The following is a 72,089-nucleotide window of genomic DNA, read 5'->3' as shown; positions in this document are numbered from 1 at the left end:
TTGCTAGCATGGGAGGGGTTGTAAAGGCATAATGGAGTGGCAAATACGGAGGAGAGATGACTACTTTGATCTGTACCTTGTTTATGGTAATTGAAATTCTTGTTTACTAATCCATTTGGGTTTAAGATTTGTTTATACACATGTGTAATGGAACTTATTTGTTTATATGTTTGGGTAATGGTGATGTCGGGAGGCTAAGTGGTCCAATTTGTGGTCCTACTTTGTTTGTTGTAAATTGACAATGTCGGACAAAGGGGGTTGTTTTGAAAGTGATGTATTTTAATGGCCGAAAAGGGACACTTTATTTCTTTAGGATCTTTTTTTTTTTGCTGAATTTAACCAATTCAGTATTTCATCTGTCAGCCTTTATGTGTTTTTTCGTTATGTTGTTGACTGTTTTATCCCAATTGCCACTGTAGAGACTGATTCTGAACGGTTTACTATTCGGATGCATCATGGGGTAAGAATTATATGGGAACAGTATGTATGGTTTGCTAATGGAGAGGTGGACTATGTAGATGTTTGTGATGCCGAAAGAATGTCAACCATTGAACTAAATAAAATGGTGGAGAAAATGGGATATCATAAAGCTGTCATAATGTACTATTACCTTGAACCAAATAAGCATATATCTAACATATGGTTTAAGAGAATTGTGCACCGATGATGACGTTAACAAATTTTGTGCTTGGACTTATAAGTACAAGGTAATAGAAGTCTATTATAACCATTTAATAGCTGAAGAAATTAACAGTTGCAAGTCTCCCATAGTGATTCAACCAGCACAGTAGAAGAAGAATGGTATTTTGATAACAAAGTTGGATGAGGAAGGTAGTATAGTAGAGGAATCTTTTTCTCTTGTAGTTCCTAAGAGGAGACTGTTCATTAGAGATTCAACTGGAGGACAAAGTGTTGGTAGAAGAACAGCCAAGAACCAGTAGCATGATGTAGATTGTAGTGACGCACGGGCTTTTAAAGACCAGAATTTTGATGTAGTTCATTTAAGTGGAGAACAAACTGGGGCTAATTCCTTAGATTATATGTATTTAAAAAAACAACCGCCAAATGCGCCTCTGACAGGTGGTGTTTCCGATTCTATAGCTGCCGTGCTGACTCAGCACGACTGCAGACGTCTGCAAAAAATTCAATGGTGCAGCAGGTATCAGACGCGACGTGCTGACTGGGCACGTCTGCAGCCGACACAAATCAGTGGCAGTCTGTTGTGTCAGCCGCAAACGTGCCCAGTCAGCACATCCACGTCTGACACTTAGAAAAAAAAATAGTTTTTTACGGAGATTGGTTTTTAGAGTTAGGGTTTAGGATTTTTGGATTAGGGGTTCTGCGTTAATGTTTTAGAGTTAGGTTTTTAGAATTAGGGTTTTTGCTTTAAGGTTTTAGAGTTAGGGTTTTAGGATTTTTGCTATGCAATATAATTGGATATAAGTTATGAATTATGTGATTTTGTGTGTTTCTTTCAAGGCATACGAAGTTCGTTTTGCAAGTTTATAATAAAAATTGACTAATTTTAGTATTTCAAATTAAGAACACGAGCCAACACTAATTTTAGATTTTAAATTTAATTACTTTAGTTTTGAGTTGGACTAACTCGTATATTTCATTTGGGCTTACATTCATTGTATTAGAGTCAGGTAGGTAATTTCTGACTTTTGTGTATTTTTGTGAATTAATTCTGACTTTTCAGGTATAATTAGGGGTTTTAGTAAATTTATTAAGCTTAGGATTTTAATTTAACAACTTTAGAAACTAGATTGAATAATCTTTTGTTTGTAGATTTGTTAATCACTTTGGTAGTCTAATTAGCCTAAATTTGAGTAGATTATTAATAAAAGGTTAGTAAAAAAATGATTTTTTAAGAATTTGCATTTGGCCCCTTAGAATTTTAAATTTATATTTTTACCCATAATTTTTTATTTTTTATTTTAGCCCCCATGGATCTTTGTTGCCCTTATCAATAACATTGTCCTAAACTCTTTAATCCGTCGTTCATGTTTGTAACTCTAGTTTATTATTTGTTTTACAATGCTAGTGGGTTTCTTTTTAATCACATCTGATCAAGTATTTAGGGTTACACTTTTGTATTTAGGGTTTAAGGTTTAAGTAATTAGGATTTAGGAAAAAATAAAATTAAACGTAGATGAAATTTAAAGTTAAGGAAAGTAACATTCATTAGATAACTACCTAACACAGTCATTATTTACACGTGATCAATGCTTAGGACGCATGTTGCCTTTGCTCTTCCCCTTACCCTTACCAACATTTTGCGGCGTTGTGGAAGGGCAGCAAAATCTCTTCGGTCGTCGTCTTTGACGCTCGCCAAGAACGACACCAGGATGATTGGGCTCGTCATGAGATGACGAATCATCCTTGGAACCACTATCAGGGTCAACGTCATCCGTCTCTAATGCATCGGAAGTATCGCTACTCTCAGAATTGTTCGTGGAAGGATAGTTGACAAAATCTCCTGTCGATACATGACCGGATGCATAACTCGGCTGGTCGGTAGACGGGAAGACCGATGGCTGTCCGAGACTGTAATAATACGAAAGCTCCAATGATGAAGAAGTGCCTCCCGTTCCACTAAGAAAGTGAATATAGGATGTAATGCTGTAGGGGAAGAAAAGTTTCCTGTCATGGGGACATGCTCATATGGAGGTAATTGTGATGAAGAAGGAAATCGTGGATCAAATCCATACATGTCTGCAACTGGCGTCGGTGGTGTAGCAAATGGAGAAAATTGTTGCGACGGTGTTGCTTGTGCACCAATGGTCATCGACGCTGGCTGTGGAATAAACATGTCCTTAGATACATGACGCCTTGCAGCCATCCCCCGATCTACTCCCGGCACTGGTGAAGATTCGAATGGGGTAAATTGCTGAACCGGAGGCATGTGCGGATGACCAGTATCTATTCTGGTGACTTGAACAGCAGGTTCAACAACGGTCGATCCATCGTACTGATCATGTCTCCTCTGTCTACCGCGACTAGACGAAGGTCCTGTATGAGATGGAACTCGTCAGCCAGGTGTCTGGAATGGGACATTTGATGTCGAAAGATGCCCAAAATTGAATGGATCGGACTGTCCTACAACCATACGATCAAAACGTCTGACCTACTGCATCGAACCATATGCACCATCCATGATGGTCCAGAGACGTGGATGTGCTCTTTCTCCGATATCATCAACATTAATAACATCCTGTGTCTGCTGACCAATACGCTTCATAGCACCCATCTGTAACAAAAAAATGATCGCGCAGTTGTTAGGAATAATTATATAACGCACCTATGCTAAAAAAATGGTTCCCAATGACAGAAGTCTCAAGTAAATGCATACCAAATATTCAAATTGCCCCAGAGACTCCCTGAAGTATTTGGCCCATCTGCGGATTCTGGTCACTAAGGTTCGAAATATATAGAACAGTGTGCTTGTGATACCATTTGAGATAATTATTTGATGGGTTGAATGTATTAGCAAGCTGATCTGTGACCTCCGCGTTTACGCGAGCATTCCAATATTGTATCCACGCCCTAAGAAATTGGGCCCAATTCCTTCCAGGATAGCCCGACAAATCGAGCTGATGAAGCCCCTTCGGATTTGTGTTAATAGGTTCGGGAACTTTTTGAACTAGTTCAAACTGACGCATTACCCGATCTGGACAGTGAAACCCAATAATGTGCCAAAATACGAGGGGAACTCTGGCCCGCCAAATGTGCTTGCCGTGTCTGCAATATCGTGGTAATGCGGCCAATCTTTCCTCACTATACGGCATCCATATGAACTGTCATAACGAAAAATTAATTATTTATTTTCACAAAGAATAGGGTATATTAGTATATAGTAACTGAAGCTTTAACATGTAAAATATCTCATCCATGCGTAGCAATGCAATATGCTCACGATAGTAGCTGCTGCGCCTACCCGGCGGATCAACCCCTGTACGTTCAGCTGCCCATCTACCAGCTACCGGAAATTCACCGGTCTCAAGCACTGGATACATCTTCAGTCGAATGTTGGGAATCCATTACCATGCCCATATTTGGAGTAATAGATAAGGGCCGCCTGTGGTAGTGGTAGAAGCACGCGAAGCGTGACACAAACGTGAGTATAAACAAGCTAGAGTCGCTGACCCCCAACTGTACTCCCCCATCGCTTCCAAATCTCGAACATAGTCTAACCAGTTCAGACTAACAACATTCCAGCAGGAATCCGTGAATAGTAGACCACCCAATAAAATCAATATATACATGCGAGTCTACTGTCGTACCAGTTCATCAGGAGCATCCGGAGGTACTGGCGTAGTCAACTGTCTGTACATAGAAGACATCTTCAGGCAGCCACCTTTTAGCATCACATCTTCCGGCCAAAATCCTAAAACCTCACTCACCAACTGTTTGCGCTCTTATACAGTTCGCCTAACGTGATGCAGTGTAACGGGACGCCCGTCCACGCGTAGACCCCATAGCACCTCTACATCTTGCAAAGTTATCGTCGACTCGCTCATAACTGGAAGATGGAAGGTATGCATCTCCTATTTCCAGCGCTCAACGAGAGCTGTGATGAGTCCATAGTCTACAGTAAGATATCCAACCACTCGATCACCACGAAATCCTACTTGATCTATATGGTGCGCCACTCGTGGATCCAAATTGCGTAGGGGTTGAAAGAATCTTTTGTCACATCTTCCTAACATCAAAGTCTGCACCTACGCCATTGAAAACTGCGGCGGACCTATGCTCGAACTGTAGATACAGAACACTATCGCCAATCGGTCCCTGATGGGCGGCTGCCGAGGATCCGATATGCCAACTCTCCATTAACCTACACGGACAAATTTCAATAAAATATTATTCATATATTTTGGATTCAGATTTATATGCTATGGCATAGTAAGAGAGTTTGGTAACGTCAGGTTATAAGGCTAATTTCTCAAAATATACGTTAAAAAAAATCTCCTTGCTGATATATATATTTATAAATATATTTGGAAATATATTTATTTCAAAAAAATTAATAAAATATCTTTATTAATAAAAGAAGCCAGGTTATAAACATGCAAATTTAGCATTATATAGTTAACAAAGCATAGGCACATGTACACATTTTTTCAAAATCCAAACAAGAATACGAATTAAAATTAATATATAATTTGTACATTTTATATAATAAAAATTACAAATCAACGGGGACGGACAACAACATTTGATACATGGACAATTAGGAGCAGTGTGCCCGGGTTGCAAGCAATTACTACAACGACGCGATGCATCAATACATCTTCAGTCTATCTCATTCCTGATTCTACTGGTCTTCAATGGTCTAGGTGCTTTCTGCTTCAGATGATTAGTTAGGAGGCTTAGTCTCAACTCTGCTACGGGCCAATATTTCGGATCTCTTTACGAGTTGAAAGGACTCTCATATGTGGCTTGATAAGCTTCAAATGTGTACTCCGGCCCGACAAGTGACATCAGATTAAGGCCAGACCTAAAACATGCTGCAATCGCATGCGAACATGGAAATTTGAGTTCTCTCCATTTTTCACATGTACACGTACGGTTTTCAATGTCAACGGTTTGAGCATGACCACCTACATGAGTTTGGCGATATGCAGTGGTTATGCAATAATTTCCCCGCCTATGATCGAACACCTGCACCGAGTGCGCCCTGCCCTTTTGCTCATTTGCAACATATTTCTTCCATCCATACAGTGGCAAGTGATACATCTGATCCCAGGTCATCTTGTGATTTTTCACAAACAAATCCACTCTTTGGTTGAAGGTGTATCGAATCAAGGCAGTGATTGGGAGGAAGCGACTTTCTTGCAGCAAGTTATTGAAGCACTTGACCATGTTTGTTATTGCATGACCCCAACGATACCCTCCATCCTTACATAAGGCCCACTGCTCCGACCTAACGGATCCACCAGTTAGCCAGGCATATGCCTCGGGTGAAAGACTAAAGATGACACTCATATATTCCTCATACTTGCGAGTCTGATTTGCCTTTCCGGCACCCCATATGAGACTCTTTAACCTACAAATACAATTCCCGCATTACTTAAAAATCAGACCAAACTAGCCATATGTAGGAAAGTAAAAAATAATTCTTAGGGGTAACTATATTTGACTCGTAAAAAAATTACCTTTCATTCCTAAATTTCTGAGTGAAATTACTGCGAATGTGAACCAAGCAGAATCGATGGACCCCTAACGGCTCTTTCCACTCCTCTAGCCACCGCATGGTGTGGATGATCCCGTGGTGTCGGTCTGAAATTACGCATACGTTTTGTACATCTCGACATACGTGAATGCGCAATAATCTCATGAACCAACTCCAATTTCGATTATTCTCCTCATCAACGAGTGCAAATGCTAAAGGGAAGATATGGTTTCAGGCATCAAACCCAACCGCTACTAGCAATTTTTCCTGATATGGTCCCTTTAAGAATGTTTCGTCCATACAAATGACTGGTTTCAGGTGATGGAATGCTTGGATAGCAGGAGCAAATGTCTAAAATACATAGTCAAAAATCGTCTACGATGATGTACTCAATGGATGATAGTCCCAAACTACAACCGTCCCAGGGTTGGACAATTGGAGTTCTTGTACGTATGTTGGGAGTTGTGAAATAGATGTCGGCCAATCACCATAAACAATGTCAATTGCCCGACGTCTGGCGTACTAAGCCTTTTTGTACGTCACATCGACGTGAAACTCCTTTTTCACAGAAGTCTGAATTTCCTTCACTTTGTACAGCGGACCATTGATAATGTAGGGAATAATATGTTGGGCAATTAGATCGGCACTCAACCCCCGATAGTCATTGGTATTGCACACACGGACACATGTATGCCCAGGTACAAGTGACACGATCATCCACATTTTGTGAGAGGCACGGAGAGTTGCACGAATTTGCCAATTGCACGGAGGTGTGGAGTTTCGGGCTCTACAGCGCACAAACCAAGTTGTAGGTGTGCTAGCCCGAACTTTGAACTCTCTGTTCTCTTTTATAGACCACAATTTAACTGCTCGCTTTACATGCCCTTTCGTCTCGAACAGTTGGCCCAACTCCAATTCTTTCATGCGCTCACTCCAGAACTTTAGCTTTTCGGCCTCTCGAGTATCAAGCGGGTCAAATTGCAGTATAGCATCAACTTCTGCTTCATATCGCAAATTGGGACCTTCACTTTCGACAAAAGATTTGGCAAATGTCGTCTGATCCCGTGCTTGGATAGAATGAACCGGATAGACATCATCTTGGTCGTCGTCACTACCAGAATCGTCATCATCTGGCTCTGGTTCGGAACCAATTTCGACATCAACTAAATCAATGTCGGTATGCGAAAGAGGATCTAACATTGAGGAAGTTGGGATATCCGCAGCATGAGCCATAATTGTTGACTTATGCATACTTGGCCGACTACTGGTGGTTGGACGGTCAATTTCTCTGCAACGCATATTGCCTTTTTGTCGTCCTGTTCGGGACGGGAGATCATCGGCCATCTCTACTTCAGTAAGCTGACTATGGTGGAGATTCGTAGTGTCAAATAAATGGCAAGGTGGTTCGGCCTGAATCCCACTTCCAATTTCAAAAGTTTGACTATCATTACCACAATAATTCGATATCTCCTCAACTTCAATATAAATTTCAGTGGATTGTCGACTACCAGATTTTAGGTAGTACATACCAGCCACTCCATTATCACAAGCATGTAATAACCAGTAGCATGTTGGAGAAATCGATACACAATAAGAAGGAAAGAGCTGTCAACAGCCTATTGAAGAAGAAGGACATGGAAGAGATGATGAATATTCTGGATCAAAAAATGACAGTGACAGATTCAGTGGTGATATAGAATATTATAGAGATGAGCCTCTTCTTGATGATTTGACATTGGAGCCAACTCAGTGTCGAAGCACATTAGAAAATGTCCAAACTGAAGGACCTTCACAGCAGGGAGGAGTTTCAACATAGCAGCCTACTACTAAACAGGCTGAAATACAAGAGTCCCCACAACAACAGCAAGCACAGCAGAAAAAAAACAAGTAAGGCGACGAAGAAAAACACAACAGTAGCAGCAAATCCAAGATTCTACACCTGACGTAGATGCGTTGGCAGAAAATACAATCCCAGATCATTTAAGTAATGATGCTGATTCATCAGAGAAAGATCAAGAAGCTGAGTAGTATGCTAGTAGGTATAAAGATTTTTCTTGGAAAAAATTTAGAATTGATACAAGGTTCGAGTTGGGTTTGAAATTTGAGTCAAGAGTCCAATTCAAAGTTGCTATCCAAGAATATTGAATTAAGATGGGAAAGCTAGAGTACACAAAGAAAAATGAACCAAAGATGGTGAGAACCAGGTGTAAAGATCCATGTCCATGGTTTGTGTTTGCCTCAGTTGAAAAGGCACTTGGCACAGTAAATTTGGTGGTGAAGACAATGTATGAAAAGCATGAAAACTGCAATCATGCTTGGAAAAATAAAACTTTGAAGGCCAATTGGTTGTCAAATAGATATATGGAGAGAATTAGATCAAACACTCACATGCCAACTCAGGAAATTAGGCAAACAGTGCATGAGTACCAAATTCAAATTTCTAAATGGGTGGCTTCTAATGCGAGGAAAATGGCTCTCAAAATGATACAGGAGTCTGCTAAAGCATAGTACAAGAAAATTTGGGAATATTGTGCTGAAATAAAAAAGAAACATGAAGGGAGTACAATACAGGTAATGTTTACTCCATTTAGAGGACCAAGGGGTAATCCTAAATTCATGAGGTTATACTGCTGTTTAGGACAACTGAAGAAGGGATTCAAGAATGGCTGTAGGCCAATAATAGGCCTGGATGGTTGCCATCTAAAGGGGATTTATAGAGGACAGTTACTAACTGCCATTGCTGCAGACCCGAATAATGGATGGTGGCCCATTACTTGGGCAGTTGTGGAGAGAGAAGCAACTGAGTAATGGGCTTGGTTTCTCAAATATCTAAATGAGGACTTGGAAATCAAAAATCGGTGCCACTATACCTTTATATCAGATTAGCAAAAGATATGATATTAACAATATATGAAACTTTCAAAGTCAAAATTCCTTTCAAATATGGTAGAAGCTAATAGCCTGTCATGATTCTATTATAGGAGTTAGACAGGGCACTTACTGAAGTTTTGCCTAGATGTGAGCACAAGTATTTTTGCTGTCCTTTCAAACATATATATTTTTATCAAGTTTTCTTTTGCATTATAACTTTTCAACTATTTAATAACAACTAAAATGAGTTTGTGAGGACAGGTACTGCGTCCAACATATGTGCCGCAATTTCAAAAAAAAACATCCTGGTTTGGCTCTTAAAGACAGGTTATGGAATATAGCATGTTACAGAACAGTGGAAATGTACAACAGAGCTATGGATGAACTTCAAACTTTTGATAAGGAAGCATATGAATGGGTCAAGAAAGCGCCTCATCCTCGGCATTGGTGCAAGGCATACTTTCCAACTCACGTCAAGAGTGATATGATAGTGAACAACTTATTCGAGTCCTTCAATGCTCATATTAAAGATGCAAGGGACCAACCTATCATCAAAATTTTGGAACTGATAAGGGAATATCTTATGGACAGGATCCAAAGAAGACGAGCTGCAATGGAGAAATACAAGGGCTCCACTGGACCTTTAATTAATGAAATTGTTGAGACTAAGGTCAAGCATTCAAGTCAGTGGATGCCCATTTGGAATGCACTGCATGGCTATCAAGGCAAGGGTACAAGAGGGGCCCAATTTGTAGTAGATATGAAAAAAAATTATTGCACTTGCAGATGATGGGAGGTTAGTAGAATTCCTTGCTGTCATGCAATTGCTACTATCTTGATGCGAGAAGAGGATCCTTACAATTATCTGGATCGTTGTTATAGCAGAGGCCTCTTCTTCAAGATTTATGAGAATATTTTGCAGCCAATTAGTGGCGAGGATCATTGGCCCTCATCCACCATGCCTGTGTTGAATCCACCAATATCAGTTACTCAACCTGGTAGGCCTAAAAAGGCCAGGAGAAGGGATGTGACTGAGGGGAGAGATCATGGTAGAAGGTTGAGAAGGAGGATTGTCATTCATTGTAGAAAATGTGATGGGGTAGGCCATAACGCAACTACATGCAAGAAGCCTCCCAATGAAGAAAATCAACAAGGTTCTAACAGGTCATCCGAGACTCAACCTAGTAATCAGCAAAGGCAGCAACCAGCAGAAAAAAGGAGGATAGTAAGTGCATTAAATCTGTTAATTTTTCACTATTCTCCATCTGTCATGTACTTACACATATCTGTTGAAAGTCTCATACGAATCATGAACCAAGCCAGTTTTCTTAAAATTTGCAACAACAAACTCAACAAGCTAACGATGAAACTGGGCAGCAACATCCACAATAGGCCCAACAACATCATCATTCACAGCAAAGAAAAAACTCGGCTGCAAAGCCGCTTACTGATGCAGAAAAAGGAGCCATCAATGCTAACTATGCTTATTTGGGTAAAGAACCCCTATTCACAGTTGGGAACTGGAAGGGAAATGGAGTAGAAGAGGCAAGGGCAGAGGAAGACAAGTTGAAAGAGAAATGGGAAAAGGAACAGCCACTAGAAGAGGAATTCAGCCATGATAGACTAAACTTTTGTCAAAACTCTTATTGTCTTATGCTGTGTAAACTAATGGTGACAATTCATTACCATATCAGAACATATTTTTGTGTCTAGTAGTTCTTCTTTATTATTATTTTTTTTGTCTAGTAGTTCCTTGTTGGTAAAATGCTGATTCTGCTTTGTATTATAGCCAACTTTTGATGCTCATAAATGTAGAGAAATTCCTAATTTTATGATGAAATTTAAAATTTTTATAACTTGGTTTTGAATCCATGGTAAGATTTCATAGCTTGTGTCTAGTTACTTCATAAATGTACTACGCAAGTGATTAATATATTTGATACAACATGGCTTTATCTGCTCCTTATTGCACCATTATTATGACTTTTTTCAAAGCACAATACAAAACAATTCATTGAGTCGAATAAATAAACTACAACATTTTCATTTAATAAAAAGAGACAACCAGATATTTCATTGGGACAAACACAAACACAGATTTGATTACAAGCTTTGCGGATACATCATACAACTATAAATAAAAAATTTACATTAAAAGGAACAATTTAGATCATCTTCTTCCCCTGCAAACTTCAACTTGGTAAGGGCCAGGTGTTTGCAAGCGCCTTCTATTTGCCAAAAACTGACAAGGTTTCCATTTTTTTGGCCCCAACTCATCAAAATTAAAAAAATCAATATCCATGTTAAAAAAAGCAATTTCACCAGCAACTTATTAACCCATTTCTTGCAGCGAATTTCTTTCTCCAGTTCTTTAACTTTTTCCTTCAATTTTGTTACCTTTCTTTCATTTTTTCCTGCTATTTCTTCATATTCATCTCTATCCTTTTCAATTGCATTAATATTTCGAAGAAGGCCAGGTATAATTTCTGTAGACCGTCAGCACATCTCCTCATCGATCCATGCCCAATATCCATAGCAACTTTCTGCACACACAGCAAACCTTCGTCCAGGATTTTTTGCAGTCAATGAAGTAATCACCCTAGTCTCTTTCTCACATATGCACACCAGTAGAGGGGAACTGTTCATTCTTCGTATTTTCAGCTCCAACTTTGACTGGATGGAGATTTTTCTTGCTCTAACATAAGCTAAGGGAAGAAGCTACCTTTTTACTCTCTCATTACTTGGTAAACCATCCTTTAGAGACTATAATACTCTTGATATTTGGTCGCGCATCTCACGAGATAATGCTCCCGTCAATTTTAACTGCTGGGTTTGACAGAAGGGCCACGAATATGCTATTTTTTTAGATCAAGGGCCAAAACTTTATCGTTAATTGTTCTCAAGCAATTCACACATAATCAATTATAATGATTCTAGAGGTGAAATAATATATGCATTTTTTTTGTCAAATTTAATTCCTCATGACTTGGAAAACAATCATTATGCAATTGTTCAAATTACACTAAATACTCAAAATATCAAGTAAAGGAAAGATAATTATACCCTAATTTTAACAAGTTAAACTTAATCTCTCACCCTAACATAATTTCACAAATAAACAAATCACATAGTCAATTTATAGCCTTCCTCCTCCTATAATCATCTTTTTCTCAAAATTTTGCAACTAAGAGAGATTTATTTACACTAATTTTACTTAAATAGTAAGAATGTCTTTTTATACGAAAATCGACACTTTTAGGTGAAGATTTCCGGTTACTCAACATTTTGTTTATTTAAATTGCTATGCATACTCGTAATTTAAGTAATTTTTTACGCGAAAGTCGGCATTTGTAGATGCCAACACCCAGTTATTCGATACAAGAATCATTGGAGTAGAAGAAAAACTCTTATTATCTTTTTTTTTCTTTTCTCATTTTTTTTTCTTTTTTGTAAGACAATAAATAAATTTTCCCTCATAGAAAATATATAAGAATAATCAAAGGAGGAGTATAACCTTTATCGACTATATCAATCACTTACTTGAAAAATTAAGTAAAGAGAAGAAATCTCATTAAACATGTAAAATTATAGGCATAATTTTCCTCACTTTATCGGATATACTTTCTAAAATGCAAAAATGCTAATTGCTTACTAATCATTTCCAAGTTAAATGAGGATTAAATCTTCTAAAATATATATAAAGTTTTCAAAAGTGAAAGAATTAGACACTTAAAGTTGGAACAATTTAGGCCTTTTGAATAAAAATGCAAAAATTTGAAGAACTTTTGGGCCATAATGAAATATTGAAAAAGATTTTAGAAAAAATTTGACAAAATTTTTTCTTATAAATGGACAAAATTTCTTGCCAACATACCCAATTTCAAGCAAATTATCCATATGGCAAGATTTCTATGCACAATTCTAACATTTCTAATCATTTAAAGTCACAAAATATCATCACATAGCATTAAAGTGCAAGTTCAAATATCCCCCACACTTAAACTTCACATTGTCCTCAATGTGAGAAAGGAGAAATAACAAAAGTAAGAGAAAGTAATACTTCTCTAATGAACTTGCGCGATCTGAATCCATGGCAATGTGATGAATTTCCAACTTTACTTGAGAAAGAATGGAGAGTTCAATTAATGCATGGAGAGTTCAATTAATGCACCTTGAAAAAGACAAAAATAAAACTTCTTAAGAATAAAAGCTTGCAACCAACAAGAAGAAAAGTGGAGTTGAAGGAGGAAAAAGAGGGAAGAATGAGGAAAAGTGGTCTGAGGCTTCGTTTTGGAAAGGATCCGAGGTCGGATCATGATAAGTGAGTTCGGATCAAAAGGCTCGAATTTTTTTTTATTGCAGAAATTTCTGCAATTTTCAATTTGACCCCAATTTGAAACACACTCTTCAATTCGTGCTCTACAATGAAATTTTTAGCAATTCAACACTTCACACACATGGAAAATGACTTAAACATGAATCTTAACATCTCAAAACAAATCAAAAACATGTAAAATGCAAATTGAGGGTTGAGATTCTTGGATCAAATAGTCCCCTTGACACTTCCAATGCACATGGTGGTGCTCAAACGGTATAAAGAGTGCAAATAGGTCATGAACACATTTAAACACTTGAATCCACTTTAACTTCATGCAAATGACTAACTTAATCTCATAACATGAAATTAAGCATTGTAAACTCAAAAGTAAAGGTTAAACTTCCCTTTTTCACATCGGTCTCCACTCCTTATAAACTCCTTTGCACTTGAAATACTTCACGTGACTTCTTGTCCTTGCTACCAAAGGAGACGCAATGAGGATATCTTGGGCATTAATACCTTTAGAACCTATACTTTCAATACACTCCTCAAGAGGGGTGAAAAATGAGTCATTAAAACTCATCTTTTGAGGTTCAAGATTAGTTCCAAAGATATTATCATATGAAATGGATATTTGCTCATTGAAACGTAATTGAGATTCATCATTTTCATCAAAATGCAATCCATTTTCAAATAAACACATTCCCACCATTCATGTTAGGATCATTTTGTAAATTATTAGAAGAAATAACTTCGCACAATGCATTCAATTGCTCATGTATTCTACCAAAGTGAGAAGCCAATTCATCTATTCTTTTCTCAATCCTATCAAAACGGTCGGAAGTTACATTAGCTAACTTTTCTATGGCTAAATCAAAGTGATTAGAAGAATTTTCTATAGCTAGCTCCCAAGAGGTATTAGAATAATTAGCTAATGGTTCACTTTCTAATTCCCAATGTAGAGGTGCATTAACTAACTTCTCTATTGCCAACTTCCAAGATGGTTTTGATTCATATTGGACACTTTTAGGTTGGTAATCATAAAAATTTGGAGAATCACTATATGCACATTGATTATCCTAACCATACACATGAGAATTGCTCCAATTAGCACTGTATTGATTAAAATAAGGATTGTAATACTCTAATTCATCATAATAATCAACATTTTGTGCTTGCATGCATGTACTAGTAGCATGATAACCTCCACACAAGTCACAAATCACATGATAATAATTAAAAGTATTAACATTCCTCTTTTGCTCAATTTCATGCATGATTGTATCCATTTGAACTTGTAGCATCATAACATCAAATTTAGCCTTTAAGCACTTTAAACCATATTCAAAAGGCATACATTCAGTGAATTCTTGGTTACCTCTGTTGAAGGAGTTTTGTACTTGGTAACCATCCATTGCCAATCTTCCACTTCTCAAGTATTGTCCTCCAAATTGATCTATCCTCCTCATCACCTAAAATTGTTTTTAAACAACTTAAAAGTAAGATTAGTAAGAAGAATAGGTGATAAAACACATACACATATAAAACACTAAAATTATAGAAAATAACATTCACACTATAACTAATAAAATGTCTAAACTAATAAAGCTGCTCTTCACACCGATATTGCCAAATCTTCCCCGGTAGCGGTGCCAAAAACTTGACGTGCGTGGGTATATATACACAATTAGCTCATTCATAATCAAGTTTTACATTTATAAACTCCTAAACACCACACACGTGATTTATCGCAAGTATACGAATCGTGAGCGAGTATAGGGTATTAAGAGTCGATCCCACAAGGAAAATTGCAATTACCGACACTACTAAAGCTTCTCTATTATTTAGACTATCAATGAATTATAATAAATAAAACCTATAGAACTTATACAAGAAAATAACAAATGGAAGCTCCTTGGGTTGTGGTATCCCTAACTACTCATGCAAGTGTGACTTTTGGATCATTGAGTACTACTATCTAGGGTAGTTATGGTGTAATTTTCTTATGTATTTGAATCATACTTTCGTAATGAATCAATTATACTCATAACTAATCCATACCTATTCTCATAGTTATGAAATTAGCTACAAGTTCATTGCTTCAATAAAATTAAATAAAATTAATCACCAAAACCACATAGGTGCACCTCTACTCTCGTGAGTGTACTACCTGTGTTTAGCACCTCTTGAACCAGTGTTGAATCTCAATTTTTATTGCAGAAACAATACCTTAGATAATCAAGATTAATGGTACCAGATTAATCATGATTTAAAGAGCTAAAGTGCTAAATAACTTCAAATACTAGCAATCAAATAGCCAAATAATAAATACTAACAATCATAGAAAGTTCAACCAAACCCAAGGTATAAACTTTAAAGATGCATCATAAACACAAAATCCAGAACTTGTATATTAACTAAACTTAGAATCAAGTACAAAAGATAAAGAGTTGGAAAGAAAAGTAACCCTTGTCACATGAGCTCTTTCATTGCCTTCTTCATCTCCATCTTCATCTTTGCCTAGCTAATAAACAAGTAGGATGAACTATACTACTCTATACCCAACTACTAAACTAATTGAATTAAGAAAAAAACTAGTGAGAACTATATTTTTGTGGAGTTTCTCTAGCCTCCCAAAGTTATGAAAATGTTCTTCAAGACTTACATTTATAGAGGAATTTCTTGTAATGGACAAGTGTTTAATAATGTATTGAGCCCATAACCAAGCTAAAATGGAGTTGTAAAGCTTCTTTTGCAGCTGTCTTGGGCTGTTTCCACCGATAATCTTGCATGAAAGGTTGGTCAAAAAGCTTGTGTGAACAGAACACAAGTTGGTAAGCCGAAAGTAGTGATCCGAGGGCTAGATCCGAGCTCTGATCGCTCAAATTACCCCTCAGATTGCATTTTTCTTCATTTTTTACCTTCACTGTTCATTGGGATCTGAGGCCTGCTACAGTGGATCTGAGCTCGGTCTCGGATCCACTTGTCCAGAAGATCAGACGAGGGCTCGGATCATATTGGATCCGGGTACGGATCGCTTGCTCTGTTTTTTATCCACTTCAACTGATATTTTTTCGATGTTAGAGGCTGAACTAGCTCTTATGTAAAACATGAAAGTTGTAGCTCTTTGAGTTAGTTTTCCAATGCATCAAGAATCACCTAATTTTGAGCTCCGCGGACTGATAAATGACCAAATTACCCTTGACTGGTCAGAAATTTGTTTCAGCTTCAACCATAGAAAATGTACTTCAGTATTTCGACCTTTTGACTATGAAAACCACCGAAATGGACTTCAATATTTTCATACCAAATGTAGATCTATCTCTTGGCTTCAAAATGGTATAAAAATCATCTCAATCTGATCATTTTCACTCAAGATATTGCCAAAATACCACAAGGTGTCAAAGCTGTGAAACTCCATTTCTTTAGAACTTGATTGCATTTCATCTCTTGCACTTTATATTCTTTTTTTATCACTTAAAACATCATCAATCATCCAATTCTCTTCTCAATTTATGTCATTTGATGATTGAATCATTAAACCTACAAAAACATGAAGTTTTCACCATAAAAATCCATAAAAATGTAATTTTTAACACTTAAACCCCTAAATGCATATTTTCACTAGAATCTTAGTTAATTAACTATAAAACTAATTAAAACACACCAAAACTAACTAATAAAACACACTAAAAACATGTAAATTATGCACTTATCACTTATCTTTGTATTAATTCATTGAATTTGTGGTTTTAAATTTTCCATCATGTTGAGCTAAATTTACGTCTAGGGTTAAGGTATTTATAAAGGGATTTGACTAATTTTTCAAGGCTAATTTCTTGACTTTTACTATGATTTGTCTATCTCAATTTTTATTACATATTTATACCTGATTAACATGAATATGATCTTTGAGTTGTATTAAGTTGAGAAGTGACATATAGCTATGCACTAGATAGATGAACATGCTTGCAAGAGTAGGTTAGGGTTCGTGTGACTCCATTAAATCACCTATGTTCTTAAAGGATTTAATTAAATTCTTATCATCTCGAGAAAGACATGAGATTTATTAGACACACTTTAGATATATCAATAAACAATCTAAAATACCTTAGCATGAGGTGTTCATAGCCAATCAAGAAAATAACTAGTTAAATTAACTTAAATTTTGGATTAAAACTTAAAACCCTAGGTTCTCAACTGTTGTTTTCTCAACCACTATTTTATTTGATTTATTTCCTTTTCTTGCCACTTACTGAAAAGTTTAATCACTTAAATTTAAATCTTGTTATTTGCTAAGATTTGTTAAATAACTGAAGTAGAGAATTAACTCATTTCTATGGGTTTGACCCCTGAATTACTCTAGGTGATTTTTATTACTATGATGAACCCTATACACTTGTAGGAAATTTTCGATCAAAAATGTCATTTTCAAAGCAATTTTTACTTATCCTCACTATAGTTCCTCCTATTTCAAAAAAAAGTACTAATAAATAACTAATGACTATATAAAATTATCATCAAAACAAGAGCTGATCAATAATTAAATATATGTGATTCGATTTTTTTCATTTATTGTGAAGTTAAGAACATTCTTATGTACCCCAGCTATTTAAACAAGATATGAAGATCACTAGATGGATACCTAATTCATTTTCTTATGTGATGTTAACATGTATCGATATAGTATTTAAGTATAAAATTGGCAAATAACATCACAATCTTTCTACTAGCACAAAATAATATGTTAAATTTAACTAAATCAGGGTACAATGATCTAACACTTAAAACAAGAAGATACATTATACCTAGTGGATAAACTATATCAAATTTAGATAGTTTAGCATAATCTACATAAAAAAACTCATAACAAGTTAATCATAAAGGATATTGAACCATATAAATACTTTTGAAGAATAAGACCTCCCCATTTCTTTTTCAAGTCATGAACTCATTTAAAAAATAATGGGAGTTATCACAATCAGGCACTCATATGTCCAATCAACTCAAATCATATTTTTATAGGAAAAAAGTCCCAATGGTCCTTTAACTCTTTCCCAAGTAAAGTTTTAACCCTCCAACAATTAATAGTGAAGGTTTGGCCCTCGATCTAATAAAATAACATATTTGTGGCCCTTCTGTCAAACCCAACAGTTAAATGTGACGGGAAGCATCATCTCGTGAGACGCGTGATCAAATATCAAGGGCATTATAGTCTCTAAATAAAGACAGAGTAAAAAAAACTTTCACCACTCATTTTCCCTCCAACAATTTCCTCCCCTTTTGCTCCGAAACCCTAGTGTGAAAAAATCAAACTACTCAATCTAGATGCTGCACCGAAAGTGCTAATTGCCGTCATGGGAGGGGTTGTAAAGGCATAATGGAGTGGCAAATACGGAGGAGAGATGACTACCTTGATCCGTACCTTGTTTATGGTAATTGAAATTCTTGTTTACTAATCCATTTGGGTTTAAGATTGTTTATATGCATGTGTAATGGAACTTATTTGTTTATATGTTTGGGTAATGGTGATGTCGGGAGGCTAAGTGGTCCAATTTGTGGTCCTACTTTGTTTGTTGTAAATTGACAATGTCGGACAAAGGGGGTTGTTTTGAAAGTGATGTATTTTAATGGCCAAAAAGGGACACTTTATTTCTTTAGGATCTTTTTTTTTTTTGCTGAATTTAACCAATTCAGTATTTCATCTGTCAGGCTCTATGTGTTTTTTTGTTATGTTGTTGACTGTTTTATCCCAATTGCCATTGTAGAGACTGATTCTGAATGGTTTACTATTCGGATGCATCATAGAGTAAGAATTATATGGGAACAGTATGTATGGTATGCTAATGAAGAGGTGGACTATGTAGATGTTTGTGATGCCGAAAGAATGTCAACCATTGAACTAAATAAAATGGTGGAGAAAATGGGACATCATAAAGTTGCCATAATGTACTACTACCTTGAACCAAATAAGCATCTAACAAATGGTTTAAGAGAGTTGTGCACCGATGATGACGTTAACAAATTTTGTGCTTGGACTTATAAGTACAAGGTAATGGAAGTCCATTGTAACCATCTAATAGCTGAAGAAATTAACAGTTGCAAGTCTCCCATAGTGATTGAACCAGCACAGCAGAAGAAGAGTGGTGTTTTGATAACAGAGTTGGATGAGGAGGGTAGTATAGTAGAGGAATCTTTTTCTCTTGTAGTTCCTAAGAGGAGGTTGTTCATTAGAGATTCAACTGGAGGACAAAGTGGTGGTAGAAGAACAGCCAAGAACCAGCAGTACGATGTAGATTGTAGTGACGCACGGGCTTTTAAAAATCAGAATTTTGATGTAGTTGGTTTAAGTGGAGAACAAACTGATGATGCACAAGCATCTAATCATGAGCAGCAACATGTAGGTTCCTTAAGTGAAGGACAAAGTGGTGATGCACAAGCATCTAATAATAAGCAACAGCATGTAGGTTCTTCAATTGGAGAACAAAGTGGTGATGCACAAGCATGTAATAACCAGTAGCATGTTGGAGAAACTGATACACAACAAGAGGGAAGGAGCTGTCAACAGCCTATTGAAGAAGAAGGACATGGAAGAGATGATGAATATTCTGGATCAAAAAATGACTGTGATAGATTCAGTGGTGATGTAGAATATTATAGAGATAAGCCTCTCTTGATGATTTGACATTGGAGCCAACTCAGTGTCGAAACACATTAGAAGAGGTGCAAACTGAAGGACCTTCACAGCAGGGAGGAGTTTCAACTCAGTAGCCTACTACTAAATAGGCTGAAATACAAGAGTCCCCACAACAACAGCAAGCACAACAGAAAAAAAAAAAATAAGGCGAAGAAGAAAAACACAACAGTAGCAGCAAACCCAAGATTCTACACCTGAAGTAGATGCGTTGGCAGAAAATACAATCCCAGATCATCTAAGTAGTGATGCTGATTCATCATAGGAAGATCCAGAGAGTAGTATGCTGGTAAGTATAAAGGATTTTCCTGGAAAAAATTTAGAATTGATACAAGGTTCGAGTTGGGTTTGAAATTTGAGTCAAGAGTCCAATTCAAAGTTGCTATCCAAGAATATGGAATTAAGATGGGAAAGCTAGTGTACACAAAGAAGAATGAACCAAAGATGGTAAGAGCCAGGTGTAAAGATCCATGTCCATGGTTTGTGTTTGCCTCAGTTGAAAAGGCACTTGGCACAGCAGATTTGGTGGTGAAGACAATGCATGAAAAGCATGAAAACTGCAATCATGCTTGGAAAAATAAAACTTTGAAGGCCAATTGGTTGTCAAATAGATATATGGAGAGAATTAGATCAAACACTCACATGCCAACTCGGGAGATTAGGCAAACAGTGCATGAGTACCAAACTCAAATTTCTAAATGGGTGGTTTCTAATGCGAGGAAAATGGCTCTCAAAATGATACAGGGGTCTATTGAAGCATAGTACAAGAAAATTTGGGAGTATTGTGCTGAGATAAAGAAGACACATGAACGGAGTAGGTAATGTTTACTCCATTTAGAGGACCAGGGGGTAATCCTAAATTCATGAGGTTATACTGCTGTTTAGGACCACTGAAGAAGGGATTCAAGGATGGCTATAGACCAATAATAGGCCTGGATGGTTGCCATCTAAAGGGGATTTATAGAGGACAGTTACTAACTGCCATTGCTGCAGACCCGAATAATGGATGGTGGCCCATTGCTTGGGCAATTGTGGAGAGAGAAGCAACTGAACAGTCGGCTTGGTTTCTCAAATATCTAAGTGAGGACTTGGAAATAAAAAATTAGTGCCACTATACCTTTATATCATATTAGCAAAAGGTATGATATTAACAACATATGAAACTTTCAAAGTCAAAATTCCTTTCAAATATGGTAGAAGCTAACAGCCTATCATGATTCTATTATAGGAGCTAGACAGGGCACTTACTGAAGTTTTGCCTGGATGTGAGCACAAGTATTTTTGTTATCCTTTCAATCATATACATTTTTATCAAGTTTTGTTTTGCATTATAACTTTTCAACTATTTAATAACAACTAAAATGACTTTGTGAGGACAGGTACTGTGTCCAACATATGTACCGCAATTTCAAGAAAAAGCATCCTGGTTTGGCTCTTAAAGACAAGTTGTGGAATATAGCATGTTGCGCAATAGTGGAAATGTACAACAAAGCTATGGATGAACTTCAAACTTTTGATAAGGAAGCATATGAATGGGTCAAGAAAGCTCCTCATCCTCGGCATTGGTGTAAGGCATACTTTCCAACTCATGTCAAGAGTGATATGATAGTGAACAACTTATGCGAGTCCTTCAATGCTCTTATTAAAGATACAAGGGACCAACCTATCATCACAATGTTGGAACTCATAAGGGAATATCTTATGGACAGGATCCAAAGAAGACGAGCTGCAATGGAGAAATACAAGGGCTCCACTGGACCTTTAATTAATGAAATTGTTGAGACTAGGGTCAAGCATTCAAGTCAGTGGATGCCCATGTGGAATGCACTGCATGGCTATCAAGTCAAGGGTCCAAGAGGGGCCCAATTTGTAGTAGATATGAAAAAAAATTATTGTACTTGCAGATTATGGGAGGTTAGTAGAATTTCATGTTGTCATGCAATTGCTACTATCTTGATGCGAGAAGAGGATCCTTACAATTATCTGGATCGTTGTTATAGCAGAGGCCTCTTCTTCAAGATTTATGAGAATATTTTGCAGCCAATTAGTGGCGAGGATCATTGGCCCTCATCCACCATGCCTGTGTTGGATCCACCAATATCAGTTACTCAACCTGGTAGGCCTAAAAAGGCCAGGAGAAGTGATGTGATTGAGGGGAGAGATCATGGTAGAAGGTTGAGAAGGAGGATTGTCATTCATTGTACAAAATGTGATGAGGTTGGCCATAACGCAGCTACATGCAAGAAGCCTCCCAATGAAGAAAATCAACAAGGTTCTAACAGGTCATCCGAGGCTCAACCTAATAATCACCAAAGGCAGCAACCAGCAGAAAAAGGGAGGATAGTAAGTGCATTAAATTTGTTAATTTTTCACTATTCTCCATCTGGCTTGTACTTACACATATCTGTTGAAAGTCTCATACGAATCATGAACCAAGCCAGTTTTCTTAAAATATGCAACAACAAACTCAACAAGCTAACGATGAAACTGGGCAGCAACATCCACAACAGGCCCAACAACATCATCATTCACAGCGAAGAAAAAACTCAGCTGCAAAGCCGCTTACTGATGCAGAAAAAGGAGCCATCAATGCTAACTATGCTTATTTGGGTAAAGAACCCCCATTCACAGTTAGGAACTGGAGGGGAAATGGAGTAGAAGAGGCAGGGGCAGAGGAAGACAAGTTGAAAGAGGAATGGGAAAAGGAACAGCCACTAGAAGAGGAATTCAGCCATGATAGACCAAACTTTTGTCAAATCTCTTATTGTTTTATGTTGTGTAAACTGATGGTGACAATTCATTACCATATCAGAACATGTTTTTGTGTCTAGTAGTTCTTTTTTATTATTTTTTTTTTTTTGTCTAGTAGTTCCTTGTTGGTAAAATGCTGATTCTGCTTTGTATTATAGCCAACTTTTGATGCTCATAAATGTAGAGAAATTCCTAATTTTATGATGAAATTTAAAATTTTTATAACTTGGTTTTGAATCCATGGGAAGATTTCATAACTTGTGTCTAGTTACTTCATAAATGTACTACGCAAGTGATTAATATATTTGATACAACATGGCTTTATCTGCTCCTTCTTATTGCACCATTATTATAACTTTTTTCAAAGCACAATACAAAACAATTCATTGAGTCGAATAAATAAACTACAGCACTTTCATTTAATAAAAAGAGACAACCGGATATTTCATTGGGACAAACACAAACATAGATTTGATTACAAACTTTGCAGATACATCATACAACTATAAATAAAAAATTTACATTAAAAGGAACAATTTGGATCATCTTTTTTCCCTGCAAACTTCAACTTGGTAAGGGCCAAGTGTTTGCAAGCGCCTTCTATTTGCCAAAAACTACCAAGGTTTCCATTTTTTTGGCCCCAACTCATCAAAATTAAAAAAAATCAATATCCATGTTAAAAAAAAGCAATTTCACCAGCAACTTATTAACCTATTTCTTGCTGCGAATTTCTTTCTCCAGTTCTTTAACTTTTTCTTTCAATTTTGTTACCTTTCTTTCATTTCTTCCTGCTATTTCTTCATATTCATCTCTGTCTTTTTCAGTTGCATTAATCTTTCGAAGAAGGCCAGGTATAATTTCTATAGACCGTCGGCACATCTCCTCATCGATCCATGCCCAATATCCATAACAACCTTCTACGCACACAGCAAACCTTCATCCAGGATTTTTTGAAGTCAATGAAGTAATCACCCTAGTCTCTTTCTCACATATGCACACCGGTAGAGAGGAACTGTTCATTCTTCTCATTTTCAGCTCCAACTTTGACTGGATGGAGATTTTGCTTGCTCTAACATAAACTAAGGGAAGAAGCTACCTTTTTACTCTCTCTTTGCTTGGTAAACCATCCTTTAGAGACTATAATACCCTTGATATTTGGTCGCGCGTCTCACGAGATGATGCTCCCGTCAATTTTAACTGTTGGGTTCGACAGAAGGGCCACGAATATGCTATTTTGTTAGATCGAGGGTCAAAACTTTATCGTTAATTGTTGGAGGGCTAAACTTTACCTGCAAAAGGGTTGGAGGACCATAGGGACTTTTTTCCCATTTTTATACATAGAAAATTGTATACATAGAACATCAAAATAATTAATCATTCTAAAATCATGTGTACTATTCTCAAAGAAAATGTAAATTAGAATGTATAGTACAACTAAGCATGTAATCAATTCAACTTGTAGCATCAAGATGTGAAGAAAATAATATAGTTTGAGTTTTTGAGATCATACGCCATTGTTGACACATTTTCTTTTAGCTTAAGAGACTTATCGCCTTTTGTAACCCAAAATGAATCCTATCATTACTTTAGCTTCTTGCTTATTTCATTCTTTTCTATCCTTTCATACTTTTGGTTTCAAGTAGCATATTATGACATCCATTAAGTTTTATTTGGGTCAAATTCCCATAGTATACTTAAACAAGAGAAATTATTTTGGTATTCATTTCTTTTTGAGTCTGAGAGGAATAAGTGGTATCTCTCAATATCCAATTGACATTCATTAGCATTTCTTTTCACATAACAATCATCTTTCATATGGCCATATTGACAACAATAATTATACACAACATCATCATTTTTAACATGAGAAGTTTTCATAAAGAAAATACCATCCTCTCTAAAAAAATAGCAAAATTTTTGTTAACAATTGTGTTCCCAATATTTTTCTTATCTAAAATATCTTATTTCTCCTTTTGAAGAAATTCACTAAGATCATCCACTCTTTTGCTCAACAAGATTTGTTCTTCCTCGTCATTGCATAAACTTTTATCTAATCATCCAACTTTTCTTTTCGAATCTTCATCTTTATATGAAAACCCAAATTCATTTTGCTTTAAATCATCATTTTCTTTTCTCAACCTTTGGTTTTCTTGAAAAAGTTTGGAAATTTCATTCAACAAAGTATTTATTTTAATTTTCAATTCCTTCTTCTTAGCATAAAATTCTTTCAAACTATCATCCAATTTAATTATAAATGTCTCATCATCATCATTTTCATCATGAGAGGAGTTATTAGAAAATACCTTTTTATCTCCAATGGCAATGAATATTATGTGAACAATTTCACCTTTTTCTTCAACTTCATCATCCTAGTTGCAATCAATCCAAGTAATTCAAAAGTTGAAGTTTTGCCCTTTATCTCCTCTTGTTTCTTTCTTTAGTGCTTCATTTGATCACATTCATAGCATTTATCTCCTTACCTCTTGTTGTTACTTGATCCTCTTCTTCTAAATCTTCTCTTATTGTTGTAGATCTTCTTGATGGTTTTGGTCATAAAAGTTATATAATTTTTATCAAACTCCAGATCATCACTATCAAAATGAGAGTAAATCATTTTTTTGCTTGAAAGGTTTTAAGTACAATGCTCCTCATAAGTCTAGTTTCCTCTTAATCTTGCATTTTTTATTTTAGTTTCAACTAATAAGAGATTAGTAAATTGACAAGAAATTCAATTGGCATGGAATTCAAAATTTTTGCCTCTTCAATAACCGTGGCCTTAGTTTCCCAATCTTTAGGCAAAGTATTCAGAATTTTTCTATTTCTTTCATTCAAAGAATATTCTTTACCAAACACTTCATTATTAAAATATTTTTAATAATGTCATTGAATCTATAATACATCTTATCAATATTTTCATGAAATTCCATTTTGAAATTTTCATATTTAACAACTTGTGAAGATTTCTTTTGTTCTCTAATAGTATCACTACCCTCATGAATTTCTCTTAATTTATCCCAAATCTCTTTAGCCAATTCTATGTATCGATTACACGTGGCACTGCTACATTAAATCCATACATACATCCGATCTGCCAACATTGTTACATGTTTCGATGAAGTGGGCTATGTGTTGCTTTAGGTTCCCTTTTCCATTGAACTGTTGGATCTTAGTGATAGCCAACAGAAGATTGTCAATCTTGGTGGTATAAGGTTTGGAATAAGTGAAACTTGACTTCGAGCCACTTTCTTTCTTGGCTTTGATCCTGTCTTCAACCAAGTCTTTTAATTGTTCTATAGAAATTGCTTCTTTGGTGGTCACGTGCACTTTTTTCACTTTGTTTTTTCCTTTGGATGATGAAGTCTCAAATTCTTGTTGTTCCTTAAAGTTCATGCAACTTCTTTCAGGGATGTTGTCTTTCTTGTTGAGGAGCTAAGTGATGAAAACATCTTGGTCCTTGATATGTTTCATCATTGTTTCCATCATCTTGTATATGTTTGTCACTTGCTCTTCCAAATTTGAAGTGTTTGTCATCATGAGAGGCATCATAGAAGAAATAGCAGAGGTAGTAGAACATTCAACAGAAAGCTTCAATTGTGGAGTTCCATGGGAGGATATCGATGCAATACTTGACAGGTCATCATCATTACTTCAAAGATTTAGATCCAGAGCCAATCTCAAGCATTGCAAGAGTCTTCTCTATTGAAACCAAAAAATCCTTGAGACCCAATGTGGGTGAAAGATTTTTGGTGATATTGAACCGAAGATATGAGTTGATGGAGAGGGAGTCTCCAGGCTACTTTGAGGGAGAGCTCTTGTCATATTCCTTGTTATTGGTTCAACAATACAAGGATTTGTAGTAACATATACAAGCTCATTAGCAAATTTGGCATCAAAAGCCTTGGAGCGAGTAGCCATGGATTTTTCATTCTTTGGGGCTATTGATTGATATATGCAATCAAATATATGAAGAGAAGAGATGGAAGGTAGAAATGGTCCACCGGTTATGCCAAAAATTTGTACGCGATAAAATTTTAAATCCACAAGAAAATTACAAAAAAAAAATATGCAACAAATATAAGTTATATGAATTTAGAAAAGATATGAGTCACAATTTTTCAGGATTTTCTCAATATTGTAGAGAGTTTCATTCAATTCTTTTCTTGAAACATTAATCCAAGGGCTTTGCAACTTGCTCTTGGATCAACGGTTGACTTCTTTAAATCTTGATATGGAAGACTTCAAGAACTTGATGAACACGATGAAGACTTCAAACCTTGATATGATGAAAATATGAAGATTCAAGTCTCGATATGAAGAGGACTTGAAGAACTTGAAGATGCAAAGCTTTCACAGCCTTGGATCTTCAAGAAGATAAGAGACATGTGTCTTGTGTCTTTGGTGCAGAGACCCCTATTTATAGCTATAGGATGGCGTAGAACCCGAAAACATATACACCACCTTACTAGTCTTCCAAGACATACGGTCATATAAAAACTACACCACCTTGAATATTATCCCTTTATTTTGTATTTATTAATAAAGAAATAATGATGATAAGTATTTTCTTAATTTGCCAAGATTGTAGAGACATACAACGTGGCACAATTAAACTAGACGAACCATTGTAGTAAATAGGACATATATAAGGATTAAATAACTCTAATATTATCTCTTAAACAAAGAAATATATATTTTAGATATTTATCCATAATTTGCTAAATTATAGGGATCTATGACATAACACAATTTTGTTGGTGAAGACATCTTAGTATTTTTAATTGGTCGGGACATCTCAACTTGGCATGTGGAGGGATATAATTGTCCAAATTTTCAAGTGTGTATGACATGTGGTAATATTCAATTGAATAAAAATAAGTCATGAAAAATAATTTATAGACTAATTAAATATTAAAGTAATTAAAATTTCGTTATCTACAATATCTTCTATGGAAGTAAATCTAAATAAAAGAAGTTACCTTCCCTTAAAAGAACCCGAATTTGTGGGTGTTAATGTAACTGAACATAATCTCGTAAAATATCAATACTAAGATGATGATAATTAGCTAGATAACTCAATAGGTAAAGCCAAACCTTGTTATGTGTTGTTGGATGTTAGAAAATTGATGGGCCGCAACAAGGCCCTGCTACGCAACCCGAAGTTGGTTGGATATAAAGGAAACACTTAAAGGTACTTCCCTGCAAACAATTAAAGGTATTTCTCTGCATTCATTCGAATTATCGCTACCATATTCTGTTCACTATTTTTAGACCATCCTAAATGACAAAATCTACCGGCGTGTGCAATTAAAAAATGAAGGGACCACCATGAAGTAACAGTTATTCAATATCTAAACTACTTAAAGCCGCGAAGCCTGATGAACAGTTGATTGTGCCGGTTTCGCTGTGGTTTTGCAGCTCATTTTGTCCTTTTTAGTCTTTTCGCGGGCTTCATGTAGCGCCCTTGCTTCTTTTTCCAACATTTTCATGTAGCGCCCTTGCTTCTGCTTCCGCTTGTCCTCGTTGTTTTTTTTGTTGCTTTGTTCCCATTCTGCCCTTTCCCCTGGTTCGTCTGTAATTTTGTCCCCAATTTTGTCCTTTTGTTTCTCCTGGATTTTCTGCTGTTGCCTGACTTTACTCACAAATGTTAGCTTTTCTCCCCAATTTCATCCTTTTCTTTCTCCTCCATTTTCTTTCTTCAAACTATAATTCTCTCTTCTCTTTTATATTTATTATGATATTCATTAATCAATAAATTAATTACTCAAAATATATATATTAACAAACATATTGATTTTGTAAAATAATATGCCTCGAGTCACCTTATTGTAATTTAAATTTCTGTAACACATAAGCTCATGTACTATTCGTTGACTTTGAATAAGATATTCATTAATTAATAAATAAACTACTTCATGATTAGATAAATATAATGAGCTAGCAAGCATTAATAATTTTTCACATCAATGATCTAATAGACTCTTTAAAATTGTGTTTTTTCTCCATAACACAGAAGCTCATGTACTATTCATTGATTTTGAGTAACATATTCATTAATCAATAAATAAATGACTTCATGATTACATAGATATTAATGAGCTAACAACCATGATTAATTTTTCATATCAATGAGCTAATAGACTCTTTAAAATTGTGTTCGCTACAAGGAATGCAGATAACAGAAGGTTGGCCGACATTTGCACATAAATATTTCTTGCATGAAGGAAGTGTCGTGTTGTTTACCCTGCTCAACAAAAACAATTATTCTATCAACCTCTTTGACAGAGATTTCATCCAGCAATCCTGATCAACAAATGTTCATTACAGCTTATTGGACATAACAGTTATATTCCCCTAAATTATCCAGCATTTATGTAATGAAATAAAAAATTTACCACCAAATATGAAATTCCTCTCATTACACAACTTCACAAAATTTTACCATTACCGCCCACTCTAAATATTTGCAATAATAACCACACATATATAAACAAAAAAACAGATAATATAAACAGCATCAAACAATCATAACATACATTTTCTCGCCCAAAATATATATATATATAAAAAATTCATTTTCTCAAAAATATATATATCAACAAAAACTTCACACACATCCAATAAATATAAATCAACTATACCAATCTATCTTTAACTTCCATTCATTTCACCAACCATTTTCTAAAAATATCCAATAATTTCTTTCTATTCAAAAAAAAGTTATAATTAATTCTATACCCTTTATATATAATTTATCTTCCACAATATATCTATTAACAAAATATTTATTCTCTAAAAACACAACTTTAATTCTATAATACAAACACAGACTTATTTTCGCTACAAAAACATATAAATATATTTTTATATCCTTTTTATTACCCATTTTATATATCTCCACTTTTTCCAAAATATATTTTACTCCAACCAATTATTTTTCACAATATAACATAATTTCTCTCTATTTCAAAAATACTCCTTAAATAATATTAGTTAATAACTGAATTATTAACTTAAAGTTCTTCCATTTTTAAATTAAATAACATAACACAAATGCAACTACCATAAAACACTTATCAACAAAAAATCCATAGCTATTTAATAAATACAAATTAATTATACCACTTTCCATTACCTTCCATTAACTATATTCCAAAAATATTACTTCAATAATATTTCAAAAACTAAAAAATTCAAAAATATACAACCAAAAACCAAAATTTAAAAAAAAATTTCTCTAAAATCATAACCTACATTATCATTAAACAATCAACAATGGACACCCCGCGAAACTCACGGGGCACCAGGCCTAGTATTATGATAACATGAATAAGTAGTAATAAGATAGTAGATTCTGAAGAGTGAATTGCGTGAAAAGAAAAGTTTCAAAGGTACCACTATGATGTAGCAGTAATTGAAGAAGTTAGAAAAGTGGAAAAATGAGAATTATTGATGGAGAATGAAAAAGACACTGGGAATTAGAAAATAGGTTGAAAGTAAAAGGAGCTCCTAAGGAGATATGCTCTCACAATGGGAGAAAAAGCCGGTCATTTACGAATCACCTCAATATTTCCATATCTAATTTGTGTGAAATATAGTAACATGTTAATCAATAATTAAAAATCCAATAGTGACATCCACCAAATCTTTATTTTTTTCAGGGCAATCGAATATTTATTTCATGTAAAAATTAGGCTGTGCGAGTCCTTATCAGCAGAAATAGAGCTGTAGGCACATCAAAGTAGAGCTGGACAACAGAAGACTGGTGAAAACCATAATGGATTCAAGACATAACAATTGGCGGGTTGCTACTCTTATAGAAGACATTCAGTCCATTTGTAATTTGTTTCATCAGTGCTCTTTCTCTTTTGCTAATTCTGGGAAAGTAGATAATATTAAACTGAGCATGCATGCTCTTAACATTTGGTTAGATAAAGAATGGGTTAATCTCACTCTTAAATAATAATGCATCATTGACATATGTAGGACTACTGTCCTTTTGATTGAACCTTTATCCATTTACTGTAAAAAATTGAATATGAAATATAAAGCTATCGTTTCGACCAAAAAAAAAAAAGAGTTCTCATGAGCAAGGTATACTAGTCCAACTTGTTAAACCCCCAACTACCAGCCCAAAACTCATTCGTCCAAATTTTTAAGAATACTTGTACATAAGCCATTCATTACCTACTACTTCCAAGGGCGAAGCCGGAGGACATTCAATAAGCTATCGCACATAAGACCACAAGAAGTCGATGGGTTTGAGACAATTTCGGCATTACACTCGATAACAAGTTCACCAACATTGCTCAAGTAGTAGATTTCACTGTTAAAGCGGTACATTTTATTGATATACAAGCGGGAGAACATGGAGACAACTTTTACCGTATCCCTAATAAAAAAATATAAGACCGCTGGAGAGGCGGCTAACATTTACTCTGATGTTAGAATACAAAAAATTGAAGATGTACTTGAGATCAATATTGAGTGAAAAGGAATCGCAAAACCTAGCTATTGAGTACAACAATGCTTGAGAAAAATCTGAAGCTTTCAGAATACTGAATGTCACAAAACCTGGTTAACGTTCTCACCGATTCTGCAAAAGAAATGCTGTCAACATCTCTCCAAAACACAAAATCAATAAGCATCTAGACATTGTAAGCTATTAGTTGCATAAATCAGCAGTCTTAAAAGAATGCACTAATAAATGCAGCATGTACTGACTCAGAATCGTAGTTTCAGCAAGGTCTCATTACAATAGCTACGAAGCAAACTCTAGAATTAGCTCGGCAACTGTATACTATGAGCTCAAGTAACTTCAAACCTATTGCTGCAAGACTACCTGGATAAAAGCATAACGGCAATGAATACCACAAAGTTATCTCATTGGTGATGTACAGTTTAGTTCATTCTTTAGGAGTCAAAATTGCAATAAACAGCTATTCATCTTCTGGATTTTATGTCCTAATTTTGTTCTTTAACATGCATTAAGTAACTAGGCTTTGGTGTCACTTTCCCACATGACCTGAGTCCATGACAACTCTTGCCTATTAATGACATTCCCCACTGGTTCTTTTATTCATTAAGTATCTTTGTTCCTGACTTCTTATCGCCTGCTACCAAGTTTAAGTTATAACATATCATTCAGATTCTGTTCTAATCCTTCGATATCCAGATTAAAACAGAGAATGCACAAAGGAATGGTCAGATAAATGCATCAAACATTCTAGAGTTTCTTCATTTACGACTATTTGTTTCCTTCCATGCACGAGAGCATTCATGCATTATGAGACCCAGATAATTGCTACAAAAGAAATTTTTTTTTTTTTTAAGTTTCGTGGTGCGGAAAAAAGAAATTGATCACAACAGTTTTAAGTAGGATTCTTGAGGGTTCAATTCACCTTCAGGTACGAACCCACAAAGGTTCCAGAGAAAATGGCTTCTCACTTCGGATTTGAGTTGCAGCAGCCCCAAGGGGAGGTGCATGGACAGTTATTGGAAGAAGCCACTCACATTTGTCTCTTCCCTCTATCAGAAGTGGATGCTCATATCTGACACGAAGCAGTAGTTTCAACACAGCAAGTTCAAACCAATCAAAGGAAATACTAAGAATGATTTAGACACACAAGGAAATATAACTGCATAAGCACTCAATAAAATGTGAAGGCAAGAATAGCACTCATTTGCTTACAATCAGTTGATAGCACCTCCTAGGCGGCAAGCTGCTTACAGGTGGTCTTATTATTATTTTTTTTTTCTTTTTTTTTTGGTGCTTGTGTGTCTGTGTGTGGCACATTTAGGTGCTGTTATATAATTCTGTTTGACTTATGTAAAATGTTGAAAATCATGATTGTCAGATGTAGCCCCTGAAATGCTTCTAGAAACAGATTTTGGCTTTTCAAACCTGAGAAAGGAAAACATTGAAGTTTTCGAGCGGTCATTTCAATATCCAATTACCCATAATTAATTTTAAGACTAACAGAAACAAAGGCTCTGAAACAACCATAAATCTCTACCACCAGAAGAAAAGGAAAAATGCCAAAATACACTTTAAAACATATTAACAAATGTACCTGTTCAAAACCAGACCAAGAACTGGCAAACAAAACTTATCTCGAGGAAACTCGGTTAACTAATACTATGGAGTTTCAAACATGTGTGTTCTTTCACATTGCTCACATTTAATGTTTTGCATCTGTCTGTTACTTCCAATTGGGCATATGGAGTTTCATAGGTAAACAGAACTTGGTTTTATTTTTAATTTTCTACTTCTCTACATAAACTAAATATGTACCACTAAAAATTATCCCCATAAGACGTGAGTTTAACAACATTATCAACTGGACTTGATACTTCAAAACCCATTACAGTTTCCCTCAATCTAAGGCATGTACCATCTGTTTTAGACAACACTGCTTAAAAAATGCAGTGCATTAACTCTATTATCTTTAATGGCTTTATGGTGCAACCTTTTCTCTACTTTCCATATCCAAAAGAACAAATGCGCAAAAAAGCTATCAATTCTACGGCAAAGTTGGAAAACAATTCGAGATTCATAAGCTCTTTAAAATAATGCAAACATACACAACTGCAAGAGAAAACACTAAAATATCCAAGAGACACCCCTAGAAGAGAATGCCAAAGCTTCCAATTTCGTCAGAAACTTTATTTTCTTGATGTCTAAAGAATTAAAAATAAGACAAACACTTAAAATGACCACCAAGGAGCCAACAAAAATCCCATGTCCATCACAATTAGCAAATATTATAAAGCCAACATCACAGTTCACTATCCTCTTTGTTTTATTTGCACAACAGTATACATTCTAAACAACTGCACTTAAAAGCCAAGAGGCAGTCAACCACATAAAGCTTGAGGATTTTAATTCTCCCAGGAGACAAAGAAGTAAGAACATTACTCGTAAGAGAAAATACCCACAGCATTAAATTATGCATGAAAGCTACATTGTTCATCTTCAGAAGTGCAGTTCATCTCAGTCATTTTTTTCACTGCCTATTTTACAGTTGGCAAATAAACTTTCTGCAGCTTGATAAGACCTAGAAGTCAAATCAACAACTCACTTTCCCCTGACTTCAACCTCAAAAGAAGTTGAGGAAATAGCTTATCCAAGTTTTTTTGAAGAAACTACAGTTCAAGAAGTGAGAATGGAATATACGGCACAAGCACCACCTATGTTAAGATGTTATAATCTGAGGTTAAGGCCCAGATTCCTTATTTTAGAGGAAACTCTTTTCAGCAATAGTTTTCTTGAAGTAGTATAGCCTTTTGCATGGCACTATGTCTTCTACATAAAAAGCCAAATAAGTCCATAAAGTTATCATCAACCAAAAGTTTTCCATTGTTTCTTTATTTCTCATGTTGATGTACCTGTGTGTGTGTGTTTTTTCTTGTCAAGACAAATATCACACATTAAAGAGTATTTGTCAGGTAAACATATCATTCCATTCCAAAAATTCCATTTTCAAAACCAGGTAAACATATCATTGTACCATCATTCCACTACAAATCTTCTAGCGTTGTTAGCATTCTAAATTAATTTATGTCCAAATCAAGATAAATATCAAATTGTGGTACGTGGAATTTGTGCTGCACATAGGCAATTATACCTGGTCCAGTCGACATTCTTAGGTGTGGTAAGGAATTCGAACCGCAAAGCCCATTGTATAGACACATAACGAGTGGAAAAAGACATAGGCCCATCCATGGGAATGGAAAATAAAAAGCTTGTCTGCACTAGATCTGCAACAACCTCATGGTGATCACTGTGGACCTGCACAATAGGCAAAAAAAAATTGTAAGAATATTTAGGACAGCATATAACATTGGATTCCATTTTTGTGGTACCCAAAAAAAAAAAAAACAAATTGCATCCAAGTATTAAAAGATGCACCTGTCCTCAACATCTTCATTGCTATTTCTCTATTCCTTTGATAATTTTATTTATAACAACCAAGCCAAAGGCATTCAAAGTATCAGAGGCACACCAGATTAGCCCTTAACAAAAGGAACGACAACTAAAACACAAACAGAAACTGAAAGGAAAAGGTGGAACATTATGCCTTATTCCAAAATATAAAGTGAACCATATGTCATTTTCCTAAGAACTTTCAGAATAAGGCATTAAATTCACTATGTTCTCAACTTCCAACACCATTTCTAAAAACCTAAATAACAGTTGCTGTGATATCATAATTCACATAAACTTTATTCTTCTTTCCCTTAACTAAATAAAGTAAGTTAAGATCTCCAAAACCAGAATGAGTATCAGTGACCTTCTAACTACAGAATCTGAGGGTTTAACCAACCTCAAATCAACTAAAAATTAGTACACAACATGCAGCAGCTATGGCAGCCTGTAACAGTTATGATAGTGTCAATTACTTAAGAATCAGTTAATGTAACCTTGGTAATAGTTGGAGAATGTTTCCTAGATGGATGGACAAAGCGCCTACTTATAGTCTCTGTCATCTCCAGAGTAACAGAAAGCTGAAAAGCACCAGTGAGGCTGGTCAGTTCCATACCATACGGGTTAAAGAAGAATAAATCAACATAATATGACTATTCACTAATAATTAGTCTGACATGGGCACAAACCTCAAGGCATCTTCTAGCTCCTCCTTCATGAAAAAAAGTTAGAGTTCCACCTATCTGATGACAAAAAGGAGGTAAAGGAAATCAAAATTAAAAACATTAATGTGCACAAGCATCTAGATATAGCTTTATACCATATCACTGAAGTAATAAGTAGAGTCAGAGTTCTTTGGAGAAAATCTTAGTAGAACTTGGTCATCCAATCTGATATTATAAGATCTTCCTCGAACAAACCCTTCTGCTGCGGAAAAGTTTAGCAGCTAATTAGATTTGAGATTAATGTATTAAATGAGTCAAAACAAGCAGAAAAAAAAATCACTGCTAAAAGATGTATACAAGATTACAAAGCATGTGGATTTACATGCTCCAGATTCAACAGTTCCAGGGGCAGATGGTACTCTTGTTTCATCATCTAAGGAAAGGGATCTTGTGTGTATCCGCAGTCGACTTTGGAAGGTAGTATCATCGGACTTGCTGGGGGACAAGACTCCTGCTCACATAAATAAAGACATGGCAAATAAAGCAACTCAGTCAACTCAAGAGTTAAAATACACATAGGCCAAGAGAGTATACTTAGATGATATTCTAAACTTTATCCTGATAGTATGCAAAATTTTCAAAACATCAGGTGCAGAATTTTAAACAACTTGTAGACCTAGACAAACATTTTACCATCACTATTATCGTGCAAGACTTCAGCCACTGCTACTCGAGGTAATGCAAGATTCGAAGATATGCTTGCATGTCCTTCTAGATTTGATAAGTCTTTACTGGAAGACCTTGCAAGAGTTGACTGCAGTGACAAGGAACTCCCAAAAGCTCGGTGAATGTCTTCTTTAATGGGGTTGTAGGAAGAAAGTGATAAAACTTCATCCCTCGAACTTTCATATCCTTCCTCCACTCCATCAAAACTTTCATTTGCCCTAGTCTATACGAAAGAAAAGCTATAGCTCTCAAAAGGAGGACAAACAAACATTTCTTTAAAGAACGGAAAGTAGCATTTTTATGTTACTTTACCCATTCAGCATCTCCATCCACCTCTTTCCAATACACATCCAAGAGAACAGAAGTTGCAGGAACAATACCTGCAAAAAAAAGGAAAAACAAAAAGAAAAGAAAAACACAATTATCTTACTTCTTAACTTTCTCACAGCACACAAAAATAAAATAAAAGAAACAAGCTCTGCAGAACAATAAAGGTACCCCATACCCACATGACTAGTAACCAAGCCTGGAGCAGATGCAATAAAACAGTATAAATTATTCAGCATAAAATTGCGTAAAAAAGAAGTATCTTTCTCCATCAAACTGAGACAGAGATAACTCTATAAACACAAGAACTCCCATATCTTTTGTAATCAAAATATTTGGCAACACCTTTTGCCTCACCCTCTTCTTCCCCTACCAGTAATACATATCATACCACTTACTGAGCAATATAGAATCTTCCAACCAGAAATAGAACACAGTTGTACATACATTCATTGGAATTCATCTACATCTAGGCATCACAATGGAAACAACCCATAAGATGGTCATTCATCAATTGCTATTAAATTCTTCTTGACCCATAAGTTTTCTGCCCAAAGAAACACTGGATATTTAGATATATCTAAATGCATCTACATCAATACACCACAAACCAAAAACTCCTTGACATGACAAAGCAACACTACATAGGAGGTGAAACAACTGACATTCAAACAATTCAAGAAAATGGAGTTTTAAATCGTCTAGCCAAGAGGCCACTGGACAATATACTTAAGATCAAAAGGTCTCCATCTTTGCTGCAGAAAAGCATACAGCCAAATTCAATATATTAATCTACACCTCAAAAATTACCTACAGACAAAATGGCAACAGTCGAAAATCCCCATTCTTACATTTTAATTACCAAAGGAAACAGGCTGCCCAGTTTATGGAATATGTTTTGGACAGATGACTGACACTTGAGTATGATCTTTCATCATTGGAAATTTCACATGGCTAGTCCTAAATTCTAATATTCATAATCCAGCGCACTCGGCAACTGATGTTGCATAAGTTCTTTTGAGCATAAATGAAATAACTATGAGGTACTTACAATTAATTTCTCTCACAAACCCTACATATTACAGGTAGCAGATAATGTAACAAAAGGTCGAGTTAAAATAAAGCCATGACCAACCATCCAAAATCTTTCCATTTTCTTTGCACATCCCCCATCTGTTATTCTCCCTGTTTAATTTTACTTTTAAACATTCATCAAAATCAGGTATCATTCCTTAGTCAGGGAAGATCTTCCTTGTTCATAATACATTGATTGAAATGGCTCTGATTTATTGACCTAATATCATATAAAAACTAAGAAACCTCACCAATACCCACTTTACCATGAAAATCTTTAAAGAACCCATAAATAATCAGTTATCCTATCTAGTCAAGTCGAACATACTACAGATTTTTTAGTTAGACTAAGCAGACAACCACATAGTGCAACAGTTTCAATAAAACCTAGCTCAACAATTAATTGCATTAGTTCCTGCTTCATTCAGACTTGAACGACAAGACAATACATCAATATACTTCAAGAGTTTACACATAGTGCATCAATCAAACGACAAATTTCTGATACACCATGATGCAGTTTTCTTGAACTAAGAAAGTAGTTATCCATCAATGGAGACTAAATGAAGCATCAAAATGCTTAGCACTATTAACTGTCATTCCTTCTTGTGTCTGTTTTCCATCCATAACATCAAACCTACAACAGAATGCATCAGCGGACATTCTTAGAATGATGCCAGAGACTATTATGTAAATAAACAATGCTGCAACATGTGGTACTCATTTCATGAACTATTGAGAATTCCTAGGTAGAGAATCATTCTCATAATAAGAAATGTTTAAGAACAAAAGGGTGGGTGAACATCTCGAACATCAGTTGACCAATGATATGTCAAATAGGCAGAAAAATATCTAAGATCTGACAGGGAACCTTAGAATTGTCTAGTTGAATAAAGGAAAGTGTGGCAAATGATAGAAATTCGTATTCTGAAACTTTCTCAGCATCAGATGATTTATATCCACAAATGTTATGAAATAGCCTTTAGATGCTAAGCATAGATTCATAGATTTTATAACCAAAAAACAAAAAGATATAAAAACCAAGAAGAAAAACCAGTAAAAGCAACAAGATTAGATGACAGAGTAGCCAGAAAACAAATGGGACATATAAAAAGGCTTACCATCATTATAACCCCCTTCACTCAGTAAACCATTGGTTTTCTGAGTAACCCATATCTGCAACGGTATCCGGGCTTCCTGCAGACATTAAGTTTCTCAGAAAATAGTCTAAAGAAAAACGCCAGAATTGATGGAAAATTCACACATCGACTATTACAATATGATATTTATTTTTAAGGTAATAATCAGAACATGCATTAAAATAATTTTAGCCCGAACCAATCTCGTAATACATATGCAAAACCATATGCAAGTTACAACTACCAAACCATTTAGGATATGCAGAAAGCATTCTGCAAAGCATGATGCAAGATGGCTATCTCACAGGCAGCCAAGGTTCATTAACTGATTTTCCATAGTATTTGGGATATTGACTAAAATGCTTATAGAGGCAAATGTTTTTCTTTAAGGCCTTTGACTTGTCTATAGTTCTGTACAATTTACCTTGATTACGAAATTAGATTCTCAAATTTAGCAACGTATATGAAAAGAAGACCTGTTGTAGCACTAATACTACCAGTGTATTTAAATGCACATCTTAAATTGAAAAAAAGGTAGTATCTGTAGTTTTCAACATATAAGCACTAATACTACCAGTGTGAGGCATTCTACTTAGACTCACCAATTGCCATTGCGCACAAAGGCATCTAAGATAAGAGAGGTTTGGACATCAAAGCTTTCAGCAGCACTTTCGTTTTGCTTGACTTGATTTGGGTGCTTCTTACATTTAAAAGTATATTTAATTCCCCACAATTTCATACTCATACATGAGGAAGCAAACCTTATCTAATACTAGTATTTCAAATAAATTGACCATGATTGTTACATGCATATGCTAGCCCAAATATCATAAGGCAGTTCAATATTGGGGAAAGAATGTCCTTTTAGAATTAAAACAAAAAAATCACAATTTAAATCTATTGAACTTCTATAATCCTGGAAAAGCACAAGATACCATTTATTTCATGCTTTATTGAATAGAAAAGGATTACCAGTGTATAGGGTAGATACAGATCAAATGACGTGCAAAAGGCCTCAGATATGCTCTAAGAAAATTTGAAAAGCCTTCAGTTGAACCTAGGACTATTATTTGAAATTTTGGCTGAGGGCATGTAGGCATATCACTCATCCTCTGAATAAACAATAATTTCATTTCTACCAGATTTTGAACAAAATAAACTTATTAACCCTTAAGTGATGCAACCATCAATCAGAAGATATAGGTGTTTTCTCAATTCATATTATTTATTCATATTTTACCCCTAGGTACTCAAAATGAATGAGAATCAATTACTGCATACTAGTGCTTGTCTCATGCCTAATTCTCAAGGAGAACTGTAAAAGTTAAATCTCAAGCAAGGGGAAATGAAGGCACTCGGACAATCTAAATACATATCAACAAATATTGGAATATAGATATCCATTGAGCAAGGTAAGAACCAGAAAGATGCAATTATACGTGCCTTAGCAAATTTCCAGTTCATTATAAATTAAAAGCCACCGATAATCCAAGGGGTAAGAAAAACAAACCATCTCAGGAAGGTCTTGTATTGACTCTGTAGCAGAGGGACCATTCTCCAATATCAAGTACTTCCCAAATAACGTGCTTCTTGCATAGTATAAGTAACGAATTGTTGCACCTCTATATGAGGGTGGAATAATGTTAGGTAGAATCGTTCGCACAACATCTGTAAACGAAAGCAGCATTCAAAAGTTAAACTATGCTTAAAAGGGATTAATAGCCAAAAAACACCAACTGCATATCAATCATGGTAAGAAACTGAAAGTTCTGTTCTAAGAACTCCTAATTCACTGACAACATTTTGCAAAAGGATTAGAAAACCACTGTACAATTTCTTCGTCAAAATTCCAAATAAGGCACCAAATACCTTAGCTCCTTGATCATTATATTAAGAACTATTAATCATTTCTCCTTAGTCATGATTTGAGAACACCAAAACCCACTTTAAGAATCCAAAAGACTTCATACAATAAAAGTACCTTTCCATGAAGCAGAAGTTTTCTAATCCTAGGTTTCAGATGCTCTAGATGGACCTTGTTTGACATCTTCGAGGTGGCAGATCTGTTTTGGGGAGGAAATTTGTAAAATACTTTTGATCAAAACTAGCTAGATTAAACATGACAATCGGAAGTATTTTGTGTTTATGAACATAGGTGATGTGGAATCCCTTAGACACTATTTACCTACACATGAATTGAATATACAACTTCAAAGACACCAACCAATATACAAGTAATACCAATTTCTTCCACCTCAGGACATAACTACCTTGACTTGTACTGACCTAAAAATCATTTCTTTATAAGAAAGAATAGCAGAATCAGAAAAATCACCAAGTGACAAATGGCAAATGGTTATACGGTGTCATTTAAAAAATGAGATAGTGCATAGACGATAAGGAAAGGAATGTCACACAAACATATAATAGTGCTTCAGGGAAAGTTTTACCCCTTATAGAAGAAGGCCAATACCAATTAGCAGTTAAAAGTGTCAGACTTTAAGAAAGATTATCAGAAAAAGCAGATGAACGATAGAAATTTTGTGACATTTAGACTGTCACTGGTCCTTTCATGGCTGAACATGCAAGATGCCCCCAGAGTAATTTTGGCCAGTAAATGAATCAGTATCACCAAGAGAACCATGCGATAAGTAACATAGCCTTACATCTCTTGGTTGCCCCAGCTGCAATGATTTGATTTGAAACTATAGTAGGTGTGAACCAGTCCATGAAAGTATATTCTCCTGGCAAGCAAGGGATCAGGATATTCAAATTATTTCAGGAAATGAAATTAAACGACATGATTAGCTTCATCTTTTGCAGTAATTCTGCAGTCACAAACTTAAGTGCTAAAACACCTAAGTCCGTCAGATCAAGGGCCAACTTAAAAGTATTAGAATATGTAATAAATAAGTAAAGAGATGATGCCAATAGCGATGAGTCCATGCAATATGTGAAAGCACTTTGTCTAGTGATGGCTTTGCTTATATTGAGCCTAAACAAGGTGTCAAATAAAATTCCATAACACACTAACTCGCAATTACAGAATCAAAACTGAGCTGATATAAAAGGACCAATTACATCTCTTGTCAACTTATTATACATCATTACCACCTGTAAGAAATGCAAGACCAATGTCCTCAAAGTCCAAAAGAGTAGTTTAAAAAGAATCAATGAACGAAACAACGAAAGAATAAACAGTAGTTAAAAGAAAAATATTTCCAAAAGCTACATGGTTACATTGTGTTCTATTTTCCAAATTCTTAAAAAGCTCAAAGCTGTCCTCAAATGCACTTCAAGTGCTGTTTCTCAACAAATGAAAACAAGAAAACCTCAACCACAGGTCTGAGCTTGAAAATGCCATAAACAGCTGATTTTAATCAAAAGAGAACGCGCATTAATTCAAAATGGTCATTAGTCTTCCCGCCAGTTTTTTCGGTTCCTTCAAAATTTGTAACTTTTGTAAAACGAGGGAAAAAGGAAACATAAACTTGATAAATTGTCCTATAATTCCTCTATATTTCTCCATTTTGTATTTTACAAGTTCAACAAAATGCAAGACCATTTCCAAGATCAACAACGTTTTCCCCATCTCCAAACCTAAAATCCGAATGAAATTCATAACTTTAATGCACATTGCTTAAATTTATTATTAAAGCAATATCACCATGAGCCCCAGCACATTATCAGTTCAGTACATTAAGTAATGCTCAAAAAAGTAAAGCAAAAAATACACCATAATTCCACAATAAACTACAAATATTAAGAAGTAACAGGGAAATAACAAATTATACCTCGACGCTGCTTAGAATCAGGGGAAGGCTTAGGAGTACTGAACCAATTAGTATCCAATTTCTCGACCCCTTTGATTTCGAAGCTAAGTTTTTCGATCAGAAGCGAAAACAACGCCTTTGGGTTCTTGATTTCAACTGTAATGTTGACTAGATCACCAGGTCGGTACACTTCCCTATCGGCCTCCAAGTTCAGCTTCGGTGGATCGTCGGTTTTACCATTGTCTCCGGCTCCGCCACCTCCGCCGCCAGCTGCGATGCCGAAGAATGAGAAGCCGCGAGAGGGTTTTTTCGGTGGTGGCATTTTGAATTTTAATTATTATCGTTTTGAGGATTAATTTTAAAAAAAATAATAATGGTTTTTGTAGAGTTTGAGAGAGACAGAGGATAGATCGTCAGTAGGAGTGGCAGAGTTACACAAGGGATATATAAATAAATCTGGTTGCAGATGAAATGATCAAAAAATAAAATACGAAAAAGACCCCTATGGTTTAACTTTATCCTATTTAATTCCCGGTATTCTTGAAACCGACATTTTAACGCCTCATAGTTTAAACCACTTTGCAAAATTGATATAAATTGTCAAAAGTAAAGAGATTTGTATCATACGCACTGAGACTAGGCTCTGTTTGGTAAATGAATTTTTTAGTTGTTCGTCTAAAACTTATCCCGTTTGGCAAGTGAATTTTATTGGTATTTGTCTAAAATTTTACTGTACCTTACTATAAAAGTTTTTAAAAAATTTTTTGAAGTGTGTTTTTTTAATATTTTGAAGTGCAAAGTTTAAAAATTTTGAAAAGTTTTTTGAGGTTACTGTAACTAAAAGTTTTTAAAAAACTTGTAGCAGACAAACTTGGTAAAAACTTGACTTCCAAACAAGGCTAACTTAATGTAAAATTTGTATAAAAAATGTTTAAGAAGAAAAATTTTTGTTCTTTACTTTTTTTTTCTTTTCTTTCCTCGCTTGTTCTTCTCCTTTCCCCCTCCCCCCACGGAAAGTTCCAGCAACAGAAACAAATCTTTTTTTCTCTTTCTCTCCCCCCTTCTCCCTCTCCCTCTCCCTCTCCCTCTCCTCTCCTCCTCTAACCCCTCCCCCTTTCCCTCCCCCATCAGAAGTTTCATCAACAAAAACAAAAAAAAAAATTTATTTTGCTTTTTCTTTCCCCCTCTCCCCCTTCCCCTCCCTCACCCACCAAAAGTTACAACAACATAAACAAACTTTTTTTTTTTGCTTTGTCTCTCCCCCTCGTCTCCCTCTCCCCCTCTCCTCTCCTTTCCCCTCCCCTACCACCTCTTCCTACCCCTCCCCCTCTCCCTCCTCCGCCACCATCACTCTCCCCCTGACCAGATCACAGCTACAATTTGGTCGCGAGCCACAATCTGATCGCATGCGATCTGGTCCCGTGACTAGATCGGACAGAGGGCGAGAGGGAGGGTGGCAGGGTAGGGAGAGGGGGAGGAGGAGGAGAGGGAGAGGAAGAAGAGAAAGAGAGAAAAAAAAAAAAAAAAGGTTGTCGCCAGTGCCAGAAAAGGTTGCCAGCATTGGAACCGGCGGCGGCGGAGGTGGTGGTGGCTTGAGGTGGAAGAAAAAAGGAGGAAAGGAAAATTTTTTGTGTGTTTTGGGTATTTTAAAGTTGGTAGTTTAAAATTTTGAGAAATTTTTTACGGTTACTATAACTAAAATTATTAAAAAATGGTAGGAGACAAATTTGACCAAAACTCATCTACCAAACAAGCCCTAAGGTTGTTAAAAAAATAGATTTTTAATATACAAATAATATACCCTTGCGTTTGAGTTAAAAGCACCTGAATGAAAACTTTTGCTCCAAAGTCGCTATACTCTTGCTGAAAAATAAAAAAGAGACCAGAAGAAAAACATTTTGGATTGAACTCGAATTTGTGGTTTACGTTGTGTGCACTTGAAGTTAAATGTAAGAACTTTCCTTCTCTTATGTTGAATTAATTGCTGCTATTGGTTATTGGGATTTAATTGCCACCATATCATGTTGCATTACTAAAGTAAAGTAGATAGAAATTTAAAATGTCTTCTTCGAGCTCTTGTGGTGGTGGCGGTAGAATTAGGGGATCTGAGGTACCAGTACAAGCTTTTATGATTGTCAGTGGAAGATTATAGTGAAAAGTGTTGATCCAGAAAAGCCATCAAGAGACATGTTACACTTTGTCTGTGAACTGGATGAATGCAGCGTTTAATTTTGATGTAATTCGATGAGCCAAGAAGAGCCAAACAGCTAGGTTAGTTTTTGAGGCTCTAGGTGGTTCAGGCCGTTCGAACTTCGATGGAGGTCTATTTGTTGGAATTTGAAAATTGAAAAATGAAGTGAAAAACATGAAGATTTAGTTGTTTGTAGTCTTATGGTGTTTGTAATTTCAATTGTGTTGTTGATGATGTCTATGAAATGAACTGAGAAGGTTCCAATGTGTTTGGATTGTAAGTTATTTGAAATATTTTTACTGTAGCACTTTTTGTGATGTGATGTATGTGAGATAAAAAGGTAATTGGGAAAATAAAAAGGTGTATTGGAAATTGTAATGGTGATGTCAGCAAATATATTTGGCCAAATAATTGGCTGTCCAAACACACACGGGCCCCATGTATTTCTTGTTCTCAAGTATTTACAATGAAATAGTTTTAGATATTGGCAGAAAATGCTAACAGTTTTTTGCGATGGCTACAAATAATTCTTTAGCTGAAAATTGGAGATAGAGCAGAATGGAATCTTGAAGAGCTATGATTGTGGAAAATTTTGTAAAAGAAAGATAGTTGTATAACACAACATAAAACTATATATTGAAAGTAAGTTATACATATTCATTCAACAATATTCATTGCCACAAAGGAGCATAAAATACTTCAAATCTGCAAGTAACTATGCGTGAACATCACCTTTTAACCAATTCTTGTCCCATAATATTCTAGAGCATATTATGACCCTCCTACCTACATATTCTATCTACATATGTACTGAATGACATTAAAATACAAAAGATATTTCTAGACAAAAAGAAGCCATATGCTCCATGTTAACTAAGACTATGCACTTTTGAATTTCTAGATCCTATGTTTCTATAGCATATATGAAATAATAAGGCCTCCTCCCTTTCTTTATAGGTTCATTTGTATCACCAAATACAGCATTTGCACCTCTAGCACTCAAAATTTCAGTAGGCTGCACTAGCAAAACTAGTAGAAAAGTAAAATTGAAAGTACAAAAAACCCACACTATATATATATATATATATATATATATATATATATACCTTTTTGTACAAAAAAGCATATATATATATATATACACTTTTTTATATACTGAAATGAAAAATATAGCCAAGCTTTGAGTCAAAAAATGATACTCATTAACAAACTTTGCTCTTACTGGAAATTGTTAGTGGTGTGTAAGCCTTCTTAAGGTGTATTTGATAAAACTGAAGTTTGAAAATTGAAAATTGAAATCTAAAGTCTAAAGTTTGAATCCATTAAGTTAATAAATTGTTAAGTACTAAATTTGATACATTTGAGTGCATATCACATGATGATTTATATTCCTAATTATATACAAAATATCATATATATATATATATATATATAGTTTTGCAGATTTATACATATAAGATTGCTAACACAATAAAAATTTTAAGAAATTTAATATCTCAAACACAAGTATATATAAGAGTTCAAATTGGTATAAATGTAGCATAATCTTGAAAAAAATATGGTAATTTTAATCATATTTTTAGTTCCATATCTTTCAAATATATGTGTATTATTCACTACAAATTTATATGTGTAATTTTACCGCATGTGTATTTTTTGCGCCAAACTTTTAATTGTATTTTTGCAAAAAATTCATATAATATGTGTACGTATAATATCCACTATTATGCATGTCTTGTTTTTTGCTAACTATTGCATTAACAATCATTATCCTAAAATTCATTGATATGTGATGTTAATCATTTTTCTTATATATACACACATATTAGATATACCCAACTTTTGAGCCCTCGATTGCTTTATTTTTCTTGCTGCTTTTGCTTGTGTTAGTTATTTCTTTATTAATTTTTGTTAATTTGAAGCTAATGAACTTATCATGTATGCTTTGTCTTGATTTTTTTTCTCTTGCATGGTTAAGAAATCAAATTTTTTAAGCGAAACTTTTTTCAATGGTTTTTCATTTTTTCCTGATCTTTATGTGAATATTTACTTAACATTGTATTCTTTTCTTCTTTGGTTGTGTTAGATTTGCTTTCTCAATTAGATATTTTTGGAGAATAATATGAAATTTGCTTTTACTTTGGTGTTGCTAATTTTAGTTTCAACCCTTTGATTGATTAAACCTCTGGTTAGCGACAATACTTGAGTGTTTGCTTCAATTGTTTTTGGTGTTTTAGCATATTTGCGTAGTTAGAATTGCACTTCTTAGTTTTAAATTTTTTTTCATTGTTTATGTTTTTTAATTGGACGTGCATAGTTAAATTTGGTTAGCATGAACACCGATATTGTGAGTTTGGTAGGATTCTAAATTAATCAATTATCTAACTTTTGTTCAAATCTTTTAACAAGTGATGCAATCAATAGACTTTTTATTTGAGTCAACATGAGCACTATCGATTTCATGCTGAAGTATCTTACTCTCAGTTTTCATATCAAACTAAAAACCATGATCATTTGCCCTACATGTCACTATAAATAATATTATGCTATTGTTTTTAATTGTGGTTAGTTTGATATCATTAGATAGCTTATGCTATTTTCAGTATCAAATATTATAATTTTTTTTTGTTCAAGGAGAGACTCCAAACCCTTACAAGAGGGAAGGAGAAAGGGAAGGGATTAGAGCAAAATTATAACTATATCAATTAGACTAGCATTTAGTAAAAAATGCTTAACTTTCCTTCAGCAATAATTTGTTGGTTCTTATGTCTATTTTTTTTATTAATTAAAAGAGGTACAACATTTGAAATCATGTTATTTGATTAATCATTAGCCAAAATTTCTAGGATGGCAAAGTCGTTGCTCAAATTCATTACTAAGGTCCCTAATTTTCACAAGGCTTCGTGACTATCTCGACTTTCCTTTTTCTTACCTCATTTGTAAATTTTTGTTGCAAATACACTAACATGTATTTTGTTGCTAAATTACAGGTCTTTTATGTTATAATTTTAAAGGGTTGTAGAAGGAGCAAGATGATTATAAACTTTCATAAGTTGAATGTTCCACTTTGGTATCATTTGACCTATTGGTTAAACAAAAGAGAAGGTCCTTTAATATTTTTTTTTTCAGATATGGTCTACAACTTGTGAAAATTTTACTTTTTGCAATTAAAGAAATAGAACATGATAATTTGAACTAAAGAAAGAACTCAATCTATGCATCCATTTTTTTCTCTTTCTTTTAATTTGCATGCACTTTCTTCACTTTCTTTCATGGGATATATTAAGAAGAAATCCTTTCTCTTATTTCTATGTTTTTGATGAAGATAACTTTAGGTTATTTTTGTTTTTTCTTGAAGATATCACTAATGGTACCTCTAAAAGATGCAAAAATGTCCATTGAAATATTGACTTCAACTTCCAATGATAGATTCGGCTGAGCTATGGGTTTCTTAATTCATTTGGAAGCGCTGGTATTCCCAATTAGATTAAAATGAATTATGAGTTGTGTTTAAATCTTGATAAAAAGCAAAATACATAAAATCTCTGTTGTGTGTAAAACTTTAATTAATTAATGTAGTTTAACTACGTCCTTGGTTTCTTTATCAGCATATGTTAAAAATGCTTGTTATTGTGTTTTTCTTAATGCTTGTTGTTGCTTATTCTTCATCTACAGTATTAGGGCTATTATGTGCACATGCAATTTATTGTTCATTGATCTTGTCTGCTTGGTTTCTTTATTGGGCCATTTGGTGATGTTTATGCCTCATTTTTTTTTCTTGGGAGAATTGGACAAACAAAAACAATAAAACATTATCTAGTTCCTTAAAACACCAAAAATAAGTGTTTGTACCTGTTTAAAGAACACATTAAATCAAAAGACGTGGATGAACAGTGAACTTAAATAAGGTGTAGCCATCGACCCTAGAGGACTTCATTTTTTTCCTTCTATCCCTGTCCTAAAGTTGATGCAATCTCTAACTCCCACTGCAATTAGGGGTGGGCAAAATTATCTGCTAACCCGAAAACCCGTCATATCCGATTAGGATATTCGATTTTTATTATTTGATCGAGTCAAAAGAGGATAGGGTACCCGCTAAGATGCGGGGAGGGTTAGGGTCACATAATTAAAAATCCATGGGTACCCGATCCGCCCCACATATATATATTTTTTATTTTTATTTTTATTTTTATACACACACCATAAAATAATAAGTTAGAACTAAATAAGTAATTTTATTGAACAAATTGCATTACAAATATGAGAGGCTATAGTTTATTTACAATATTCATTTGTAGATGTCATGATTTTATATTTTATAGAAAAAAGTTTAATTAATGTGGAACATATATATTAAAAATTGTGCTACTTATTTCAAACTTTTATTGATTTTGAATTCTTTTAATTTTTTTTCCTTTATCTTATATTCTCTTTACATGCTTGTTTCTTGGTGGGAAACCTTTTTTTAGAAAAAAAAATTATTAAATTTTGTATGAATGTGTAAAACATAAAATTAAATTGGTATAAATCATTTTTGTTTAAAAATTAAATGATAAATGGGGCGGGGCGGGTACCCGCTGACCCGACCCTATTTCAGTGGGTACCCTATCCGCTGATATGCGAGGCGGGTAAGGGTCAGAAAATAGTTGACCTGCAAGATGCGAGTCGGGTCATGCTGACCCGCAAGATGAATGGGACCGGTACCCGACTCGCGCCTACCCCTAACTACAATCCTCCGGACCTGTAGGCTGCTTTAAACCGTAACTACCCAAATCCAATAACCATAACAAGCCTTCTATCTTGTTACTTTAATTGAAGTAGATCGGAATTTAGTTCAGGAAGCTTATAAACTAGCTACTGATGCACAGAATTTAAAAGGAAAAGAAAAAAGATGTTCTGTTACATAACATTTTTTCGATGTTGTCTATCTTTTTGCAGATTTTTTTTGATAGGAAAGATGCAGTACTAATATTAAAAAAGGAAATATAGAAACGAGTTTAAGAGTCATAGATTACAGTCATTCCAGGAATAGATTAACCTAACATAAACAAAGGGGATACAAAAGCGGGGTATGAAGAATAAGAAACAAAAAGAATATTAAGCTCGGCGCCCTTCTTTGCCAATGTGTCCACACAATGGTTGGCTTCCCGGTGGTCATGCTTCACGGTAGCTTGTTGGAAGTGCTCCAGAAACATCCTGGAATCAGATATCAAGGGGTACAACTCGTGAGTGACTGATGTTTGGACTTCAATAATTTTGACTAACACCTGAGAGTCTAATTCAACTTTCAAATGAGAAATATTTAATTGGCCAGCAACAGCATCCCATTTCTCAGGCCCTAACACTCAGCAGCTATCAAAGGTGAAGCTGATCCAAGTTTTCTGGAGAAACCCACAACTCAATTTCCCTGGCAATCTCTAGTTAGTCCTTCCGCGCTAGATTCTGAAGTCCTTAGTTTAGAGGATCCATCTGTATTTAGGTTGAAAAAATGGTGAGATGGGGGGGGTTCCACTGGATAAGAGATTCTTCTCTTCTAACAAAGGAGAAATTTCCCAGCCCCAGGAACAAGAATCGAAAAGAAAATAAGGTTCCCCAAATAGCCAGCCTGGTATCCAAAAGAAAATAAGGTTCCCCAAGGCATGTCTGCCACATGGGAAGCGTTTGAGTCTAAGCATTCTTCCTTCATCCAAGAGATGAAATCTTAAATTTCTGAGTCTGTTCAGAAAGGAAGGACAATTCCTACATAAGTTATCAACATAAGTAGATAAAGAGCGAAGAGCTCTGATGACCTGGATGGTTTTCGTCGTCCTCTCACGTGCCGCCCATGTGATTGAGAGCTTTATGTTGTTCGCGCCTCGCGCGCCGGGTTATCATTTTCTCCTCTGTCAGCATCCCATGTGCCTCTTGCTGGGTTGTCTGTCGCGTTGATAGACTTGTATCTCTATCTGGCAATATCACATGCCCCTTCTTCCCTGTCCTCTCTCTCTCTCTCCTTCTCTTGGGCAATGTTGCTCTCTTGCTTATCCGGATGTTTAAAGCCCTGGTACATTAACCTGTTGAGACATCGAGCCTTGGTCCCTCGCGTTCTCATCCTCACCGCGCAGTGGTCCAGACGTTTGGTTTTGTTCCTCTTCCTCCATTGTGAGTTTTCTTCTTCTTCCTTTTCTTCCTTTCCGGTGAGCTGCAGACTTTGCTGTTGGTTTTCTGCGTGATCTTTAGCCTGAAATTGATTTTTTTTCTTTGTTCTTTGTTTCCCTTCTCGAGCCTTTGTTGTGACTTTTCTCTGTATGTTTTAGCCTACCGTTGATATTTTCGTCCTTTGCTACTCCCCTTTCTTAAACCTAGCTTTACAAGTATACCCAAAATGCCCTCTTCCCATTTCTTCTCCCAGCTCATACTTATTTCCAAAATGCTTAGAAAATCCAAAGTTTTTATCCAAAGCCGCCACCATTTCGGATTCATTCCCCTCCGATATAGACGCCTCGTTCGGCTTCACAAACCCGTGTCTCTTAGCTAACACTGCCTTATTGTGCTTTGCTGGAGACGGAGGAGGGAACGGTCGCTTAAAAAACCTTTTGGACGTGGAATTCACGGAAGATCTCGCCGGAGACTTCTTACAGATCAAATAATGCGCTGGACTAGGGCTGTAGAAGGGGAAAAGCGGAGATTTTTTAGCGGATTCTGCATCTGATTTCTTGCTTATTGCTGGAGTTTCCACCTTTATCCTTGACCTGTGCTGGGTTATTTTTATCCTTGGTTGGAATAGGGTTTTGCTTGGAATCTTGATGAAGATTGGGTTCCGGGGAGGGTTTGGAAGTGCAAATGCCCATTTTCAGGACTTCAAGTGCTCTTTCCTCTTTGTTATTTGGAATTTTTTACCGTTTGAGCTCCCCCCCTCCCCAAACACAACCCTATCTAGAACGAAAAATCCTTAGCTCAGAGCTGAAACCATTGCCAGTTCAAGATGAATTGAAGCTATAATTTCTTTTTTCCTTACTTTTTGGGGTTTTGGAGGGGGAAAGCATTGAACTTTGTCTCTGCTGCAGAGTGCTGATAAAGCGAGAAAAAAGAGGGATTTGCGAGCGAGTTCAGAGTAGAAGCTGATAAAAAAGAAACCACGATCGACGATGTTACACTTTTGTCGCTATCGGGTGTGGTACGATCTTGCCCTTTTTTCGTTGTTTTTTTTATTGTTTCTCTTCACGTTGCGTTGCTTTTTGTTTGGTTGTTCCGGTGTCTGAGTCTACATGGGTTTGATTTTGGTCTGCATTCCAGGAAGCTCTAGTTGTTCTCCCTTTCAAACTCGAAAACATGTACATCATGCGTAGTCGTACGTTTTGTCATGTGGTGTTTTTTGGTCTCTAGCCTGTTTCGATTTTTTTTTCTTCCTTCTTGTCCCTTGCCCTTTGATATTTGTCTTGTATTACCTAAAAAAAGGCTGTCCCAGAAAAAAAAAAAAAAAAAACTCTTTTGTGCTTTGTTCTTATTCTCTGTTCTTGTTATGTTGCCGTTTAGTCCAATCCTTAAACCTAGGGATCTGCTTCTTTAGATAATTTTTGACTCGTGCATTTAATTTGTTTTTTTTTTGCCTATCTCTAGATATTATGTTTTGCATGCCCTTTTTTTTGCGTTGCTCCTCTTTTGTTCGTTCCAAAGCATTTCACTTTTATTTTTTTCGTGTTACGCATTCGGCCTCTAAAGCTCTTAATGATGCTTGTGGCATTGACTTTTCCCACGCCTCTGAGTCTGTCTTCCTTTTTTATTTTTTTAGCTGGCCATAGAGCAAAAATTTTCTTTTTTCATATGCTTTCTGTCTGGATGGACTATGACTGTCAAGAAAATAACATTATCGAGTTCTGTTGGTGCTGGTTTCAAGCAATCATCTTTTCTTTCCAGATACATTGCAGGTCTGTTCAAAATTTTCTTATTTTTTCAGCACTTTCTACCGTCAACATTTTTTTCTTTCTTTTTATTAGACTTGATACAACTAAAATCATATATTTCTGTTTTATCTATGCTATTCTCCATATTGTTGTCAACTCTTACAGTGAGCAATTTTTACAGTTTTTGAATTGCGTGATTTTTCTCTTCTTGTGGAATATTTAGATTGATATTATGCTTATTGTTTAATTTGCTTGTTTTTAATACATGTGTTTTTCTTTTTAGGAAATTTTTGGTGCTTTTGTTGTGCTACGTTCTCCTTCACTGAGTAAGTTTGCTAATTTTTTTTATGTATGTATTCTTATCTTTTTAATTCCTTGAGCTCTGTTTTAGTTAGATTGATGATTGTAGAACTTGTAAACTACTTTTAGAAGTACATTATAGATGTTTGTGAATAAATGTGTCTATTCATGAGCAATTTTCTCTTCATTTTTCCTTGGATTTGAATATTTCTTCATGTTTCCTTTTGTTTCTTGTTAGGTTTTTTTTCTCTTCTTGTGGAATATTTAGATTGATATTATGCTTATTGTTTAATTTGCTTGTTTTTAATACATGTGTTTTTCTTTTTAGGAAATTTTTGGTGCTTTTGTTGTGCTACGTTCTCCTTCACTGAGTAAGTTTGCTAATTTTTTTTATGTATGTATTCTTATCTTTTTAATTCCTTGAGCTCTGTTTTAGTTAGATTGATGATTGTAGAACTTGTAAACTACTTTTAGAAGTACATTATAGATGTTTGTGAATAAATGTGTCTATTCATGAGCAATTTTCTCTTCATTTTTCCTTGGATTTGAATATTTCTTCATGTTTCCTTTTGTTTCTTGTTAGGTTTGTAAACTACTTTTAGAAGTACATTATAGATGTTTGTGAATAAATGTGTCTATTCATGAGCAATTTTCTCTTCATTTTTCCTTGGATTTGAATATTTCTTCATGTTTCCTTTTGTTTCTTGTTAGGTTTTTACAAAGATGGACGGTGATTTTTTTGGAAAAGGGTGTAGCTCTCTGGCTGGAGTATTACGGCAGATGAAAGTTGTAAACAGGCTAATTTATTTTGTTCTCAGTTAGGCTATGATGATATGGTTTTGGTTTTATTAGATGTATTTCAGGCTTTAAATTGATTGCCGTATCTTGGCAAGGCAACCCTGATTGCATTTGAGGTTCATTCTTCCCTTCAAATGCAATTGGGTATGCAGCCATGGCGGTACTCTCATCTCTGCCTGACTTTTACTAACAAACATGAGCCTTACTTTAAACTACCATAATTACTACATTTTTTTCTTATTTCTTGTCCCCCGCCCTTTGATATTTGTCTTGTTGTCCCAAAAAAAAGGCTGCCCAAAAAAAATAAAACTCTTTTGTGCTTTGTTCTGAACTCATAAAACTCATGCAGAAGAGTTTTATGAGCCCTCATGCATGGAGAGGAGAATCTTCTTCTAACAGAGACTGATTAATTGTTTCTGAGCCTATTGCATGTTTTTGGTTGTTTTACTGACTATATTTGCTAATGGGTCTGCTCAAACGATAAAGTGAATAGGGGCTGGGGATGGATGCTGTGTTTTGAACTCAACGGGCTGATTAATTTTTGCAAAGCTGATTTTTTTAAATCATTATTTGGTTTCCTAAACGTGTGCAGGTTTGTATTTCTAGCATTTTACATTAGTTTTGCAACTTTTGTTTTGATTTTGGTCCCGAAATTGGACTCATCAGTGCAGTAAAGTAACAGCTCTCTGCTTTTGTAGCGCTTCCATTTTTCTGGCTATGTGCATTAAAAATTGTCTTTCTTGAGATGGAATAGCTCCTATTATTTTTCTGGCTATGTGCATTAAAAATTGTCTTTCTTGAGATGGAATAGCTCCTATTATTGACTGCTTTCGATTTGTGATTGTCCCAATATGGAAAAAAAAAAAAACAGGTGATAGAACTGGAGTTCTTAATGCTACATCATCAGTGAAAGAAACTCTGCAAGCAGCTGGAATAAAGGTCAAGGTTGATGACTCTGATCAGAGAACACCTGGATGGAAATATAACTTTTAGGAGATGGAAGGTTTGCCTGCTTCTGTAGATGTTCTGTATCTTGCCCAATATCTATCTTGCCATTGGACTTCTCCCGCCAAAGCATGAGTGAGAATAAGAGAAATTTAGGGAGAGGAAAATCCCAAATGCATGGCCACAAGCATTTCAAATGATTTTTTTTTCTTAGAATGTTAACGAGCACAGGACTACATCTAAACTAACTTCCTTGGAGCTTTAAGATTCCTGAAGGTTGATTCTAATTTATCTCACCAAAGCTTGGTTACTTTGAAGACTTGTCACCTTACTTCACTTCACTTGAGCATCTAGAGTAATTGTTTAAAATTAGTTTGAAAAAAAAACTGAGTGGTTAGGTTCCAATTGCGATTTGCTCAACCAAAACTTTTTGAAGACTAGCTTGAATAATTAACAAGTCAAGTGATATCTATTGAAGGCCAACTTACTGTTGTTGGCTTTGTTTTCTGAGAGGGAATGAAGTTTCAATTTTGAAACGTCTACTGTTGCTATTAATAATTCCATATTAAGAAGTTATGTGTGTGGATCTCAAGAAATACTATTTTACAGTTAAATGTAATACGATTGTGCTTTGAAATTTACCTAGCTTTTCTACATGGAGTACCTCTAAGGATTGAGATTGGACCTCGTGATGTGTCTACCGGGACTGAAGTCATTTCCAGAAGAGATATTCCTGAAAAACAAGGAAAAGATTTCGGGATATCAATGGATTCTTTCATTTTAATAATAATGGCTTATGTTAAAGGGTTGTTGGATGAGATTCAAAGTTGCCTGCCGGAGAGGCAACCACTTCAATTCATGAGCTTTTTTTTTTTGGAATTTTAATTAAACCTGTTCTTCAAGACATTGGTTCTTTTCTTTTATAAACTTTAATTGCTGGCAGATTGTTAGCCAAGTGCGCAAGTAGTAATCTCTTGATTCTTTTGGTCTTGTGTTACATTTTTTTACTCCAGTTTCTTTGTCTTTCATATAATAGTAATGTTCTTGTATATATAGATGTATCTTTAATATTGTACTTCATAGTTATTTATACTAAATTGGGCATACACATTTTTATCGCCACCGCGCGGGGCGCGGTTTATACCTCCTAGTTCCATAAAAGGCGAGCATGATGGCACGTTTTAAACACATGTTCATTATCCTCAGAAGGATGATTATAGAGTGGGTAATTGTCATCAGGGTAACATTCTGTTTGCTAAGTTTGGACTTTGTGGATAGTTTGTTAAGGAAAATGAGACAAAGTAAATGTTTGACTGAGGTTGAGGTGTTCACTTTCCACACCCAGGTGCAACAGTCAAGAAGACTGTCAATGCTAGAGGAATTCATCCTATCTATGGAATGACACAAATAATAGGCAGATTTGGAATTCAATAGCCCATTTGAAGAATTTTCCCATCGAAAGGAGTCAGTTTGCTGATGATTTTGAGCTCTAGGGTAGCTGAAATTGCCTCTCTTATGTTAGGGGGTAGGACAAAGGATATTGTGGACAAATCCTGTGTGCCATTTGGACCAAACTAGCAGAAATATACCGTGCGAATTAATGTAATGCCCACAATGAGCAATACAGAGTATGAATTTAATAAAGTACTATAATTTATATTTGCAGTATGATGTGTATAAATTATGTGGTTGTAGGGGAGATAATTATAAAGATGGAAAAAAGGATAAACTAACAATTACTTCAAATAACACCGCCATCCGAATCAAGAATCCAAAGGTTAGTAGAAATTAATTTTTTACCATGTAACATGAAATTTGGTAAGCAGCGGATTGCAATTATAAATTAACGATATGGAGAACTTGGCATTAATTAAAAAGGAGATAATTAAGGTAGAATATAATAAACTTAATTATTTGGCCCACCCTTAGTGTAACAGATAAAAAAATTGTAGGCAATTAAAGTGAAAAGATAACTGTTTGTAGGCAAAATAATTTGATGTAATTAATAGAATTAAAGAACATTAATTACAAGTAATATATTTACACAAATGTAGCTGATTGCAATTTTATTAACGCATCAATTTTCTTAACACAAATGTATAATATTTTTACTTGGCATCAATTTTCTCAACACATTCTTTTGGTTGATAGTTTCCCTGGTTTACACTACAATATATTTCAATCGTACCGTAGTCATAATAAGCATACTGTTCTTAATAAAAGCATGAATTTAAAGATAAAATGGTATTTTGGCTCTGTGAAAAAGCCTCATAAAGGTGCATATGATATGAGAATAATGAAGCGGTGATAGTTGAGGTTGTAAATTTATTCAAAGCTTTTTACAAAAAAGCAAGCATGGTCCTGAATGGTTGAAATAAATCTGCAGCACGTTTTAGATAAATTGCTAAGGTAAATTTGGTATGGAAAAAAGAAAGGACAATAAAAGTTGGCATTCATATGTTTACTGAACATATAAGAAGGATAACGTTTCTCGTAGAATAAATGTAAACCAAGTTGTCTATGTTCTACATGTTGGTGTATCAGAGAAGATGCAGAACTTATTGTACCAAGGAAACAGTTTTTCGACTCTACGTTTGTCGAAGATTAGGACAGTATAGCAGGACTCTGTTTCAGGTATAAATACTAAAGCATCACCAAATTGTAGCTGATGCTCAAACTTAAACGTGTTCCAATTAGTTGTAAGTTGTCTCCGACGTATTCCAAAAGTGATTGTTTTGTTTCCAGTTCTTAGGGTGATCAGAGGAGTTTTGTCACCATGTATGAAGAAGGATACAAATTTGGGCACTTTCTGTTGTTCAGTGAAAAAAAAATGATTACTGGGAAAGAAAGTAATGAATGAAAAAATAAAACAGGAGATAACTGAAGCTCATAAAATTATATTGGTTTTGCTGAGTGAAGATCTCATAGAATGATAGACCACCAGCTATGTCTTGAACAAAATTTGGTTTCATTGCCGATGCTACTTTCTGACACTGCATTCTTTGTTCCGTGTTTCATAAAAAAAGGTAAGCGTACAAAACTAGCAAATAAAACAAGAATAATACTAAAAAACTGGAAGTGTTTAAGCACGAGAAAAACTAACTTTTGAGGATAACATGCTCTGAAGTATCTAACAAACTAGGTAACGGATGAGTCCAAGGTAAGTAGTCATGCGTTTTTGTTGCTGAATAATGGAGCACGTTGAACAACAAGTTTCCGGAATGCCGAAGGAACATTGTGTCATCTTCACGGATGATATTATTTTCGTAGAAGTCTTGCCATCCTTCTCCAAACCAAGTTTCTAAAATGCTGATAGTCCATGTTCTATAGCCTTCTCGAATAGTTATCATACGTTGTTGGTGTTTCTTAGAAGCAGCAGAAACTAAGTAGGGAATATCTAATTATTTTGAAAACACTTTGGTTATCATTAAAGAATTTACATTGCATGAGAAAAACAAAACTATATAGAAGCAAAAGTACCTGCTTAGAACTGTTACTCATAAAGAAGAAACAGCATTCCATGCTGCCGGTAATATTTGGTGGAAGACTAGAGGATCTAACACTTTCAAAGAACTCCATACTTGTTTGTTATTATAACTGTAATAGGCTTTTAAGGTTGTAGATTTTAGTAGGTTGTTCTTGTCATATATATATATAGAGGCTTCATAACAAGAACAAGTAGCATTAATTGGGCTGTAATAGCATATGATAACCAGTGGATTTATTTAAAGTGGTTGAACTAGCAGCTGTAGGATCAGTAATGAATGCAGAAAGGTAGTCTTGGAAAGGTTCAATGTGGTTTGATGTTTGCAGCTAACAGTTAATTCATGGTACATTATATCAGAAGAAATGAACTGGAAAGTGAAAAAGCTTTGATAAATATATTGAATGGCGAAACGTTTTGTTGTTGGCAATCAATGCTACTTTCAAATAGCATGAATGGTACGGGATGATGTGGAAACATTATAGCGATTATGGTACTTTCAAATTAAGTTGGAAAAGGCATGCAGATTAACAGGCAACGCTTAATAGTGTGTAGAAATACATAGTTCAGCCGTATGAATATTTCATAGCATTTCATAGGCACATCAGTAGCATGACAGTGCTCAAAAAATGTTGAGACTTGGTTTCTTTCACCACACAAAAAAGGCATATAGCACCGAATGCGGCAAAAAAATGTAGCTTGTTTGGAAAGGGAACCATTCTAATCTTGTCTGGGTTTTTTCCTGGAGCTGCTCAAAAGAGCTTCAGAGCTTAATTGCCTACTTTCATCAGACTCGTCAAATTTTTTAAGAAGACAAACTTTAGCTTTAGAAGAAGACGTTCCGCCTATTGAAAAGCAGTAACTATACCTGACTCAGTAAGTTGGCTATTTCATAGAAAAACAAATATGTCTATAGTACAGATTAAATGTAATAGCACTTCTTATCTGTAGAATTATTCATTCACATTGTAAAACAAAGATGCTTAAGTAGAGGTTATAACCTGATGAAGGACAAGGAAAGGTCTGTTCACTGGAGTCTGTAATAGAAACTTGTTCATGAGAAGCTTCTTTGTAGTATACCATTGTGAAGCGCTGATTTGCATCAGCCAAGGGAACTTATGCAGGTCTAATGTACGCAAGGAACTTTTTGATTTTAGGTCCTCATGCAGAATTTCAAGCAGTAACACCATATTCTGCCAAGGTACAAAACAAAAGAATATATATATATATATATATACACACACACACACATATGTATAGATATGTATTGATGCGGCATGGTAAGAGCAAACCTAAAAATAATGCTCCATTGCTTCTTTTGCTGTGAACGTTAGCAGTTTCTCAGCTAAATCACCAAACAGTGTGGTTGTGACTGTTCCGGTGTCGTCAGAGAGGTCAACATCAAATTTACACCTATTAAATATGCAAGTTTTATATAAGGCACAACAAAGGAAAAGAAATGATAATATAATGAGCAGTAGCAGCAGAAATGATAAGTAACAAATAAATTAATGATGATCATACCTTGGTTCAGCCTTGTGCTTTTGTTTACAAGTATTGCATATGAACAAGACACCATAATCCGCAGACGTGGGGCGGAAGCATTTTTCACACCCCATGTACCAAAATTTTTGGAAGATGTGTTCAAATGAGAATGATGCTTTCACCCATACATTCTAAGAATATAGTCAGTGTATGAATTAGTCAAACTATTTGCAGGCTGAAATCTACTGATCATGTTACAATCATGGCAGTACCTTGTGTTTTGAGCTGATATTTGAGACATCAGTAATTTTTTGATCTGCTTGGAAAGAGATATCAGGATTGTATCGATTGTATGTTCTCTTTTCAACAATGTCTGCAAGGTATTTAGCATTTCTACTTGCCCTGTATATAGGATACTAAGTGTAAGGATCGAAGACAACTTAAGAGGGGGTGAATTAGATTTTCTAAAACCAGCTAAGATATAGGTCACTCTTTTTCAAGCCTACCCTTCTTTTCTCGAAAATCACTCAATAGATCAGTTTACAAGAAAGCACAGGTGTTCGTGAGATGAAAAGGTGAACAGTTTATATAGTAAACCTGTAAACGAAAGTAGAGAAACAAATCAGGTTTCAAACTCAACTTGAGTTTGAACAACACTTTATATAACAAGCTATTTCAAGTTGAACAAACTTGCAACCAATTTCTTGTGTACAAGGGAAGGATCACTTCCTTCTTGCCCCAAACCACACTTGGTTAAGCAAGGAAGTTTTAGAAACACTCGGATAACCCTCACAATACTACACTATTGAAGAAGTTGTGTCACACTTGAAAAGCTACAAGAAAATTGCACAAGCTGAGAATACAAATGCTCCTTTGGAGTATTCTAACTCTTGAATCACTCACGATTTGATGTAGACTTGATGTGCAAAGTTTTTCTGAGGTGGTTGACTTTGTTCATTTTATAGGAGACCAAAAAACTCTTCAATTAATGCTGTCAACGGATAGAAGGCATCTGAAGAGTCAACTAGCCGTTGGTGCTGTCGGACGTCTGATAGTCAGTTTTTATGCGTCCGAACGAGGTCAGTGAGTTTGATAAATTTTCTTGAACCTCTTAGGACGTCCGATCCCCTCTCACCATGCATCCGAGGGTGAGATGCAGACTTGAAGGTTCCTCTTCAATTCTTTCGAACGGCCAATGCGTCCAATGTTTTATGTCTGAAGTACAGCAACGCTTGTCGGACGTCCGATACTCAAGTGTTGAGCGTCCGATCATGATCAGTAATTGTAGAAGCCCTGACTTGTCTTCTTTGGATGTCCGAGTCTGAGTTCTTCATACGTCCGAAGTTACTCAATGAATGTCGGACGTCCGATACTCTCTTTTTGTGCGTCCGACATCTTTCTCAGCACTTTTCACCTTTTTTATCTTCTTTTTGCTCTGAGTCCTCAGACCTGTTTTAATGCCATTTCTGAAAGTAGTCTCTACAAAAAGTATTAGTATCATCCATTTGTTTTGTAATCATCAAAAGATATGAATTGAGATAAACAATCTCCATCTTTTTTATGATGACAAAACACTTGGATAGAGCAAAAAGAAAAGTAGAAATACGAGCTGGGATTACAACTCCCCCTAATGAAGTGCATAAGTATATGAAAAGAAACGCAACTCCCCCTAAAACTGACTCCCCCTAACTAATTTCTTTATATCACCATCAGTGCTAATCCATTTCTCCCCCTTTTTATCATCACAAAAGCAGGTGTACTACGTCTGCTCAATTTTGATATTAGCAACATCAGATAATATCAGATAAAATTGCACGAACCATCAGAAACATTAGCAACAAAGATTTTACAATCAGATAATATCAGCAACATCCATTCATGCTCAGCACAATCACAACATAGTATCAGAAACATTCATTCATAACAATCACATCAGAAACATCAGATACCATCAGAAACACTTAGTCATAGCATCCATAAACAGTAGAAAATATCCAGTTGTACAGACCAGAGGTACAACTCTTAGTACAAAAGTTTAGCAATGCAAAAGATGAACTATAATCCTAAAATAAGGTGCAGTGACCTAGCAGTGCCTAGAGAGTGATTTTAGATGATCCAGACCTCCTCCTGACCAGACGAAACTGTTCAGGATTCACTTCTTCCTCAGTTTCTTCATTGTCTTCTTCATATGCCTCCCCAATAGCTGGAGTTTTGCCTTTATCCTTAGGCTGAAAGTTGGAAGCTGGTGTGGCCTCAATACCAGTAGTTGGCCTTGTGGGCTCAGATCTTGACTTTTTCTGATGGATATTTTCATTGTTTTCAGGTATAGGAAGCACAAGAAGGTTCATTTTTTTAATGAAAGAAAATTGTTGGGCAGGAGACATGGTCATCATGAGACCATTTTCAATAAGCATAACATGCTGTTTAAAGTCTTCAAGCAGGGAGATGACCTCAAAATTAGAAGAAAAAAACTTGCTGGCAGATTTTCTATGATGAATAGTGAAAGGAGAGACATAATCTGACTAATCACGATTAGTCCTAGGAGTGACAAGGGTTTCATGAAAGTTTTTCCTTCTAAACTCAGCCACAGTCTCCTTATAGCACCAATGGCCATCAAAAAATCTTAAGTTCTTTCTTTCAAAATAAGCTTTTGAGAAAACTGTTGAAGCACTGTCTTTAGGTGATTTTTCAGAAAAAGGTATTTCAAAATTAGCAAAGATAGGGATCAGAAATTTGCCATAAGAAAGCTTCCTACAACTGTCAGTGCTAATTTTGAGCAAAAACTTGCACATCACAAATCCAAAGTCAATGCGAATTTTTTCAACAAAACAGTAGAAAAGGTAGAGTTCCATTTTGTTTGCATCTGTTCTGTGACCATCAGTTGGCACCAACAGATTTGAAATGATGGTGAATATGATCAGATTCTGAGAATTGAGATCATCTAATCTTGCCTCAACAGGAGTATTGAACTGAGTTTGAAAATAGGTCATGAGTTTTGCATTGTAAAAATGATGGTAGGCAGAAGGAAATTTCTCATACGAAAAGAAATTTGTAATTTTTCCTTTGTAACCATCTTCAATTTTTGTTTTCAAAATGGAATTTACAATGTCAGGTGTTAATGTGATGTTCACAGAATTGACCCTAGAGATGAGTTCTGTGTGTGAGTTACCCTTTCTAAGATTAGCAAAGAACTGATAGAGCATGTCAGGGTAAAAGGTATTAGGAATGGTCAGAAGATGAACCCATTTTTGGAATTCAAATAGCTTAATAACAGGTTCAAGATCAAGCTTACGAAATTCGTAGGGGAGGATGAGCCTTTGGGTGATGAACCCTTTTTGAGAGACCAACCCAAATCTGTCTCTAGCTTCATCATCAATGAATTTTAGGAGAGGAGTGGGTTTTGTTACGGGTTGAGGTACTGGATCCTTCCCAGGACGTTTCCCTTTCGAGGTTTGTGTGGCAGATGCCCCAACATTTTGAGCCTCAGTCCTTGTCCTTGGAGACTTCCTAGTGGAGAGTTCAGGCGTCTGCTGATTCTCAGCAATGTTTCCTTCATTCTGCTGATCAACAGAGTGATCAGCAGATGACTTTTTCTTAGATTGGGGAGTGCTCTTTTTTTTTGCAGTTCTCTTTCTTTTATCAGATGACCTTGTGACAGTTTCATCACCCTGAGTAGCCTGCTTTGGTTCCTCATATCCACCAACTGTATTTTCTTCAGATTTCTGCTCTTCCATCTGCTCATCAGATGGTTCAGCAGTTGGAGAAACCAATTTTCTTTGGACAGTTTGTTTCACTTTACCACCACGGGTCACAATCTTCTTTTTAAGTGTTTTAGTAGATGATTTCACAATTTCAATGTCCTCATCTCTAAGCCTAAAAGACCATCCGGCACTAGTAGATCCTTTTCTGATTCTAACCATGATACAATGTGGATGTGTTTTTTGATGCAGAATGTGGTATATAATGAAGGAATGCAGTATGAGCAAACGAGAATGCACTGAAATGCCGCAAGGAGAGAATTATGAGAAATTAGGGTTTCGTATGTAAATTGGAAGCTATGGGGTAGCTGGGGGTTAGGAGCGATTTTTATGGGTGGTTAACGAGCAATAGATGTGTAATGGCGTTGGTTGAGTCAATTTCTTGTAACTTGATTTGATGAGAGAGGAATTTGAATTTTAAATATGAGAGGAAACTGAAAGATTGCGTCCGAGACCATGAAAGAAAATGAACTGGGAAGAATGGGTAACTGCCTTATAAGGCTCAATTTTTTTGTGTCGGACGTCCAAATTAAGTGAAGCGTCTGACACGACCATCCGAACCAGTGTTTTTAGAAACAGGACGAAGAACACTGTCTGACGTCCGTTCCAATTCATCGGACGTCCGATAAAGATTGACTAGAAACGAAACTTAGAATATTTTTTCTGAAACGCCCAGTTTTGTTCTCAAGAACACAAATTGATCCAGTGGGAAAGCTTTTGTGAGGATATCAGCGATTTGCTCTTTAGAACAAACAAACTGAACACGGATTACCCCCTTGGAGACAAGATCGCAAATGAAATGATGCTTTATATCAATGTGTTTAGTCCTAGAGTGTTGAATGGAATTTTTTGTCAGATTAATTGCACTAGTGTTGTCACGGTACATAGGTACACATTCATATACTAAACCAAAATCATTCAATGTGTTTTTCATCCATAACAATTGAGCACAACAAGCACCAGCAGCAACATATTCAGCTTCAGTAGTGAACAATGAGATAGCATTTTATTTTTTACTAAACCAAGATACCAAACAATTTCCAAGAAAGTTGCATATACCAGTAGTACTTTTTCTATCTATTTTACAACCACCGAAGTCAGTATCAGAGAATCCATATAAAGGAAATTCATGACATTTTGGATACCACAAGCCAAAGTTTAAGGTTCCTTTAAGATATCTAAAAATTTTTTTTACCGCATTCAAGTGTGATTCCTTTGGACAGGATTGAAAACGAGCATATAAGCATACAGCAAACATGATATCAGGCCTACTGGCAGTTAAATAAAGTAAACTTCCAATCATACCTCTATTTTTCTTTTCCTCAACTTTTGTACCTTCTTCATCTTTGTCAAGTTTGGTAGATGTGCACATAGGTGTTTCAACAGGCTTTGAGTCCTCCATTCCGAATCTTTTCAGCAGCTCCTTGGCATATTTTGTTTGATTTATAAATGTTCTATCTTGGGTTTGAACCACTTGGAGTCCAAGGAAGAAGTTTAATTCTCCCATCATGCTCATTTCAAATTCTTTTTGCATGATGATGGAAAAGTTCTTGCACAAGCTCTCATTAGTAGCACCAAATATGATATCATCCACATATATTTGCACAATTAAAAGATCTCGTGAGTTTTGTCTTGTGAAAAGTGTAGTATCTACAATGCCCCTTTTAAAATCATTTTCAATCAAAAAATCACTCAAACATTCATACCATGCTCTAGGAGATTGTTTTAATCCGTATAAAGCTTTTGAGAGTTTAAACACATGACTTGGAAATTTTGTATTTTCAAAACCGGGGGGTTGATCCACATATATTTCTTGATCAATAAAACCATTTAAGAACGCACTTTTAACATCCATTTGAAACAATTTGAAACCTTTGAAGCAAGCAAAAGCAAGAAGCATTCTAATCGATTCTAATCTAGCTACGGGAGCAAATGTTTCATCAAAATCAATTCCTTTTCTTGTGCATATCCTTTAGCAACTAATCTGGTTTTATTTCTTACAACTACACCTCTATCATCCAACTTATTTCTAAATATCTATTTCGTGCCAATGATAGGTTGATTTTGAGATCTATCAACAAGTGTCCAAATCTTATTTCTCTCAAATTGATTAAATTCCTCTTGCATTGCTAAAATTCAGTTTTCATCCTTTAAGGCATCATTGATGTTTTTAGGTTCAAAAAGAGAGACTAAAGCAAAATTGTCTACCAATTTCTTAGATGTGGAACGAGTATTTACCTTCTCGGATGGATCACCAATTATAAGTTCTTTTGGATGATTTTGGCTAAATTTTCAAATTTTGGAAAGATCTTTGAATGAATCATCATTCTTGTCTTCATCTTCATTTTCTTGATCTTCATGAGCTTCATCCTCCATTTCCTTTGCTTCCTGTTCAGAGTTTCATTCATCTCCAATTGTTAGCTTTTTCATTCCTTCACGAACACCTACTTCATCATCCTCACACGAACTTTTGAAATTATCATCATTAGTTTCATCAAATGTTATGTGTATAGATTCTTCTATCACAAGAGTTCTTCTATTAAAGACTCTATATCCTCTTTTGTTCTTACAATACCCCAAAAATATTCCTTCATCAGATTTTTTTTCAAACTTACCAAGGTGTTCCATTAAATTCAAAATAAAACATTTACAACCAAAGATTTTGAAGTAACCAACAACAAGTTTTTTGTCAAACATGAGCTCATAGGAACTTGTGTTCAAAATTGGTCTTAAGAAAACTCTGTTCATGGTATAGCAGGCTGTATTTATGGCTTCAACCCAAAAATACTTTGGTAAATTGCATTCACTGAGCATGGTTCTAGCAGCCTCTTGGAGAGTTCTATTTTTTTTCTACTACTTTATTTTGTTGGGGGACTCTAGCAATAGAAAATTCATGTGTAATGCCATTGTTATCACAAAAATCTGGAAAGCCACAAATATGAAATTCAGTGCCATTATCACTTCTAATTTTGATAATTTTCAAGCCAATCAAATTCTGAACTTTAGCAAACAGTGATATGAAGTTCTTGAAGGCATCATCTTTATATGCAAGAAACATCACTCATGTATATTTGGAATAATCATCAACAATAAAAAAGCAAAATCTCTTACCACCAAGGCTTGTAGTTTGTGTAGGACCAAACAGATCAAGATGTAAAAGTTCTAGTGGCTTTGAAGTAGAAACACATTTCTTGGGTTTAAAAGATATTTTGACTTATTTTTCAAATTGGCAAGCATCACATATCCGGTCCTTTTCAAATCTGATTTTTGGAAGACCTCTAACAAGATCCTTTTTAGAGATTTCTTTTAGCAAATCCATATTGAAGTGACAAAGCCTTCTATGCCATAACCATGGGTCCTCATTTGCTACTTTGAGACATTTGAGATAGGAGGAATCAATTTTTTTAAGAACAACTACATAGATATCATTTACTCTTTTTCCTTTGAAAATAATGTTGAACTTTGAGTCAAATATGAGACATTCATGCTTCTTGAACAATACAAACAGATTCCTATCACACAATTGACTAACGCTTAATAAATTGTAGTTTAGGTTGTCAACAAGAAGGACATTGTGGATAAAGGTTTGACCATTCTTACCAACAGTTTTGGCTTTGTTATCATCTCCAAACATTACCTTTTCACTTGCTTTTGGCTTGAGTTTAATGAATTGTGATGCATCACCAGTCATATGTCTTGAACATCCAGTATCAATGAACCATTTTGATTCTTTAACAATGTTGTCCAGATTCACCTACACATAGACCCACAAGATAATACTTGGTACCCTTTACATGTTGGGTCCTTGAGAGTTAGCATTATGTCTAACTATCCACATGCATCTCATGTCATTTCTCATATTTTTCTTAACATAACAATTGCTATTCATGTGATCAAATTGACAGCAGAAATTGCACATAGTTGATAAATCACTCAAGTGAACAGGTTTAATGAATCTGACTTGCCTTCTCCTGTGGATAGCAAACTCATTTGCATTTTGATTCAGTCTTATTTGATGAGTGTTAAAGTGAGGTTCAGTGTCATTCTTTTGAAGATGGTTCTGTTTCATATGATGTAACAATTGACATAAATCATCCATCCTTTTTCTTAGGCTACATTGTTCACTCCTGAGTATGTCACAGAAATTTTTTTTTGTTAAGTTCAGCAAGCACATCAGTTTCAGTCCTTTTCAGGTTCTCATTTTCATGCTTAAGACACCTGTTTTGTCGAAAAAGATTTGCATTGTCTTGTATTAGAAAGCTAATTTTTTGTTTTAGTTCCTTGTTTCTAACATAGGATTCTTTCAAGTTATTATGCATTTTTTCTAGGAAAGAAGTAACATCAACATCAGACTCACTATCACTATCAGTTTGAGAGTTACATTGGGTTACCTCATCATCTCCAATGGCCATGAAAGCTACTTGAGCAGGTTCCTCTTCTTTCTCAACTCACCTTTCTGAGTTGCAATCATTCCAGGTAATCTGAAAATTGTTGAACTTTGGTTTTCATTCAACCTTGTTCTCCTTCTTTTTCTTCATTGGACACTCATTTGCATAGTATCCTGGTTGACCACATTCGAAACACTTATCAGTCTGCTTCTTGTTGAAATCCAGTTTTCCTTTGTTTCTGAAGTCATTGGACTGATTTGGGAAGGAATTGTTGGATCCACCTTTCCTGAATCTTCTCTTGTCGAGTATTCTTTTGAAATCTCGTGTGATGAGTGCAACATCACTGTCATCACCTTCCAAATCATTCCCATCCTGTGAGATTGTTTCATTTTCGTCTTGTGATGCTTTCAGAGCAATACTCTTTCTTACCTTGGTGTCTTCTTCATCCTGCATCTTAGATTTAAGTTTCAGTTCGTAAGAAGTTAGAGAGTTAATCAGAGATTCAATGGGTAAAGTATTCAGATTCTTGGCTTCTTCAATGGCCGTCACTTTGCTTTTCCAGTCCTTTGATAGAGCATTCAGGATTTTTCTGTTCTTCTCACCTAGAGAGTACTCCTTGTCAAGCACCTCTAAATCCTTAATCAGATCATTAAATTTACAATACATTTTGTCAATGTTTTCATGAGACTCCATTTTAAAGGATTCATACTTAGTGACCAGAATGGATTTCTTTTGCTCTCTCACATTCTCGCTTCCCTCATGGATCTCTTTAAATTTATCCTAAATTTCTTTTGCAGATCTGCAGCTTTTGACTCTAATGGATTCATTTGAATCTAATGCACTGTATAGAACATTCATAGCCTTGGCATTTAGAGTGAGATGAGTTCTATCATCAGCAGTCAACTCACTTCTGGTTTTTTGTCTCGGCCTATGAGTAGTTCATCAATAATAGTTGCGTCATATGGACTTTCACTAACAATAAACCACAACTCAATATCAAAAGATTGTAAAAATATAATCATCCTTTCCTTCCAACTCACATACTTTGATCCATTGAACATTGGAGGTCTAGTGACAGATTGTCCCTCAAAGAACATGGCATTGTTGGTTGTCATATTTACTCCCAAGCCGATTGAACTTAATCTCTAGGAGACCAAACTCTAATACCAATTGTAAGGATCAAAGACAAGCTAAGAGGGGGGTGAATTAGGTTTTCTAAAATCAATTAAGATATATGTCACTCTTTTTCAAGCCTCCCCTTCTTTTCTCGAAAACCACTCAATGGATCAGTTTACAAGAAAGCACAGGTATTCATGAGATGAAGAGGTGAACAGTTTATATAGTAAAGCTGTAAACAAAAGTAGAGAAACAAACCAAGTTTCAAACTTAACTTGAGTTTGAACAACACTTTATATAACAAGCTACTTCAAGTTGAACAAACTTGCAACCAATTCTTGTGTACAAGGGAAGGATCACTTTCTTTTTGCCCCAAACCACACTTGATCAAGCAAAAAAGTTTTACAAACACTCGGATAACTCTCACAATGCTACACTATTGAAAAAGCTGTATCACACTTGAAAAGTTACAAGAAAATTGCACAAGTTGAGAATACAAATGTTCCTTTGAAGTATTCTAACTCTTGAATCACTCACGATTTGATGTAGACTTGATGTGCACAGTTTTTCTGAGGTGGTTGACGTTGTTCATTTTATAGGAGACCAAAAAACTCTTCAATTAATGCTATCAACGGATAGAAGGCATCTGAAGAGTCAACTAGCCGTTGGTACTGTCGGACGTCCGATAGTCAGTTTTTATGCGTCTGAACGAGGTCAGTGAGTTTGATAAATTTTCTGGAACCTCTTAGGACGTCCGATCCCCTCTCACCATGCGTCCGAGGGTGAGATGCAGACTTGAAAGTTCCTCTTCAATTCCTTCGGACGGCCGATGCGTCCAATGTTTTATGTCCAAAATGCAGCAACGCTTGTCCGACGTCCGATGCTCAGGTGTTGAGCGTCCGATCATGATCAGTAATTGTAGAAGCCCTGACTTGTCTTCTTTTGACGTCCGAGTCTGAGTTCTTCATACGTCCGAAGTTACTCAATGAATGTCGGACGTCCGATACTCTCTTTTTGTGCGTCCGACATCTTTCTCAGCACTTTTCACCTTTTTTATCTTCCTTTTGCTCTGAATCCTCAGACCTGTTTTAATGCCATTTCTGAAAGTAGTCTCTACAAAAAGTATTTGTATCATCCGTTTGTTTTGTAATCATCAAAAGATATGAATTGAGATAAACACTAAGATAATCAGCCAAATAGGGAAAATATCATTTTTTTATATGCAACTGAGACTGAAAATTATAAAAGTGAAACCAGCTCTTAAGTATCTCTGACTGTCAAAAAATAGATAATTTATAAAGTCTATAAGAAACAAATACTGAAAATTATAAGAGCAGAATCATTTCTTAAGTTCCCTTGCTTCTTGGACAGGTGGATTTACAAGGATTGTTGAATCAAACCAAGTAGAAAGAGCTACTCCTATAACAAAGAAAAGGGGAAGCAATATGTCATTTGAAAAAATGCACAGATAGAAAAAGATTAGATGTTCAAAACATGTAAGGGGCAACTGTTATACTTACCATTATAATTTTGAACCTTTAGCCTTCTTCCAATAAGAACATAATAGTTTTGAATGTCCGAAATAATCTTGAAGCCTTCATTGTCAATAAAAGCATTCCACATAGACAGCATAAGTGTCTGCAATCTGACATATTTGAAACAGAGGAACTCTTAATATTTTCTTGGAAAACGCGGTAATCTGTAGCGGCAGATAGTCATTGTATACAAAAATTAAGGCTTCTTACTCTTCATTAACAATGATAAGCTTCTGGACTCATGCTTCCTTTGAATTAATCGTGACCGTTTTTCGTCCAACGTAGGAATAACAACTCCCATAATATCTAGTGAGAGGAACCTAAAAAATAAGCCTAACAGCATATAATAACCAAGGTAGATCAGTTATGGTAGAAAAGGAAGAAGCTCACCAACAGAAATGTTCTTTCGATCCATGTACTGTGCCAAGTCCTTAAAGTTGGTATACGTAAACTTTGCAGCTATAACATCCTCTTCATCTACAATCTCTTCAATAAGTGTTCGACTGGTGATTATCCATTGCTTTGCTAGCACAGTGGTTCTAAAGTTATCAGGGATCCTTTTGACCTGAGCATTAAAGATGAGGTACTTTTTGTAAACCTCTATTCTGGGGCTCATTGTAGCAATATCAGCATTAAAGATGATGCCTTCAACCTTTGATCCCTGAAAAAGAATTATTATGATGGTGGATAAATGAGTAGTATTTAAACTCCTTAGTTTAGCAAATAGGATTCTGAGAATAGAAGTTAAACTGCAATAAATATCTCAGAATCAATGAAGATAAATTTTTGTTTCGTAGTTGGTATGCTAGTTGATGAGGTAACTTGTTGTTTCTCCTGGACAGTGACCTTTGCTGTCCACTTCTCCATCCCGACCTCAACATCATTGATAGATAATATAGTGCACATCCTATACTCATTAGCAATAATAAGAGTAAATAAGCAAGAAGTTTCTGTTTGGAAGGCAAAAGGAAATTATAAGCTCTGAAAACAATAGCTAACAACATTTAAATGTCAAGATACCTCTGAAGAGTGCAAATGATCAATTAGACAACTACAATATTTCATCAAACACAATATTTCTTGTTTTGCAGTCAGTTTTTACTTCAGCAAAAGTTCCTGGAAGTACGAGAACTTTAACTGCATCAGCAATTTTTGCTCTAGAGAGTGCAACGTATAATTGTCCATGAGAAAATACGGGTTCCTTTGGATATACACCAACATAGTCAAGAGTTTGGCCTTGAGCCTTGTTAATTGTCATTGTAAAACAAAGGCAAACTAGAAGTTGTGTTTTGATGAATGGAATCCCATTCTTTTCATTATTAGGTGTCTGTAATGGGATTCTGGGAATGAAAATCTTCTTCCCTTTATGCTGACCAAAAGCGATCTCAGCACAGATAGTGTAGCATTTTAGCTGTCGACAAATAAGTCTTGTGCCATTGCACAATCCTTCAGTTGGATTTAGATTCCTGAGCAAGACCAAGGGACAGTTTTCTTTTAGCATGAGTTTGTGTGGAGGAAGACCCTTTGGATTTTGATAATTCAAAAAATCCTCATAATCTGCCTGAAATCTCTGATCAACAATTTAGTCAGAGCTTGTATAAGTAAAAAGCTGCCCAAGAAACCTTTGAATCATCATTTCATTGATGTCTTCAACAGAGGTGTTTTTTGGAATTAAAATACATCTACTGATCATTTCATAAGGATCAGATGAGTAGAGATTCAAATCTGGAAATGTGTAAGCTATCAACCTGGTTGAAAAAGTTTCTG

General features: G+C 35.4%; 2 protein-coding genes across 4 annotated transcripts; both read right to left on the bottom strand.

Annotated features, from left to right (window-relative positions):
- Positions 1–5,415: 5,415 nt before the first annotated feature.
- LOC140032777 (uncharacterized) lies at positions 5,416–6,259 on the bottom strand. The gene is made up of 2 exons (XM_072073536.1): positions 6,162–6,259; positions 5,416–6,052 (listed from the first exon to the last, which is right to left on the bottom strand). The coding sequence occupies exons 1-2, from the start codon at positions 6,257–6,259 to the stop codon at positions 5,416–5,418; spliced, it is 735 nt and encodes a 244-aa protein (XP_071929637.1).
- Positions 6,260–31,130: 24,871 nt separating this feature from the next.
- On the bottom strand, positions 31,131–42,890 carry LOC113715001 (uncharacterized). Of its 3 annotated transcripts, none has more exons than XM_027239149.2 (13): positions 42,461–42,888; positions 41,333–41,410; positions 40,177–40,334; positions 38,649–38,724; positions 36,439–36,506; positions 36,094–36,349; positions 35,783–35,911; positions 35,556–35,662; positions 35,425–35,478; positions 35,233–35,316; positions 34,437–34,600; positions 32,211–32,360; positions 31,131–31,405 (listed from the first exon to the last, which is right to left on the bottom strand). In XM_027239149.2, the coding sequence occupies exons 1-12, from the start codon at positions 42,759–42,761 to the stop codon at positions 32,213–32,215; spliced, it is 1,623 nt and encodes a 540-aa protein (XP_027094950.1). In that variant the 5' UTR covers positions 42,762–42,888; the 3' UTR covers positions 31,131–31,405; positions 32,211–32,212. The 3 variants fall into 3 exon arrangements, with proteins under 3 accessions (XP_027094950.1, XP_071929638.1, XP_071929639.1); XM_072073537.1 differs by lacking the exon at positions 31,131–31,405 and adding an exon at positions 31,430–31,651 and having other exon boundaries at positions 42,461–42,890; XM_072073538.1 differs by lacking the exon at positions 31,131–31,405 and having other exon boundaries at positions 32,210–32,360; positions 42,461–42,890.
- Positions 42,891–72,089: the final 29,199 nt, after the last annotated feature.

The sequence above is a fragment of the Coffea arabica genome, unplaced genomic scaffold, assembly GCF_036785885.1.
Source record: "Coffea arabica cultivar ET-39 unplaced genomic scaffold, Coffea Arabica ET-39 HiFi ptg000054l, whole genome shotgun sequence".
Classification (NCBI taxonomy): Eukaryota; Viridiplantae; Streptophyta; class Magnoliopsida; order Gentianales; family Rubiaceae; genus Coffea; species Coffea arabica.
This window is presented reverse-complemented; position numbering and strand designations above follow the sequence as displayed.

Coding starts and splice junctions, on each gene's coding strand:
- LOC140032777 (XM_072073536.1), bottom strand. CDS start 6,259: ATGCGGTGGCTAGAGGAGTGGAAAGAGCCGTTAGGGGTCCATCGATTC. Junction 6,053..6,161: donor CAGAAATTTAGGAATGAAAG/GTAATTTTTTTA, acceptor TTGTATTTGTAG/GTTAAAGAGTCTCATATGGG.
- LOC113715001 (XM_072073537.1), bottom strand. CDS start 42,761: ATGCCACCACCGAAAAAACCCTCTCGCGGCTTCTCATTCTTCGGCATC. Junction 38,725..40,176: donor TACAAGACCTTCCTGAGATG/GTTTGTTTTTCT, acceptor TAATGTCTGCAG/GAAGCCCGGATACCGTTGCA. Junction 32,361..34,436: donor AAGAATGTCGACTGGACCAG/GTATAATTGCCT, acceptor GCTTCGTGTCAG/ATATGAGCATCCACTTCTGA.